This window comes from Mytilus californianus, unplaced genomic scaffold (assembly GCF_021869535.1).
Source record: "Mytilus californianus isolate M0D057914Y unplaced genomic scaffold, xbMytCali1.0.p SCAF_8, whole genome shotgun sequence".
In the NCBI taxonomy this organism is placed as follows: Eukaryota; Metazoa; Mollusca; class Bivalvia; order Mytilida; family Mytilidae; genus Mytilus; species Mytilus californianus.
In genome coordinates, this window is record NW_026262734.1 from 90,449,388 (window position 1) to 90,521,476 (window position 72,089).

At 32.9% G+C, this 72,089-nt stretch overlaps 1 protein-coding gene across 1 annotated transcript; it reads left to right on the top strand.

Moving 5' to 3' along the window:
- Positions 1 to 28,523: 28,523 nt before the first annotated feature.
- LOC127712895 (uncharacterized) lies at positions 28,524 to 58,856 on the top strand. Its single transcript, XM_052219494.1, has 3 exons — positions 28,524 to 28,771; positions 29,027 to 29,631; positions 58,591 to 58,856. The coding sequence occupies exons 1-3, from the start codon at positions 28,524 to 28,526 to the stop codon at positions 58,854 to 58,856; spliced, it is 1,119 nt and encodes a 372-aa protein (XP_052075454.1).
- The last annotated feature ends 13,233 nt before the right edge of the window (positions 58,857 to 72,089 follow it).

Below are 72,089 nucleotides of genomic sequence, written 5' to 3' on the forward strand. Positions count from 1 at the left end.
TAACAGGAGAGAACAACAAAAGTATTGTTCTATAAATTCGGATTTTTCAAACTGACCGCCATTCAAACTATACACGCGTAGTCATGCGAATTGCCATGCATTCAGGAAATGACGCTCTTCTCATTGCAATATAGGAAATTAAATCTTGGTCTTTCAAATGTTTCCACAGGTAAAAAAAAACAGTGGTAACAACAAGAAAATTATCCCTTGGGACAAAGTTTTAAAATGCAATTTTTTTAGATATGCTTTAGTTATAAAAAAAAACAGATCAATAGGGGACAACTTTCTTATATAATCTATCATAATTGTGACAATTGGAAACATATTTACTTGATTAGGATATTCTTTGAATGATTTCATTGTCAGAAAAACAAAAGTGGACAACACGATTTTTTGGGGGGTTGAACATTTATATTATAATAATTTATTGGAAGAAATATAAGAAGGAGTGTTAAATTGGCAATAGTTGGTGCATTATATACTCTAGTTAATACTGAAACTTAAAATTTTCCAAAAAGATAATTGGATCTAAAGATAATTGCCGCTGAATGATGGAACCAGGAAGTTAGACTCTTTCTGATATTGTCTCATATATGGTAGATGAAGGCTTGACACGAAATTGACATTTCACAAAATGGCCCCTTTGTTACTTTATTTGGTAGATGACGCCGGGTTGACATGAAATTGAAATTTCCTTAGATATGATCCCTTTGTAGATATAAGAAGATGTGGTATAAGTGCCAATGAGACAACTCTCCATCCAAGTCACAATTTGTAAAAGTAAACCATTATCGGTCAAAGTACGGCCTTCAACACGGAGCCTTGGCCTACACCATATTTGGTAGATGAAGGCGTGACATGAAATTGACATCCCCTTGTTTCTATATTTAGTAGATCAAGACAGCAGGAAGTGTTCTAGCTGGTCACAGCTTTACCTGTCTTCCTTGTCGGTGAAAATTTACATTACCTTCTATTGATATCCGGCTTTGCCTTTGTGTAAATTCGTTAAGTTTTTTTCTTTAGAACTGAAGTAAGTTTACTGATCATATTAGCGATCAACAAGATTATTTGAAGTTAACTTTAACAAAGACTCGTTAAACATCATGACTCTTTTGTCGCTTTCAAAATAAAAAATGTATTTTTTTAAATAAGATTTAAACTATTGCGAACTGATACAACTTCAAACTGTTAAGTGATGTTTAATTTGTTCAGTTTGTAAAATAGTGTAAAACTGCAATTTTTGTGTTTAGGATTTTTCTAACTTTTATCTACATATATCTTAAAGTCTTTGTATATGAAGAATATACCTGATGAATGTAATATTTTCATCTACCAGAAAGGTCTTCTTTCTGTGTGTACATTTACCTATTGAGACAGTTTTACTTCGTATATTTTAGTATGACGAGAAATGTTATCATACAGGAGGACATGCTTAGTCTGTCATGGCTCTGTCTTGAGTTCATGAAAATTGTTATGACCCCGCCGTAGGCAATGAGGACATTAGGTGATAATCTTGACCGTCCTTCCGTTCGTTCCGTCTTCGTTTCTGCAACCTAACTTAAGTTTTCCTCGTCCAAAGTTTACGAAATTCATACACAAAGTTAAGAAACAAAACTTGCTGAGAGAATTTGTTAAAATTTGGGCAGTGACTCACTTACCGTTTTATAGTTATGCCCCTATATAAATTGGAAAATTGCTTATTTTTACGTTTCAGCACTCTAATTTAAGGTTGCTTGATCCAAATTTTATGAAACTCATACACAATGCCAAGACCAACAACATGCAGACAGTGCAGACAGTGTTGTTGGTAGTGATGCATTTACTGTTCTAGATCTATCTCTATTTTAAACTTGAAAAAATGCAATGCTTGTGCGGGACAATCGTGTCCACAGACACATTCTTCTTTTATTTATTGATTTTAACTTGTGATTTGTGGCCTTACACACTTATAGTTAATATGATGCAAGTGGTGTAACCATTCCTTTACGCTCTAAGGTGAATTCGCGTTAAACATTCGTCAGCAAAATATAGATTCAACCCCCTCGGTAAACCTAATTAAACGTTGTATAAATGGTCAACATGAACATAGCAAGATTTGATGGAAAAATATAATTAAATTGAAATAATGTCCGGATCTGGTAAACGCAGTGTTGACTTCAATTTTTAGGTAATTTAAACTTCATCACACTTGCTATGCATTATCATCATAAAGGATCATTCACTGATAGTAATCTGTGGTTTTGTGTCTCTTTGGTTGCTAAATACAGCTTTATAATCCACACTTCCTTTTATTCATACTATAGTTATATCTAATATTTCTTTAAAAAAATCGAAAATGTATTCGTGTTGCATGCACAATGGTCAGTTCTATTTCAATGTAAAGTGACTGCTCACTGTGCGGCCTTGATCTCTAGTTCTAACGATAAATTTAAAACATCGTAAGGCTATACATCAAATCAGCCCCAAACGGAAATATGTTCAGAGACTCCAAATCAATATAAAATTCACAATTACTAGAACACAACCGCGAAATCGCGGACATTTAGAGTGGGGTTGAAAGTATGTAAAGTGTTGTAGGAGGACATTTTTAGCACTCCCCCTTTTTTTCCATTAATTTCAAGTATTTTCGCGTTTTTCTGTAAATTATAAACGTACATAATTATACTATAAATAAAGTGTATTTGCTATAATTTACTATCAAATCCAAGTTTACTATCCACGGCGGTCACTGATATATTATATAGAGTAGAGAGTCTCCGGCTATATAATATATCAGTGACCGCCGTGGATAGTAAACTTGGAATTGGTAGTAAATAGCAAATACACTTATTTTATAGTATATGTATGTTCATAGTTTACAGAAAAACGCGAAAATAATTGTCCTGGCCCCAAGAACCTATGAAAATTCCCGGTGAAAATTATACCAAATTATGTGTACAGTAATTCTAAACAGTCCTAAACCATTTGTAAACGGAAGTCTTGTCTTTGACTTAAAAGTCCGTCCGATGACGGAAACAATATCCGGACAATCTTATTTTCGTTTTTCTCCCAAAATAACCTAAACGGAAAAATCATAAGCGAGGATGACAAATGCAACTATGCATAGTACCTATAAGACACAGAGGTATGATGATTAATTTATTGTGGAAGGAAGAGAAGCGACACACAAAATCAGGTCTTCTCATTTAATAGTATAGATTTTTAATGTAGTATCAAAAGAGAAGAAGAATGGTAGTTGGATGCTTTGATCAAATTAGTGGAAAGAAGGATTCTATGAAAGAATATTCTTGTTTTCTTGTTATATTCAATTTTACCTTTAAGTTTAAGAGAAGCTAACTGTAGTCAAAATTGTAATTTTTCCATGTCCATAAGCAACAAAAAACTTGGAAATAAGTCGGTAGTTAGACTATTGCAATATAATACTTGAAAGAGGATAACTATTCCTTCGTGAGATATCTAAATACTATCGTATTTAAGGTTATTTCCAGAACCAGGTATAGCTATTTTTAAATTGAATTTCGAAATATCCTCCTTTCTCTGCCCTTTCCCCTTAGGAGTGTGTAATACCACAAAGGTATTACAAAATAAAAATTTGTCATTTAAGGTGTCAATGAATATTCATTTCTGTCCTTGAATTTTGTAAATGATAATATACGATTTTTTTTTATTTTTTTTTATAAAAAGAACCAAAAGTGAAAAAAAAACATACAGCATTCCATATGCGACATACACTGTTCCCCATACACCATACACGTTCCATTGGGGAATTTACACCATTCAAGGGTTATACACTGAAATGTTGTTTTAGCACATACATTTCTTCTCGAGTAGACACCTTTCTTAAAATTCACTTTCATTTGAAAAAGGGACATTCCGAAAATCAATCAACACTTAAGGATGTTCGCTACTCTGTAAAAAAAAAATAACAAGCTTTTTACCAGACTGTTATACATTGATAGTATTAAAATAATTGAACTAAAAAAGTAAAAAAAGATAGGTCCGTATCCTTGCTTTTGAAATATTAGCCATTGAAAATTTGGCTTGAAATGATTCTCTCTAGATTTTTCATTCCTTTAACATTGCCACCTTTCTCCTTTCATAAATAATGAAGAAAAAAAACATGGATTATATAAGATTTTCAAAAATGGCTTTTAAAAACTATAATGAATAAAATAATGAAAAGAAAAGTAGGGTTAAGAGTGCAAAATTTTTATTGACACTATATGGATAAAACTAGAGTATTCCGAATTTCTGACAAAAGTCAAAAACAAGAGTAGCGAACATCCTGAAACATAATGTTGAACTTCTTAATTAAATTACATTATTCAGTAATCAATAAAAGAAAAAAAGGTCAGATGTCGTATTACAAAAGTAGAGAAAAAAAATGACAATGCAAGACAATTATTAATAAATGTAATGTGAAAATATGCTTGTGCTTTAATTATTTTTTTAGTTTGCGTCAAATTGATGTAATACCACAGGTCAGTAATAATGCAACTGCTGAAAAAATAAAAATACTGAGAAGGCTACCATTGAATTGGTTCCTGGTTTGGGAGATACAAAATTTCAAACATTTCTCGACTTCCTGATATTAAATATATCCATTTAAAGTAAAAAATGTAGAAACTTAAACGTTTCTTGGAATAGTCAAATATGTAGAAACGTATTTATGGAATGTCTTTATAGATGTTGGTCAGCCCATTCTTTGAATGCATTGAATGCATCAGTCTGTAGTCCATCGTTCATTCCAAAATGCTGAAAATATGTTTTGCATTTTTTTCTGTCCAAATCACGTACTAAACATTCGCCGAAAAGCTGTTGTGCCTAAAATTGTAAACAAAAGATTTATTAGCCAATATAGAATCTACAATACAACACCGTACAATCTGTATCATTTGTTAAAACCCCCTAAATACGATCACAAACCGCGGTCTATTTTTACAAGTCAGGAAGCTAGTTTTTATTACAAATTTCTTTTCTGCTAATTCAAATTTCTGGAATTGACCGGTGTTCTGTTTTACATTTTAAGAGAAAATGGACAGGTGTAGTGCTAATATGTTATGCATTTTTTTGTTTTATCTCAAATATGACATGATCTTCTGAAAAGTGATATATGTTGGGTTTTTTTTTTCAGTCACAGCTAAACATCATTAAGGATTGCAAAAAGGAAAATAGATAGACATAATTTGCATATGTGATTCGTGTCATAAATAAGACCGTTTATTTTCTCGTTTGTGTTGTTTCATATTTTGCCATGTCGGGGCTGTTATAAGCTGACTATACGATATGTATTTTTCTCATTGTTGAAGTCTATACGGTAACATAATATCTTACAGCATCCACGTCAATTTGACTTCATCATCTTATTTTTTTATCATGTTCAACCCGCGAAATAAACAGTATGAAATATGGGAAAATTAAATTTACATTATTAATCAAGTTCAGTCATTTCGATAATATTCAATAAATTGAACCATTTTTTCAACTATTGTTCGTTTTAATTATCAGGATATGGATCTTACAACTTGTCTTCATGTTATAAGTTGAATCAGTGTCATCAATTTGCTACAGCCTAGTAAGTGATAATTTTTACGCGGGCGTGGCACTTTTGCAGGAGGTAATGACTTCAATTCACAGCTGGGATAACAATCGGGGTCAGAACTGTGAGCCTGGATAGATAACATGTCTTTTGGCGGACTGGGTCAAGCATTTTAAAATTATTGTCACTGTGACGTCGATGGAGTACATGTTATTAAAACCTGTTTTCGTCCGGAATAAGATATGAGCAGCGCTAAATGAATGATAGGTGCAAACGGTGGATTTTAAAATTTATCATTTGTTTCATTTTTCTTTCTTTTCTAATTTTTAAAAGGAAGGGGGTAATTAAATCGAACTTGCTTTAACTTATAAAATCGATGGCCAAAAAAGCTGCAAATATTTTTGAGATGGCAAATCAAACTAAAAACAATTATGCTGATTGAAACAAACACTTCTTTGAAACTGACATCACTAAGATGCTTGATTGTTTTATTGACCAAATGTATTATTTTATTTGATGTTTGCTGAACGTGCCTTTTTAAAAGACAATACGGTTTTAGTTTACACATAGAGAAAAAACTTTTTACTCACATTAGTAATTCCGTGTTTAGCAAACCTGGTTTGTGTTGCTTTACCGATTCCTGGCACTTCTCCTACTCCTTCACCTTTCATAGACCTGCCAACAAACCTGACATGTTTCGCTGTTGGTGTCACCTCTTCAAAAGACATGTTTTGTTTTTGCTTTTTCTGTTGCCGTTATGAAAATGATAATAAGAGGCGCTGTAATTTAAAAAAAATCGTGTGTTAGACCATTGGTCATTGATTATAGCTATGGTCAATATACGTACCTTATCGATATTTATTCTATTCTTTTAATTTCTGAAATTACACATTTTTTTACCAGTTGAAGCTATCTGAGGCCCTGTTTAAGCAATGTACTGTGCATAACAATTTTAAAAGAGTTATGTTTAAACTATTGTAAACACTTCAAACAAACCATTTTTCTTACTTTAATTGTGTTTAATAACTATATCAATTTCAAAATGTTCACTTTCTACACGTTTTCCTCCCTCAGCTCATTACTGATGACCCATGTTTGTGCAACACTTGACCTAAACAGGAAGTTGTCTAAATGGCTGTTTTCCCCGAATGGACTGACTAGCGATAAGGTGTATGTGGTTTCTATGGTTTTATTAGTTCAGTGTATTATCAACTGTTCTACTTAACCCGAACTTGATTATTTTGTCTGCAATCGTGTATGACTGGAAAGGCCGGAATTTGAATTTAATCCAAAAAAAATTGTTGCCGACAAATTAATGAACCCCTCATTTAAGGTTTGGTTATATAATCTGATACAAGTACATGTATACCATCCACAATTTAAAGCAAGTCACTTTCTAGTCTTAGACTGGTTCCCTGTCCTATATCTGTTCGGCTCTGACAACAAGGGTGATTCAGAACCTAGTATACTTAGTACGATTTGAATTCATGTGATTGCATCTGATACTTTACTAGAACAATTTTGTTAGAGCAAGTTTTTTTTTCATCAGTCAAGCATTTTATCTTACGTTACTTATTCTATCGGTAACAATATTCACAATGTTGCAAAAATATTAAACTTTAGAAATGTCATCGATTTGTTGGATTTTCATATTTCGCGCATTTAATATCAGTATATTTATTCAAACAAAGTCCTGTTTTAGCCAAAAACGGTCATCAGCCATTTCGAATGCTACTCATAGGTTGGTCTTTAGGCATAAAAAACGATTTTCATAAAACATATATTTTTGTGCGTTACATTTGTACAAAAGGGAAAATAGTGAATCGGGAAGCCTCTGTTTAATTTATATCAAACCAATACGGAATAGTATGCGTGTAGTATTCATATTACACTTAACTGACAGTCCCTCAATAACACAGACATTACTGATAGATTTAAGACCAATAACTTGTATATAGTACCTTAACATTAGCAATCAATCACGGCATATCCAGGGTACTAACTAAAGGAAACGGAAGAAGCCCACTTTAGTAAGGGACACATTTTTTTTTATAACATTTGTGCCAATTTTGACAAAATCCAATATTTCATTTGCGCCACAAGGTTATATTTCATTTGCGCCAAAAAAAATTGAAACTACATTTGCGCCATTTTACAGGTAACATATAACGGAACAGTTTAAAATATTAATTGCTTATCTTAAACAAGATGATTTTTTTTAAGTATTCCTCCTGGGTAACTAATTTTAAAAAGTTCATACTATTAAATTGTTTAATATAAAATTGCGAGTCACTTAGGTTTAAAATTATATAGTGTTCACATGTTTGAGGTGTCAAGATGGACATTGTCAATTCTGAGAAAGTTTCCGTTAGTTTTCTCAGAATTCAATTGTTACATATTTTTCATGTTGGGGCCAGCTATATACGGAACGGGTTTTTGAATAGCCTGGCATCCTGACCCAATCTAGTGAGCCAGGATCCCAGGCTAGTTTTTGAAGGCTATACGGCTGTCTTTGGTGGCTTTCTTGCACTTCGTGCACTTCGTTTGAACTTAGGGATAGTTGTTTCATTGGCAATGGTCATACCACATCTCCTTATTTTTACATAGTGGAAATAATTTAAAGCAGATCTGTGTTTTAACATTATTAAGAAAAGTTTCTTATCAAGAACGTATTAGAGTAGAGTGCTTTTTCATTATGGTTACGATGACTGATTTTTTATACTATTTACCTGTATTATTGGCGCAAATGAAATATGGTTTGTGGCGCAAATGAAATATGGTTTGTGGCGCAAATGAAAGATTATTTTGGCGCAAATGAAATGCTTATTTTCGCTAAAGCAAATCACCGCTTTTTATAGCCTCTCTTTTTTCGACTCGTCCTGAACATACATGAAATATTTTCCGCTGTACATTAGACAAAAAATCAATCAATCTCTCTTTCGTGTAAAAAAAATAACATTACTTTACACCTCTGCTTTTATAAAACCAGACGTGCGCGCTTTTATAAAACCAAGAAGAATATTAATAAAAACGCTGAATCAGATATCGAAATACTCTGTGTGCAAACATACGTAGGGGTAACTAACTTATATTATAAAATTGTTAAACTCTTGCCTTTATTAAGACGATGCCTAATAATTACACAAATTGTAACATATTAACCCCGCCACATTCTGTCTGTGCTCATTGATTGAAGGCCGTGACTTATAGTTGTTAATTTCTGTGTCATTTGGACTTTTGTGGAGAGTTTTCTCATTTGCAATCATACCACATCATCTTATGTTTATGTATATTGTATCGATAAGGAGAGTAATACTATAATATGCATAAGCTTTAGCTATAGCAATATAATAATTACATTACATGTATGTTTCATAATAATTCTTTATTATGATTGGCTAACATCAATCTCGCTTCATTCTGAAATCAACCTTCATTTCAAAATAATTACATTACATGTATGTTTCAGAAGAATCCGTTATTTTGATTTGATAACATCGCTTGCGCGTCATACTAAAATCAACCTTCATATCCCAATGAAGTGTAACATTCATGATGACACGTGCCATCACAATAAAGTGCCCAGGATAATTAAAGAAATAAATGATAGAAATCGATTTTTCATAACCCTAGTATAAATGTAATTAAAAGAATTGAATGCTTCTTTTAGTAATTTTATAGGGTTGTAAAAGTGTTGTTCGTGCGCACATTTCTAAAATGAAGCGCTTCCGCGCTTCATACAAAATGTCCTTCGGTCAACACTTTTACACCCCAATAATTTTACATGAAGAATCATTCAATTCTTAAATGAATGTAACTTTCATGATGAAGCGAGCTTCCACAATATAGTGCACAGGTAAATAAAAGAAAAACTTGATAGAAACCGTGTTTTCATGGTCCTAGCAAAACAACGTGATTATAAGTATTGAATGCTTCTTTTAGTAATTTTATAAGGTTGTAAAAGCGTTGACCTTGCGCACATTTTAAGAATGAAGCGCTTCTGCGCTTCATACAAAATGTACTTCGGTCAACGCTTTTACATCACAATAAATTTACAAAAAGAATCATTCAATTCCTAATCAACATCAAGCTTAGCTTCATTGCACTTCGGCAAATATTGAAGGTCAGAATACAGGACGGTCTACTCCAGACCTTAACTGTTGCCTCGATAATCGACAATGAGAGTCGGCTGAAAACGAACTTTTCGACAATACAGATGAACTCAAACTTCCTATCATGAAGCTTTTTACATAAACATAGAATCTCTTTATACACAAGTTTAAATGTGTAGGAGCTGTGCATATCTTCGAGACAACTCATATTAAATCGTTTGTGGAAGATTTCTATATGAATTAAGGAGGTGTGATTGACAATGAGACAACTATCAACCAGAATCCATATGTATAAAAAGAAGCTGTGGTATGATTGCCAATGAGACAACTCTCCACAAGAGACCAAAAGACACAGAAATTAACAACTATAGGTCACAGTACGGCCTTCAACAATGAGCAAAGCCCATACCGCACAGTCAGCTATAAAAGGCCCCGAAATGACAATGTAAAACAATTCAAACGAGAAAACTTAGGCCTAATTTATGTACAAAAAATGAACGAATAACAAATATGTAACACATAAACAAACGACGTAAGCTACTTTACTTCTATAGCATAAACAAGACTGTCGTTCGGTATATCGAGAACAATTAAAGTGAATGAAAAAGTTACTGTGGTCAAGTATTAAGTCTTGATCGTGAAAGATCCGGTATGGGGTAGTGAAGGAAATCTTATGTAGAAAAAAATCTAAATTTAATTTAAACCGTGTCATGGTAGTTTAGCGGTTTTACCTCATTAACTTTTGAGCTATCATGTTAACAAATTACTCCTGATGTCAGACTATGTTGTGCTGTAACACCACTGTCCCAGGTTAGGGAAGGGTTGAGCGGTCATAAACATGTTTAACACCGTTACATTCTTTATGTGCCTGTCCTTAATCAGGAGCCTGTAGTTCAGTGGTTGTCGTTGGTTCATGTTCGTCATATTTGTTTTTCGTAAATGATTTGTTTTAAATTAAGGTGTTAGTTTTCTGAATTCAATTGTTTCGTATTTTTTTATGTTGGAGCCTTTTATAGTCGACTTTACGGTATGAATTTTTCTCTTTTTTTGAAGACCGTATGGTGTACATCCACTTCATTTAACTCTGATAGATAGTTCTCTTGTTGACTATCATACCACATCTCCTTATTTTTATATACATACACCGTTAAAATTTTATCATCCTAAATGTGGTCCGAGAATACAGTTATTTCGTAGTGCATTTCTTTTAGACAATAAATTCAAATTAAAAAATAATCGCACCTGCTCTATCTCCAAAAAAAATTTCAGTGTAGTGTACTACTATTGGGACAAATAATATCAAAATTATAGAAAATTCTACCAGCTCTAACTCAAAATATTGACAATCAAGTTTGACAGCGTTAGACATGCTATTTTTTGACCTTTTTTACCTGACCAAATCATTTCTTTACATAAAGATTCTGCACCCAATTGTTTTTAACATGTAATTTCACCCCCTTACTTAATATTTAATGCATAAAATATCAAGAAATAAATTGGGAAAGTGTTTGAATAAAAAATGCAAGTTGTACTTGGGCCTTGTATAGCTTATTATATGGTATGCGTTTTTCTCAAATGTTAAAGGCAGTTAGGTGACCTATAGTTTTTATATCCTCGTCCATTGGTTTCTGGTGGATCTTTTTTTTTTGTAGAAGCAGGACAAATCTGACAATATTTTTTTCAAAACCAGATTCTCAGTCTGTTGTTTTATTTCAGGTGTCAAAAGCTAACAGGTAGCTGGGGTTAACTTTAATGTTCATTGGAAAAAAAAAACTAAAAAGAGCACAGAGAAGGTGGTGTGACCTCAAAATCTAACAAAAAATTAAAAAAAGGACGATTTGAAAAAACCAGCTTTCACAAATATGGGTACTAAAAGTGCAACACCAACTCTCTCTAGACGGCATAAAAGGACCAGCATTTACAAATACTGGTACTAAAGGTGCAATATCAAATTGGTAACTCTCTCTAAACGGCATTAAATGACCAGCAATCACAAATATGGGTACTAAAGGTGCTGTACCAATTTTCTACAGACGGCATTAAATTACCAGCATTTACAAATATGGGTTCTAAAGGTGCAATACCACCTTCAACAGACGACATTAAATGACCAGCAATCACAAATATGGGTTCTAAAGGTGCAATACCAAACTAAAAATGACCAGCTTTAACAAATATGGGTTTACTTTTACAAATTGTGTAACAACAGATTGTTGTCTCATTGGCACTCATACCACATCTTCTTACATATATCTAAAGGTGCAATACCAACTTCCACAGACGGCATAAAATAACCAGCATTCACAAATATTGGTTCTAAATTACAGGTGCAATACCAACTTCCATAAATGGAAAAAAAATGACCAGTATTTATATTTATGGGTTCTACCGGTGCAATATCAATTTCCACAGACAAAATAAAATGACCAACATTTGCAAGTATAGGTTCTACAGGTGCAATATCAACTTAGAATCATGTGCAAAACAGTGTAGCCGAGACCATTGTTTGGCGCGCTAAAATATCCCATTGACTGGGTCAGATTAGGTAAACGTTCGTCTGTAACGCCCACAACTCACGACGCATTTTTTTATAGACATTTAAACTGTGGGGTCACCAAAGGGTCTCAACGCCTAAATAAAATAATTCGAAAAACTAATCAGGAATAACCTTTGTGTTTTGATTTATATTGAATACTCAAACGTTCTTTACTTGTGTTTTTGTTATGTTTTGATAATGAATTTTTATGATATCGGACGTTCTTTCAGCAAAAAAGGATTTAACTGGCTTTAAAAGTTACAATGGATGTGTTGATTATTATCTTTTTTCGGGCGTCAAAGCGATTTAACAATTGCGGTTGTCCAATTATGTCATCCTTAAACTTTTATCTGGTCAAAATTTTATTTTAGAACGAATGCATGATCAACTTTAAAAAGTGTGCAAATACAAAACATATATATAGACAAAATATACTTCTTTCCTGTCTTTTTCGTACTTGCAAGTTATTAGACAGTAAAAAGGCTATTTGGATCAAGCCTTGTGAAATTTGCATTTACCTTTTTGAATAGGTACACTGAAATGCAGTCAAGTTTAGCGATTGATAATTCATTGATAACATTCTGGCGTATCACAAACAAACAACTTGTAACGTCTCATTTCATTGACCGAAAGATTTAAATACAACAACAATTGTAGTGTGCACGTGAATTGACACAGGTGACCGACAATGGAATGTACTACGTTACTACGAACGGATAAAACAATGATTTTTGGTCGAAATAATTAAATAAGTATTTTGTGAATTTCAAATAGTGGGGTCGAAATATTATACTAAAAATTTGTGTTAAGTAATATTCTTTATGCATGCAGCACTTGTACCGCACTATGAAAAATATAAGGATAAAATAAAATACATGTGCCGCTTTTATACGGATGAATGTATGAACCACTTTAATTTCTTTCATATTGACGCAGGGTTATTATCCTGACAATGTCGTAGTTACTTATAATAAGGATCTCATAATACTGATCCATTTCAAATTTATGATGGGTTGCACATTCCTCTTTTATTGTTTTCATGCTATAAAACGAAAATAAAGTAGCTAAGCGTTTGGTCATTCAGAAATGACGTGTCATAAACGAGCAAATTGTCCCCGAAAGATCGTATCATGTGTGCACGTGAATATAGATGTACTATGCAATGTACTATCATGGTCACCACGAAATTCAAATGAATTCAGTGAAGGCATGTTGGTGTAAAAAGGTTTGAAATGTTTCATCGGCGAAGATTTTATTTTTGCATGTGTGGAACTAAAAATAAATAAATACTTGTGAGAAATGTCGTAGTTTATAAGGAACTATATAAATGTACTGTTTTCGATTTTAATTGGTTGAAAATTAATCCTTTAATTTCATACCGTAAGAATAGAGCTTTGCATAACATTGTTGAACTATCCGCCAAAGTAACGTGTTGCATGCGTGCGTATTAAAATGAAATACAAAATCATACATGTATGATAAACTTATAAACGAAATATTAAGAAATTAAGGATGACTACTGTAAAGGTATGTACAAAAATGGAGTCACCTTTTATCAATACATTTAGTGAATAACCACATTGTTTAAAACTGATTGTTTTCTATGCAACTATTTAAATATTTACAATATATAATTTTCAACCGAGGATAGCAAAACAGTTAATTATAAATTAAGAAAGTATATCGCTGGAGTTTATAAAGTACATTTCCTTCCACTGTGCCATGGTTTGCCATCTTCATTTTTTCTCTAAACAAAGCATGGCTGGTTACATGTTCTGAATTTACTTAGAATTTCGGGATTTTTTTTCAAAATCAAGTAAACTAAATCAGAAAAAAAATCACACTATCCTAAAACTTATGAAAGAATATGAATAATGAACATGACAGTTTATAACACAAACCCATTTACTATAAAAATCGAGCAATATCTTTAGTATGTTATTTGGTTATTTTTGTAGTTAAGTACGGTTTCATTTCAAGTAAAACGTTAATTCAACAAGTCCATTGAATAAAAGATAAGGCAGGGTGAGCAACTTTACAAAAAAATGGCAGGATGACGATTTATGTAAAAAAATCAGGATAAACTAATAAATATAGTCAGGACCTAACAGACTGAAAAATATAAAGACAGGACAGAGATAACAACTAAAAAAAATGCAGGACAAAATGTTTCATCCAAGTCCCCCACCCCCAATCAAAATAAAATGGTAGCTCCCTTAATCCAGAACCAATTGAGAGGAGACAGTTGAATTAAATATTTCGACGTGACTGTTAAGATTAAAGTTTAAAATTTTACATGCACATGTATAAAAGCTAGAATTGCCATGGGATAATCAAGAACACAATCATGTACGTGAATACGACGATGGAAGTTTTTAACGACCTTGACCGGCTACGTGAATACTGATCAGTCCATTCAGCTTTTTAGTACGCGTGTTCTATTTTCGCAGGTGTGAGGTCGAAGGTTTCAATTGACCAATGAAAACGATCGTTCCTTAACGAGTTAATCTAATAAAGTTTGTTTGACTGATTATGTTGCACGACCTTTCGCTAAGCTTGGCCGCAGTTCAGTATAAAATGTATAGTTTGGTGATCTTTTCTGCTAACTACTATACTTGTGAAAAACCCTTGGCAACAGAAACATATTCAGCTTTTTTTTTAATCGACCCAATTTACATAGTAATGGACGACTTCGTACATTTTATGATCGCAAATAAAATATGTATATAATATACTGTGCACTGTAGTTCGTATATATACTGAGACATTTGGTAACCTCACAGTTTAAATGTTTATATAAATACGTCGTGAGTTGTGGGCGTTACAGACGAACGTTCACCTAATCTGACCCAGTCAATGGGATATTTTAGCGCGCCAATCAATGGTCTCGGCTACACTGTTTTGCACATGATTCTAAAATAACTAGCATTTACAAATATGGGTTCTAATGTTGCAATACCAATTTCCACAGACGGAATACAATGAACAACATTTACAAATATGGGTTCTACAGGTGCAATACCAACTTCAACAGACGGTATCAAATGACCAGCATTCATAAATATGGGCTCTAAAAGTGCAATATCAACTTAAAATTACTAGGATTTGCAAATATGGGTTCTATATGTGCAAAACTAACTTCCACAGACGGCATAAAATTACCAGCATTCACAAATATGGGTTTTAAAGGTGCAATAACAACTTCCAAAGACGGCATAAAAATGACAAGCATTCACAAATATTGATGTTAAAGGTGCAAAACACACTTTCCGAAACAAAAAGGGAGATAAATTTCAGGGAAAATTAACTCACATGATAAATAAATTTACTTTAAATTATATTGATTTTGTTTTTGCAGCTAATTCTAATTCTGAGCGGGCTTGCAAATTTGATGATGTCACCCTCTGATTATTTATTTTCAGCATAAAATTGGCCATATCTCCAATATTTATTTTCTCTCATTTCTCTCACAGACCATGGCCAGAATATTTATTTCCTGCTCTTCCAAAAAGTGACACAAAACGTTCCCTTTTTTGAATGAAATAGTCCCTTGAAATATTTAACTTTTATGATACATTTTTGGTAGGATACACATACAACTCCAAACAAATATTAGCAGTCAAAATGAAGTCTAGAATTTCAGTTCTATAGAAGTATGAAAATAAAATAGTTGTACAATCCCAATGTTAAAAAAATCCGCGGAGCATAGGGAGGAAAGTTTTTGTTATTGAAGTTCCTTTAAAAGCAAAAAAAAAAAGATATTCTTCTGCTCCAATGTGAGGGCAGCAGATCAAGATAATTTATTCCAAAGTAATTCAAACTCATAAATCGAAAATAGATTGACAACGTCATGGCTAAAAAAGAAAAAGACAAACAGTTAAACAATAGTACACAAAACACAACATAATTGCTGAGTTGCTCATGTTAGTACAAACCCGGTAACAATTCTAATTCTGTAGGTCACATTCGTGAAAAAGGGGACGGAATTGTAGTTACGACATTAGGAACATATTCGCTATTATCTGTGAAACGGATATTCCATAACGGTCAACCAACTCGTGATGGCGTCCGTAAAATTTACGAAGGGATGATTTCAACTTCACCATTTGGAACTCTTGGTATCAGACCATTTCCATATTACCGTTTTTTGACTCCGGAATTTATATTTTTTCGACATGTTCTCTTCTCTGTGGTTGGACATCCAGGTACTTGGTCAAGCAAGAGCAACGTAAATAAGTAAATTCTAAGTTTTAATTGGTACGATTGTGAGGGAAAGTTTTACTGTTTAATGCTTTCTATCCATGACTGAATCATCAGAAAGCAGTAAACTTTCCCCCCAAATTGTACAGTTTATATATTTGATTTTACTTCTTTTGGTTGCTCGTAATTGACCGAGTACCAGAATGTCTTACCAGAGAGTAGGTAACCTGTCGAAAAAATATAGAACCCGGAGTCAAAAGTCGGTAATATGAAAACAGACTATTGGGAGATATATACTCCATATGAAGGCACTGCTGGAATATTGCTACATAGAAATGGAAAGTTGACAATTTGGAAGCAGAAATCAACTCTTTTTAGTTAAGTTTTGTTTTCAACCGACCCTCATTGTCAATTTCTAGATGTAAGTCAAGATATGAGGCAGACTTAACTGTATCTGCTGTTATCCTTTATTTCAAGTTCGATGGGATAGATGCGTTCAACAGTCATCAAATTTTGAATTATTTAGTGAGAGAACATCATCTATGTAGCGGAAAGTAAAGTTAAAGGATACTGCTAACATCTTTTCTTTTATGAAGTCAGTTATAAGAATAAAGGAACAAGTCGGCAAGAAGAGGGGTTCAGTTGGTTCCCATGGGAATGCCGATTGATTGTTGAAAAAAACGTCTTCCAAACGTACAAAATATGTTGTCAATCAAGAAATCAAGCATCTTAATAATGTTAGTTTCAGAAAATTTTTATTTGAATCAGAGTGATTTTTTACGAAGTAGGATTTACCCCCCCCCCCACCCCCCCCCCCCCCCTCCCCCCCACCACTAAGACTTGTGTAACGTGTAGAAAAGTCAAACGTTTTAACAGATTTTTGGATTTTTTAGTATTCACATCTGATTCGATTAGGCCACTTATAGAATGGGCACTTACACAATAACTTTGATGCCAGCTTCGATTGTTGATAAAATTGATGTTAATAATCTAGAAAGAGGTTTCGTAAAGCACTTGGAAAACCAAGCAACGGCAGATCCAGAGGAGGGGGGGTGTCCGGGTGGTGGAACCTCCTTTTTTACGATTAATGCATTTGAACCTGGGTTAGGAACACTCGCTTTTATAAATGGCTGGATCCGCCCCTGGTTTGTGAGGACACGTACTTCTGTAGCTTTGGTATCCAATCGTGATTGAAGATCCAGTTCTTCATTCTTGATTGAATTTCCAAAAGAGCATAGAAAAGACCTATAATTATCTAGGATTTCCTCTTTAGGAAGTGTCGTGGGGGTATATTGAGTTTCAGCTTTCTCTCAAACAGCCTTATATATTTGAATAGACACTTGATTTGTGGAAAACTTTGGAAACATATATGATGTATATATAATTTCCCGTACTTTCATACTACTTACATCTCTATCCAAAAAAGCTGTCCCCTTATTCAAGATGGTTGCAATAACCCTGAAGTGACCTTATAGCACTATAATATCTTTGAAATTTCTGTTTCAGTGTGATAAGTAAGTTTGATATTCACGACACAAATGGATCTGATCGTAGCTTACTGTGTATTAACTACCGTTTTCTTTTAAAAAAATAGCTCCTTTTTTCGAAATCTATGACTGCAAAACCTGTCCAGACGCACTAACAATCTTCAACGTTGTTGCGAATGAGACTGATTTGATTGGATAATGTAAATAAGGGAATTCCCTTATTCTAAAAATATACGCTTTGCACATTTTCGGGAAATGGTTCATTTTCAAAAAATGTCAATTTTTTATAAATTGCAGAACTGAAAAATTATGCTAGTTTGCCACACAAGAGGAACCTATTGAAAAATTATAACAGGTCTTAAATCACGATAGGCTCCCACTCTATATGAGCAGACTCACTGTTAGTATGGTATACACCTTCTCGCTATTTGTCCGCCATTTACTGGACATCACACAAGTTCCCGTATAATTTTGACGTCATAATAGAAAATATCTGACGCCACAATGGAAAAGTGATTGTTGTATGACGTCAAAAGTTCGAGCGGGACAGATTCTCGGGTCAAGCGGGAATAGCGATAAGGTGAATTCGGAGATGGGGGAGGGGGGTTGAAAATGAATAACCTGACCGGCCGGGCGCCTGGGAAGAACAAAAAATTTATGAATTGGCACAAGATAGGATGAAAATGAATATCTTGTAAAATAAAAATAAAGAATAGCTGGAGAATACGATTGACAGAAGTGTCACGCAATTCAATAGCGTGAGACTCACGCATTTTCATGCTTATTTGGCGGCATTTTCTTTCGATCTATTTTTTTCTTTCTTTAATCTTTACAATTTTGACCAAATCTCACGTTTGCTTCATGTAAACTTGGCAGAACTGCAAATGTGTACGATAGTGAAAAAAAAATGCTGCTGACAAATAAGCATGCATAGCAACAGATGAAAAGAATTGATCAATCCGGAAAAAAATCCTCCTTTGGATTATGTGAAGATGCGAAAATATTTTAAGTTTTTACTTTGATACTACGTTTTATATGACCTTTTAAGTGTTTTCGTTTACAGATGCATTCAGTGTACATCATTGTCGTATGGGGATTGACCATTGCTCGAATTCCGCAATTGTCGCATACAGAAAAATTTCGAATTCCTTTTTTTGAACTATTGATTTTTTTCCGTTACAAACAAATGTTAAGACAAGCATTCTGAGAGTATTGCATGGCAATACATAGTCCCCTATCGATTAAAAATTAATTATACTGGAACAAAATGCTAACTTGCTCTATAACTTGTCATGGTGTGAACTATACATGACGAAAAAAAATGTGGAAAACTGATTATCTAAGTGAATTTTCTAAGTCCAAGGACAATTTCAATGATTATTCAATATCTTCAAGCATGATGAAAAAAAGTGTGGAAAACTGATGATTTGAGTGAATTTTCTAAGTCCAAGGACCATAACTCTACACAAAATCATCAGACCGAAACAAAATGCAAACTTGATCTGTAACTTGTCATGATAAAACAATATACCAAATATCAAATCAATATCTTCAAGCACGAAGAAAAAAAAGTGTGGAAAACTGATTTGCCGGACTAGTGGTTGTCGTTTGTTTATGTGTTACATATTTGTTTTTCGTTCATTTTTTGTACATAAATTAGGCCTAAGTTTTCTCGTTTGAATTGTTTTACATTGTCATTTCGGGGCCTTTTATAGCTGACTGTGCGGTATGGGCTTTGCTCATTGTTGAAGGCCGTACGGTGACCTTTAGTTGTTAAATTCTGTGTCATTTGGTCTCTTGTGGAGAGTTGTCTCATTGGCAATCATACCACATCTTCTTTTTTGTATTGACGGATGGACAGACAGACAGACAGACAGACGGAGTGCAAACCTAAAGTCCCCTTCTACTTCGTCGGTAGGGGACCAATAAGACTGATACCCTTCCGGTATTTAGCCTAACCACTTTGACACTGTCCTTTTTTATTTTTTTTTTAATACTTGTATATTCCGAAGGTATACTGAGTATTTTAAAGAACTCACCTAGATGTGAATATCGTGTGGTAATCGCGTACGTACGTCGCACTACAACCGCATTACAGTCTTTGTAAAGTATTAATGCGCTCTTATATGCTAATAGACCATATTCGAGTTCGTTGCATTTTCGTCAAAAACTTTGGGTTTAATGAGCATTATTCGTGCGTTTTATTCATTTTAACCTCCTCCTTTCCCCCCATCCCCGACCTCCCCGTAAATCAATTGGTCGTCCCCTTATACTAAAGAAAAGGTTTTGTTTTATTCATCTTGTTTTCTTCTATTTCAGTGCACCCCTACGCCACTGTTTTTAAATTGTATTTAGAAGGAAAAAAAAGGGATTTCACTCGAAAATAGTTTTGAATTCCTGTTAAAAGTCCAGTAAAAATAAGCAAACGCCGCGCACAATCTGAAAAACTATTACACCAAATTTCTTCCCCACCTAAAGATCTCAAAATATGTCACATACATGTATCATGATATTTTGCATTTTGAAAAACCGCAAATTTTATTCATTTAAAAACAATAATTGACAATATATGGACGTATATGTACACATGTATAAGGGTTGGGTGTATGTAGATGAATTGGTCGGTACTTCACCAACCAACAACTTTTCATGAAACAAATGCGTGAGATTGGGCTAAAATTGTAAAGATCAAAGAGAAAAAACAATAGATCAGAGGAAAATGCCGCCAAATAAGCATGACAATGCGTGAGACTTGGCAGCCGTGGGCCGCCGCCGCCGCCTGGGAAGAACAGAAAATTTATGAATTGGCACAAGAAAGGACGAAAATGAATATCTTGTAAAATAAAAATGAAGAATAGCTGGAGAATACGAATGACAGAAGTGTCACGCAATTCAATAGCGTGAGACTCACGCATTTTCATGCTTATTTGGCGGCATTTTCTTTCGATCTATTGTTTTTTCTTTCTTTAATCTTTACAATTTTGACCAAATCTCACGTTTGCTTCATGTAAACTTGGCAGTACTGCAAATGTGTACGATAGTGAAAAAAAAATGCTGCTGACAAATAAGCATGCATAGCAACAGATGAAAAGAATTGATGAATCTGGAAAAAAATCCTCCTTTGGATTATGTGAAGATGCGAAAATATTTTAAGTTTTTACTTTGATACTACATTTTATATGACCTTTTAAGTGTTTTCGTTTACAGATGCATCCAGTGTACATCATTGTCGTATGGGGATCGACCATTGCTCGAATTCCACAATTGTCGCATACAGAAAAATTTCAAACTCCTTTTTTTGAATTATTGATTTTTTTTCCGTTACAAACAAATGTTAAGACAAACATTCTGAGAGTATTGCAATGCAATACATAGTCCCCTATCGATTAAAAATTAATTATATTGGAACAAAATGCTAACTTGCTCTATAACTTGTCATGGTGTGAACTATACATGACGAAAAAAAAATGTGGAAAATTGATTATTTAAATGAATTTTCTAAGTCCAAGGACAATTTCAATTATTAAATCAATATCTTCAAGCATGACGAAAAAAAGTGTGGAAAACTGATTATTTGAGTGAATTTTCTAAGTTCAAGGACCATAACTCTACACAAAATCATCAGACCGAAACAAAATGCAAACTTGATCTGTAACTTGTCATGATAAAACAATATACCAAATATCAAATCAATATCTTCAAGCACGAAGAAAAAAAAGTGTGGAAAACTGATTTGCCGGACTAGTGGTTGTCGTTTGTTTATGTGTTACATATTTGTTTTTCGTTCATTTTTTGTACATAAATTAGGCCTATGTTTTCTCGTTTGAATTGTTTTACATTGTCATTTCGGGGCCTTTTATTGCTGACTGTGCGGTATGGGCTTTGCTCATTGTTGAAGGCCGTACGGTGACCTTTAGTTGTTAAATTCTGTGTCATTTGGTCTCTTGTGGAGAGTTGTCTCATTGGCAATCATACCACATCTTCTTTTTTGTATTGACGGATGGACAGACAGACAGACAGACAGACGGAGTGCAAACCTAAAGTCCCCTTCGACTTCGTCGGTAGGGGACTAATAAGACTGATACCCTTCCGGTATTTAGCCTAACCACTTTGACACTGTCCTTTTTTATTTATTTTTTAATACTTGTATATTCCGAAGGTATACTGAGTATTTTAAAGAACTCACCTAGATGTGAATATCGTGTGGTGATCGCGTACGTACGTCGCACTACAACCGCATTACAGTCTTTGTAAAGTATTAATGCGCTCTTATATGCTAATAGACCATATTCGAGTTCGTTGCATTTTCGTCAAAAACTTTGGTTTTAATGAACATTATTCGTGCGTTTTATTCATTTTAACCTCCTCCTTTCCCCCCCATCCCCGACCTCCCCCGTAAATCAATTGGTCGTCCCCTTATACTAAAGAAAAGGTTTTGTTTTATTCATCTTGTTTTCTTCTATTTCAGTGCACCCCTACGCCACTGTTTTTAAATTGTATTTAGAAGAAAAAAAAAGGATTTCACTCGAAAATAGTTTTAAACTCCTGTTAAAAGTCCAGTAAAAATAAGCAAACGCCGCGCACAATCTGAAAAAAAATTGCACCGGATTTCTTCCCCACCTAAAGATCTCAAAATATGTCACATACATGTATCATGATATTTTGCATTTTGAAAAACCGCAAATTTTATTCATTTAAAAACAATAATTGACAATATATGGACGTATATGTACACAAGTATACGGGTTGGGTGTATGTAGGTGAATTGGTCGGTACTTGAGGAACAGTTGGCGTATACGTCAAGTAGACGCAGCCTGTCGAAAGTTTTGATCATGGTAACATATTTAATTAATTCAGAAATCTGAAAATGTAAGAATTAACTGCTGTGTTTTTTAGAATATGTATACGAAATTGAAGCAAGTGACAATCCCATCTTAAGCAAGAATCGCTTGCACGCGTCATGCAAAGTACGATATCCATGCACTTTCGTATAAATAAAACAAACTAAAAAAAAAACATTCAATTCAATGAACAGCAACAAACCCGTTTAAACTAAAATTGAGAACGAAAATGGGGTATGTGTCAAAGAGATAACAACCCGAAGGCCACCAAAGGGTCTTCAACACAGCGAGAAAATCCCGCACCCTGAGGCGGGTTTCAGCTGGCCCCTAAACAAAATTGTGTACTAGTTCAGTGAATATGGACGTCATACTAAACTCCAAAACATATAAATTAACTAAAATAAAAAAAAAACATATAAGACTTACAAAGGCCAGAAGCTCCTGACTTGGGACAGACGCAAAAATGCGGCGGGGTAAAACATGTTTTGTGAGATCTCAATCCCCCCCCCCCCCCCCTTATAACTCTAGCCAATGTAGAATAAAGAAACACATTTATATGTTTTGGAGTTTAGGGTGACGTCCATTTTCACTGAACTAGTACACAATTTAATTAAGGGGCCAACTGAGGACCACCTCCGGGTGCGGGATTTTCTCGCTGCATTGAAGACCCATTGGTGGCCTTCGGCTGTTGTGTGCACTTTGGTTGGATTGTTGTCTCTTTGACATATTTCCCTTTTACATTCTCAATTTTATCTTTTAACCGCCACTTTGTCAAAAATGATTCTCTTTTATTATTTTTTTTTAAAATAATTCATATAAGAAAGAACATACATCTACCAACTAAAGTCTACAACGTATTTTGGTCACATTTATCTAAAATTTGATAAAGATGAATATGAATCCATGCTTTTTACAACCACATTTCATTAATTCTTATATCTTATATATAGAATCTTAAAATTCCATTGAAAATTAATTCTAGTATAAAAGTTGTTTTTCGAAAATGCAAATCTTGATGTTTAAAAAAAAAATTACACACTCAACATGTGTACTAGAAGTTTTATTTACATTAATTTTATTTTTGGTTTACTCGTTGTGTCTGATAACAAAAAAATAATGATCATTGGGTTGTACATATTATACAAGTCTTGTTCTTGTATTATACTGAAATTCAAAATAGCAAATTTGTTATAATTTGAGTCTTTTTCAATGGTTAATGGACAACAGTGGTACCATTATTGTTTTTTGTCTCCCGTGCGACGCGTTACAGGGGATATAAAAACACCGTCCTTACGTCAGTGAAATTGTCCATCTCCGTTTTTCTGCAAACTTCATTCCGTTCTTCCGGTCTTGTAAGCGTTCTCACGTGTACAATTCTTGTAAGATTTTGATAAAATGTTTATCAAAAGTAAGTACCAACAATGTCTCGAAGTCTAAGATTAAAAATCGGTGTCGATCAAATATTTCTAAAAGAGTTATGCCCCTTGAAAATATAAATTATATGGGAAATTGAATTGTGAACGCTCTTACGTGTACACTACTTACATGAACCAGATTATTTTTATCGAATTTATATTACAGATTTGTATTATCAATGTCTCGGACGAAATGGAAATATATGTGAAGAATAACTATTTAAAAAAAAAAACATTATTTATATCTCTTGTAAATATTATTTAAATGCGAAATAAGACTGTAAGACTCTAAATCTTATATTTGTCAAATATATTTATAAAAATATTAAGTTAAAAAGAAAAGAAAAAATAGTTTAAAAGAAGCAAAACAAATTTAAAAAAAAAAGGTAAATACCCTTGGACAGATAAAATACGTACAACTCGGGGGATTTTGGCACTGTATTCTTTTATAAATACATACATGTACAAAATATTGAAAAATTTAGAGTTCTTGGTGTTGTTTTTTTATATTTTGATAATTTCATGTTTTTTCTGCGGCAAAATAATGCCTTAAGAGACGGAGTTTTCACATGAAACATTAGAATAATAAAAGTATGAACAATTATATAAGAAATACTTAATTATTTCAAGAATTGTTTTTTTTTTTAAAATGTGAGTTTCAAAAGAAATGAAAAATAAAAGGGTTTTTAAGTTAAATATTCGTATGCATGGCCTAGGAAAAAGGCGTTTAAACCAACACACGGAAATATTAAATACACTTGTGAATATTATATCATATACATGCAACATTGACACATTTATCTATAATGGTTGAATGAACATCAGATGTACTTATTTGTTAATCTTTTTACGCACTTCAATTATTTGAATTATTTCCTTAAAAAATGAATAAAACACAAAAAAAAACGTAAATTCTCGTACAGTTTAGAATGTAACAATTGCATCTTGTGTACTACGTTTACTAGGATTAATTATTGGTCGAAGTAAGTTGATTTGTTAATGTTTTGCCTTTAATTGACAGCAGTATAACAATTTTAAAGATATAAAATCCGACTGGAATTTTATTGTTTAAATTAGGAATCTATGTATTAATAAACTTAAAATTTTGTTTTACAATTTTCATATTTAAAAAAGTTAATGCTATTTATCTTTTTCCTTACAGGAAAATGTGAAATTTTCAAGTTTATTGCTGACTGCTTTTGTTCTTCACACTGGAACAACTCATGATTGTGTATTAATAGACGGAACAGCAGATTGTCATACTTCATCAAAATTTAACAGGTATTCCGCAAGATTTATCGATATACATTGAATCCTTGGATCTGAGTGAAAACAACCTGGGAAATATTTCAAATAAATCGTTTGCAAGATACAGCCATTTGAAAACACTTAAGCTCCAAAACAGTAAAATACACACCGTACAACCAGAAGGCTTTGATGGTTTGACTAGTCTGGAAAATGTATGTTAGCCGGAAACGCACTAAATATATCGACGGATGGTTTATTTATATTGAAAAATATCCGAAATATTATCAACCTTGATTTTAGTTCAAATATGAATTCACCAAATAAAAAAAAAGGTACCTGTTTTATCCAGATGAAGCATTTCAACAGCTCACAAAATTACGAAACTTGAGTATTTATTTGTACGGACACCCAATTTTCGGACCTGGATTTAGATATTCGAAACTCCATTCTATACGATTCAAAAGCTGTAGTATCAAGGCTTTACAAAATAAAACTTTTGTTAATTTACCGGATTCCGTGACAGAACTCTATCTGACGGAATGTAAATTTATAGAAAATAAAGACATAGAAATTAATGTGCTATTTCCATTTTCGAAGCTGTCTATATTAAGTTTTTCAGGTACATGTACTACGATATCTTTGACCAAAGGACTAGAATTATTATACCCATTTAGAAACAAAAGTTTGGAGATCTTGGATTTATCACATATGGTGACTGCTCCTATCTACGATAAACAATCCCCCATACCAGATGCCATCATATTAACAGCAGGGACGACGCAGTATTTGAAAACAATAACTGTTAAAACTCTTGCCTTAGCTGACAACAATATAGTTGACATTCTGCCTTACTCGTTTTTTGATTTGAATTGGAAGCATCTTAGCTGTCTGGAACATATAGATTTGTCGGGTAACCGTTTTGGATTTTCTACCTTAGGTATACAGATGTTAATAGTTGGTCCAAAACTTTCTAATCTAAAAATATTCGATTTTTCGTTTATACCTCTAAGATATAAAAGCGCAAATTACCTGCCAGTGATAAACGATTTTAAACTAAACCAGCGTCATTTCAAACCTGAAGATGAAAATTGTTCCGATGCAGGCATTGAACCACTCAATATATCAATTCCATCACTGTGTCATAGTTAGAAATTGCACTAAATTTCCTTTAGATTTTTATAGGGAATATTCTTATTTTTATGTTCAATAGTTTGGACATTTTGGAAATTTAATTTTACAATTGATTTAAAACATTTTGAAGTTTGGTTCACAAGTTGTCTTTCACTTTATTATCTATCTTCAAAAAAAGAAATATAAGGTGTAAATCTGCTAAACAAAGAAAAGATTATTTTCAAGTTATCTTGTATATATTATCTCGTCTATGAAAAAGCAAGGCGACAGATTAAATTATATAATGTCCATTAGTTCTTTTGTAGGGGTTAACAAATAAATACTTTATGTAATTAGACGTCTTTTGACAAGTTAAGTTAATAAAGAAGGAAATAGAAATAGCCACATTGACAATGAGTGGTTTTGCACGTGGTACAATAATCTGCCACTTTTACATTGAAAATTTTGTAAAATAAATTTTGATTGGCTGAAAACCTGAAAATTAGTTTAAATCCATGGATTCACTTTTTTGCTTGATTAGCGTCACTCTGCCATACGCTATCAAGCAATAAAGACTCTTTTTTATTGAATCCTTGGTTTTGACTATTTTCAGGTGAGTACATATTTTATATATATTTTTCTATCAAGTTTTAAAAACTAAGGATGTGATTTATTTAATTTTGAAAGGTTAATTGATTGAATTCAATATTGGGTTGCTAAATCAAATTATTTATGAAACCGTCAAAATTATAAATTCAAAGTATTCCTTGATATTCTGTTTGAAAAGTTAACTAAAGTACTTTGGGCAAAAAGTCCTTAATTTGGTAAACGGAAACATAACTTGTATATATATATATTTGTTTCGAAGTTACAGTTTAGTTGTAATAGTTTTAATTTACTTCTTTTTGTTTAATTATCTCACTGTGTACAGATCTTGAATGTACAGTTAAGTTTTAGTATTGCGGGTTGCCATAGATTTATTTATTTATATGGGAGATAACTCAGGGTTTACTTGCGACAAAATTGTGGGACCAATATTGTGTATTTTCACCAGTTTAGAACCAAAATAAGTCATGGTTAGTGTAATACATTTCCATCGTCGCTAAGTAACAAAGCTTGTGTAAGCAAAGAAATGTTAGTTCTCCTGAATTTCCCATTCCAGCCTTGTGATTTCTGTATTTTGAGAATTTGTTTAAGTATCCAAATAGTTTAGACTGATGCCTGTAGTTTACAAATGGTTTAAGTGCTTCTAAATATATTCCTTCATTTTAATTGTATATTACATTAGAGTAAAATAAGCTTATTAGTCCCAGAATATTTAATTTTAGTATGTGAGCTAGGTCCATGAGATAACTTAAGTAGTTATCCCCCCCTTGATATGCAAATTTGTTTACATGGGTTTGTTTGAATTAAAATAATTTGTATATACACTTGTTTGAGAATAATTACATGTTTCATGGTGGCATGTGCTATGGAGAGTCGTTTAAAACAATGTGGATTGTTTATATTTGGTTTTAATATTTTACATGTATAAAGATAAACAAATTTAATGTTAAAGAATTTTAGTAACAAGACAAATTAAAACTTATGTCTGTTTGGTTAAGGCGTATTAAAATCATGTTCCCTATTCAGAAATAGACATCAGTTAGGATGTTTTATCTTTAAATTATATATTTTATTTGGTCTTATTATACTAAGCCATGTAAGGCTTAGTTTATGAACTATTGATATTGTTAGTTTGCTGCCTATTATTATGTTTTGATGTATCATATATTATAGACTCTGCCATATGCTATCAAGCAATAAAAACTCTTTTTTATTGAATCCTTGGTTTTGACTATTTTCAGGCCTGCCAAAGACAATTGTGTCAGCTCTCTTTAAGAAGCACGCAGCACCTGAAAGTTAGCTTGTCCAATAGTTCATCACCCTGCTTGCTCTACCCACCCAACAAATACATAGAAAACTTAGTTGTGTCAACTGGTGGACGACCCAAAAATCCCGGTTATATATGAGCTATTGGCTGAGATCTGCAAACATGCCACAACCCATGAATGCCAACAACGTAGAGGCACCCCTGATCCAGATTTTAACAGAGGAAAGGGTACAGGTCCATTTGCCACCAAACCATGAGAACCAAGCTCCAGCACCAATTGAGCCACAACCAGCTCCACAGCAGGTTCAACAAATAACAGAGCAACAACAAGCTCCAGCTCAGCACATTCAGGCACTGCAACCAACTGGTACCATCTCACCACAAATTCATGCTGCAGCACCAACTCAACCGTCAGTTCAGCACCAATCAAATAACCAGGGTAGAAGTAAGGTACATGTCAATATGACTCATTTTAATGGAAATATGGATGCTGCACAGTGGTGGACTACATTCATATCTTTTATAACCCTCCAGAGATATGAAGAATGGGAAGCAATATTGTGCTTTCCATTCTACTTAGATGGTATTGCTAATCAGTGGTGGCACATGTTAGACACTTCAGTAAATAATTCATTAAGACATATCAAAACTGCTTTTTTAAACAGATTTAGACCGTTAGAAGAAGACGATGTAGGCTTAACAAATCTTCGGCAATTAGAACATGAATCGGTCACTGAATACATACATAGGGCATTAAGTTACAACAAAGATAGAAGTGTTGTAGACAAATATCTGATTAAATTAACGTATAGGGGTATGAAAGAACAAAGTCAGCAAATAGTTGTTCCTCAAAATCCAGTTTCTATGACTGATTTACTTAAAAAAGCTGTCAACGCTGAAATGACAGTCAATATGAGAAAAACAAACAACACTTCAGTTGAAGATACAATCCATAAAGCAATATCATCACTGAAGAACACTATGACAGAAAGATTGGCAAATCACTTTCAATCTGTTGCAGCTATTTCTACACCACCACAAAATAAGCAAGAAATAACTAATTCAAGTGCTTATCAACAAATGTGTTTTAATCCATATCAACAGCCATTTCAGATGCCACCGCCTTATATATATCAACCAGTACAACAGCAAGCAGTGCAGTATCCACAAGCAGTTCAATACCCTCAGCAAAACATGCAACCACAGAACAGTTATCAGAACAGCAGACCAAATTATGCCAATAAACAGAATGAACCCTGTAAAGGCTGTGGTAAGTCTTGTAAGTCAAGGTCATTATGCCCCGCTTTTAAAAAGATGTGCCATCATTGTAAAACCCCAGGTCATTTTATTTCTGTATGCTCTGAGCAAATTAAGGCGATGTCACAAGGCTATAGGCAATACCCATAGGGATACGGGCCTGCCTTAAGGCAACAGTCTGAGGGTAGGCACAAAGATAAGGAAATTGTCAAAACAAAAAACTCTGAAACTATTTTTACTATAACGTCTCTTGACTCTGAAAAATGTACAACACAAGTCACTGTAGGTGAAACTACAACCAAAGCTTTAATTGACACTGGTGCAAACATTTCGGTCATAAGCCAAAATTTCCTCAATAAGACAACTTATGCAAACCATAATCTAAGTCCAGGTAATGTGAGACAGGTAGTAGCTGCAAATGGAAATCAGGTCACAGTTTTGGGTAAAATTGATATAGTTGTTACAGTAGGTAGCACAAAATTTACCCAAACTGTACACGTGCTTGATCAGCTACATCACACTCTAATTCTTGGATTTGATTTTATGAAAAAGGTGCTTTTATAAATTTTGATGACCTTACATTAGAAATGAATAAACCCAAGATGATTATAGGATCCATATCTATAAAGGCAGGGCTAGTAAGGACAATAAAAGCTGTTACTATTCCAAAACGTTCAGAAATTAATATCCCTGTGTCAGTTTCAAGGCAAACTCATGACAGTACTGTTTTATTGGAACCTCTAGAATCTTATTGTCCAGCACTTAAAAATCTTGTAGTTGCAAAATGTCTAGTAAAAATTCAGAATGGTAAAGCTTGTTTGCATCTTTTAAACCCAACACACTCAGATATTAAGTTAAAAGCACACAAAGAAATTGCTAAGGTGTCACAGGTCAATGCTGATGACATATACCCTCTTGATGACAATACTAAGCATATAGCAGCAGTGTCAACATCAAACAGAAAGGAGAAGGACACAGACCTTCACTTTGATCTATCAAACTCTTGTCTCACTTCTGATGAAAAATCTGAACTCTCTAACTTTTTACAGAAGAACAGGTCAGCGTTTGCAACATCTTTAAATGAATTAGGTTGTACACATCTCTATAAACACAACATAGAAACAGTTCCAGGTGCTAGACCTGTAAGGTTAAATCCTTACAGACAGCCTCCTAATGTTCGGGATGAACAAGATAGACAAGTTCAAGAGTTGCAAGAAAGTGGCATAATTGAACCCTCTTCTTCTAGTTGGGCATTTCCAGTGGTCATGTGTTTTAAACGCTCAGGTGGATCTATGAGAATGGCGATTGATTATCGCAAGCTCAATTCTCTTTGTCTCCCTCAATCCTTCCCCCTCCCCCACATGGAGAGTGTCTTTGATGCTATTGGTGAAAACAAGGCCAAATACTTTAGTTCTCTTGAGTTGAAGTCTGGTTATTATCAGGTACCCCTTACAGAAGAGAGTACCGGTAAACCCAAAACTGCTTTTATTACTCAAACAGGAGTATATCAGTTTAAACGTATGAGTTTTGGATTGATGAATGCTCCAATCACTTTCCAGGCAATGATGTCTGATGTCTAACGTGGTCTCAATTGGAAATTTGTTTTAGTGTATGTTGATGACATTCTGGTGTTTAGCAAAAAACTTTCAGGATCATTTAAATCATCTTTCTCATGTATTTGATCGACTCAAACATGCAAATCTAAAATTGCACCCTGATAAATGCCACTTTGCTATGAAAGAGATAAAATTCTTAGGTCATTACATTTCTCAAAATGGTGTAAGAACTGACCCAGAAAAGACCAGAGCTGTGAATGAATTTCCAGTATCAAAAACTCAAAAACAGATCAGAAGTTTTCTTGGCATGGCAAATTATTATCGCCGCTTCATTAAAGACTATTCTAAAATTGTTTCTCCTCTTACTGCTCTCACTCACAAGAATCAACCTGTCAAACTCAAATGGACTCCTAAGAGTCAGATAGCTTTTGAATCCATTAAACAGGCTTTAATAACTGCTCCTGTACTTGCTTACCCTGATCTAAGCAGACCTTTCATCTTAACATGTGATGCGTCAGATGAAGCTATAAGTTTTGTTCTTGGTCAGTTAGATTTTGAGAATAAAGAATATGTTGTAGCCTATGGAAATAAAACCTTAACAAAAGAAGAGAAAAGGTACAACACTTCTGAAAAAGAATGTCTGGCAATCTTAAAAGTTGTAGAAACCTATCGTCCTTATCTAGCAAATAGTCACTTTACTGTTGTCACTGATCACAGTGCCCTTGTATGGTTAAAATCAGCAAAACACACTGTTAGATTGGCCAGATGGGCACTAAGAATGCAAGATCTTCAGTTTTCTATCATTCATAGACCTGGTAAAAGTAATGTTGTGGCTGACTGTCTTAGTCGTATTCCAAATCCTTTCAATACTGAATCTGTTCAAGCTATATCATTGTCTAAAGAAATTCTTTCGGTGTCCTCTGATGATACTGATTCTCTGTCAGAACCATTAGAGTCTGAAGATGTACTCTCTGATGCTGAAGAATTTGATGAGTGTAAATCAAAATGGAGAACAGAGGTAAAATTAATTTATGAGTTTGATCATGTTGATGATGGACATGAAAGCCCTATGGTAGCTGCTATTGAAGCTCAAAATGTTCAGGAAACAATTGACGACAAAATTTCTCTCTCTCAATTGCAAAAAGAGTGTCCAGATTTCTCTGCAATCTATACTTATCTTTCTTTAGGGGAGTTACCAGATGATCGCAAACTTAGAGACAAGGTAGTGTCAGAAAGCAAGTATTTTAGTTTAAGTGATGGTGTCCTAAATCATTGGTACCAAAGACGATGTCGTGGTTTAGCAGAAGAGTTTAAAAGAATTAAACAATTTGCCCTTCCTAAGTGTTTGCGACTTGATGCATTAAAGTCTTATCATGACTCTTAAGCTTCTGGAGGTCACATTGGTATGGAAAAGGTATATAATTCTCTAATGGAAAAGTATTGGTGGAATAACATGCACCAAAATGTAATTGATTATGTCAAATCTTGTGACAGATGTCAAAGGGCAAAACAGAATTATAACCCTAACAGGCCTCCTCTTACAAAAATGCCACAAGTTGGTCGTTTTGATCGATGGCACATTGATGTTCTTGGTCCACTTACTAAATCACCAGATGGTTATGAGTATGTGCTGTTAGTCGTCGATGCTTTTAGTCGATGGTGTGAGGGATTTCCTATGAAGACTCAAAATGCAAACGAAATAGCAGAAAATCTTTACAATGGAGTTGTTACTAGGTACGGAAGTCCAAGAGTCCTCCACAGTGACCGGGGACAGGCATTTTTGAGTAAGATTGTTAAAGCTATTTGTGAAATCTTTCAAATTACGCAACATCACACTTCGTCCTACCATCCAAACTCAAATGGTACTGTGGAAAGACAAAACCATACTCTTGCTCAATCTCTGCGTACTTATTGCAAGGAAAGTCATGATAAATGGCCTTCTTTAATCCCAAGTATAATGATGGCTTTCAGAAGGTCTGTCTCATGAGCTACAGGTTTTTACCCTTTCTATATGATGTTTGGTCAGGATATGAAAATTCCTTTTGATATAGCATTAGAACCAAAAGATAATTTACCTCATGACACTAAAACCTACCTCAACCAATTTATTTCCAATATAAAAGTTGCCCATACAATTGCACATCAAAATGAGGCAGTCAACAAGGAAAAAGATAAGGTTCGCCATGATGAAAAAGCAAAAACCCAAACTTTTGCTGTTGGTGATTTGGTGCTAATCAAAGTACACAAAATCCCACCAGGAGTGTCACGTAAACTCTGCGACAAGGCTGACGGTCCATACCATATTGAAGAGATTGGTCCAAATCACACATACGCTTTAAGAAGACAGTCTGATCAAAAGAAACATAAAGCCCTCATGAATGCAACAAATCTTCAACTCTATACTCGCCCTGAACCAGTTCGTCAAAGGTTGACTATCCACCCACCAAATCAAAATGATGCCCCAGCACCTGATTTAGACACAGAATCTCTAGAAGATGATGAAGAAATACAAGAAGCTCATGAAAATGAAAGGCAACCCCCTCCCCAACCCGTCATTGACCCATTGAAAAAGTATACTTTTAAAGAAATCATCAAAGGTCGACGCAAGCATGGACGTCGTGAGATGTATGTAAGATGGCTTGATAACACAAATACTTGGGAACCTGATACAAACTTTGATCAGGATATGTTGGATTACATAAACAGTAGATGGACCAATAAAGGAAAGCGTAGAAAATCCCTTTTTAAACATTGATTTGTAAAGACCTAATATCCTATTTTTTCCTATCTGTTTATATGATTGAGACACAGGTATTCCCACTTCTTATTTGTTTGATACACAGGTATCCCCCTTTATATGTTTAGTGATACACAGGTTTCCCCCTTATATGATTGATACACAGGTATCTCCCCCTTCTTATTTGATTGATACACAGGTATCCCCCTTATTATTTGTTTGATACACAGATATCCACCCTTATATGTTTAGTGATACACAGGTATCCCCCCTTATATGAGTGATACACAGGTATCCCCCTTCTTATTTGTTTGATACACAGGTATCCCCCCTTATATGTTTAGTGATATACAGGTACCTACCCACTTTAATGTTCATTGGTATCCTAGGATAGTTTAGTTCCTATTTTGTCATCTCGCCAATACAAACTTGACCCAATGCCTTATGGTAAATGTTGGACAAAGAAAGAAACACCGGTGTTCAGACAAGTTTCTTATTTATTCAGAGTTTCATTATCCTAGATAAGTGGTTTACAATGTATTGGGTTTTCGAAATTTGGATGAGCGGTTGTCATATTTTTACAGTTAACTCTGTAGTTTATAGTGCTAGATTGTATATTTAGAGCTCAAATATGCAGTCAAATTAGACCAAGGCCCATCTAACTTTCCGTTTCAATATCTTTGTAGGCTATTCTCTGATGAATTGGAACAGTCTGCTCTTCTCAACCTTCATAGTCCTTATAAGTTTGTTTGTCATCATTGGATCAACAAACCAAGAAGATATCATTCAATGTTTGAAAAATGGTGCAGAGTCTCGACAAGAATCTAGACTATTTTTAGCCAAAGAGTGTTGGCTCCATACTTTTAGAGTTCATGTATTGTGTAGTAATATGGCTATTTTGGTTCTCATAGCTGTCAGTTTCATATATTGTAAAACACCAAAAATGACAATGGTTATGTCAGTCATGCAATTTTTCTCTTGTGTAAAATCCCAAACTCCCCCATCATTTATATATCGTAGACCCACTCAAAAACCACAGAATGATTTTTCAACAAAAGTTCAGCAATTCATTTCAGAATTTACATGGGTACATGCATCAGTTATTTTGAGTATAATTGTCTTATTGTTTTTGATATTTTTAATTTGCTATTTGTACAAATCAAAACATAACCGGTGTACAACTTTGGTTTTAGAAATTACCTCAGGTGGCGATTGTGTTATTGTACCCATTTTAAACTTTTCCATCTTACTATGAAATTTCCAAACCATCCGTTAAAGAATTGACTGTTGCCGCATTTCCCTCATGTAAACTAATTGCCGTCTGGTCAGCATTTCAAGTAACTAATTTGTTAACTGAGCAAAGTATTCAGATTCCCACTACAATTTCATTTAGCTTAAGAAATCGTTATAAGCTTCCATATATTTTAAAACAGCCATTCAATGCCTACGTCTATGTGACACATCAGGGATTCGCTAATATTCTGAATCCGCCAACAGATTCTTCAAATAAAACAAAGAAAGCATCTGCAGCTGATTCAAACTCACTTGTATAAACATTTTTATAAAACCATTATTTTTTTGGATAATAATCTTATTTTTTTTTGGTTTTGAGTGGCCGTCACCACCTGATTGAATAAAAAGGATTTAAAGACAAAGATAATTTTGTTTTATGTTGTAATGTTTCCCTTTGGGTTTAACTTATGAAGAGCATTCTGTACAAAAATGTAAATACTACGTTTTTCTTATTTTGATCAATATTCATATGGCAAATCTTGATTATCTCCCCTTTATTTTATATGACCTTGATGAGCAAGACTTATTTTTTTATTGTGTATATAACATGTATTTTTTTTTTTCAGTTTTATAATATTAGTGTTTCATTATGCATAAGACATTATTCTGTTTTATGGTCTCTGTTCATATTGAATACAACGAAACTGCTACTAATTACCGTAAATGCTGCCGTACTGACCGCATCTATACATAACCTGTTACTATAGGAAAACACTTGCTACATCTTATTCTATGGAAGATATTCATATCCGTGTGTATATCTTGAAGGATTCGACTCGTCACATTAATTGGAGGATATTCGGTGCGAATTTATGGAAATTCCTATCCATGTACAATTCAAATGCATCATTGTTGTAATAAAAGTTATCATGTTGGACATTTTTAAATACACTGCACTGTCAGTTCTGGTATTATTTTTCAGATGTGTTTACCATTAATTCATGTGAAATAAAGATTATATTTGAATATCTAAAGATGAATTTAAATAAACATTTTGAAGCTTTGGGGTCCAAAGCTGGTAGGTTTGTGGGGAGTTGTCATAGTTAGAAATTGCAATAAATTTCCTTTAGATTTTTATAGGGAATATTCTTATTTTTATGTTCAATAGTTTGGACATTTTGGAAATTTAATTTTACAATTGATTTAAAACATTTTGAAGTTTGGTTCACAAGTTGTCTTTCACTTTATTATCTATCTTCAAAAAAAGAAATATAAGGTGTAAATCTGCTGAACAAAGAAAAGATTATTTTCAAGTTATCTTGTATGTATTATCTCGTCTATGAAAAAGCAAGGCGACAGATTAAATTATATAATGTCCATTAGTTCTTTTGTAGGGGTTATCAAATAAATACTTTATGTAATTAGACGTCTTTTGACAAGTTAAGTTAATAAAGAAGGAAATAGAAATAGCCACATTGACAATGAGTGGTTTTGCACGTGGTACAATAATCTGCCACTTTTACATTGAAAATTTTGTAAAATAAATTTTGATTGGCTGAAAACCTGAAAATTAGTTTAAATCCATGGATTCACTTTTTTGCTTGATTAGCGTCACTCTGCCATACGCTATCAAGCAATAAAGACTCTTTTTTATTGAATCCTTGGTTTTGACTATTTTCAGGTGAGTACATATTTTATATATATTTTTCTATCATGTTTTAAAAACTAAGGATGTGATTTATTTAATTTTGAAAGGTTAATTGATTGAATTCAATATTGGGTTGTTAAATCAAATTATTTATGAAACCGTCAAAATTATAAATTCAAAGTATTCCTTGATATTCTGTTTTGAAAAGTTAACTAAAGTACTTTGGGCAAAAAGTCCTTAATTTGGTAAACGGAAACATAACTTGTATATATATATTTGTTTCGAAGTTACAGTTTAGTTGTAATAGTTTTAATTTACTTCTTTTTGTTTAATTATCTCACTGTGTACAGATCTTGAATGTACAGTTAAGTTTTAGTATTGCGGGTTGCCATAAATTTATTTATTTATATGGGAGATAACTCAGGGTTTACTTGCGACAAAATTGTGGGACCAATAATATTGTGTATTTTCACCAGTTTAGAACCAAAATAAGTCATGGTTAGTGTAATACATTTCCATCGTCGCTAAGTAACAAAGCTTGTGTAAGCAAAGAAATGTTAGTTCTCCTGAATTTCCCATTCCAGCCTTGTGATTTCTGTATTTTGAGAATTTGTTTAAGTATCCAAATAGTTTAGACTGATGCCTGTAGTTTAAGTGCATCTTAATATATTCCTTCATTTTAATTGTATATTACTTTAGAGTAAAATAAGCTTAGTAGTCCCAGAATATTTAATTTTAGTATGTGAGCTAGGTCCCAGAGATAACTTAAGTAGTTATCCCCCCTTGATATGCAAATTTATTTACATGGGTTTGTTTGAATTAAAATAATTTGTATATACACTTGTTTGAGAATAATTACATGTTTCATGGTGGCATGTGCTATGGAGAGTCGTTTAAAACAATGTGGATTGTTTATATTTGGTTTTAATATTTTACATGTATAAAGATAAACAAATTTAATGTTAAAGAATTTTAGTAACAAGACAAATTAAAACTTATGTCTGTTTGGTTAAGGCGTATTAAAATCATGTTCCCTATTCAGAAATAGACATCAGTTAGGATGTTTTATCTTTAAATTATATATTTTATTTGGTCTTATTATACTAAGCCATGTAAGGCTTATTTTATGAACTATTGATATTGTTAGTTTGCTGCCTATTATTATGTTTTGATGTATCATATATTATAGACTCTGCCATACGCTATCAAGCAATAAAGACTCTTTTTTATTGAATCCTTGGTTTTGACTATTTTCAGGCCTGCCAAAGACAATTGTGTCAGCTCTCTTTAAGAAGCACGCAGCACCTGAAAGTTAGCTTGTCCAATAGTTCATCACCCTGCTTGCTCTACCCACCCAACAAATACATAGAAAACTTAGTTGTGTCAACTGTTAGAGTTTGTTCGTATAACACACGTTCTTGGTGCACCACCTCTAATCAAATTGAATCTGAAAAATACAGCTAGCCTACGATACCTTGATATGTCATATTATGACGTCAAATGCTTTCCCGTTATCTCAATAAACGAAACAGAAACAACTTGGAATATCTGGATCTTTCAGGAATTGATTGAAAATTATATTACAAAAATATTCCTTTCTTTCGTGCACTGAAAACATTGATAATGAAAGACGCGCATGTATATCGGGCAGTTGAAAACAACCTGAATTTGTTCATTAATGCCCCAAACTTAACCAAACTAGATTTAAGCTCGAACAACTTGTTTACGATTCCATCATCGTTTTTAAAACAATTGAAATCACTCGAGATTTTACGACTGTTGCAAAATTATTTAAATAATGTTCCGAGTGTAATTGCAGATCTTCGAAATCTAGGGTTCCTCGACTTGACTGGCAATATAATTTTTACAGTGTTTCCTAATTTTACTTCGTGGTTCGATTCCCAAGGAACTAAAAATACAGCTTTTCATCTTCAATTAAATGGAAACGATTTCTCTTGCTCCTGTGAACACCAAGGTTTTATTCGATGGTTAAATACTACAAAGATCACTTTGGATAATGTCAAATCTTACAAATGCCGGCTAGCCAACGGCTCAATCACTACCACACAGATAGTTTTACAGAACTTCCATTCATTATTTAGTAACTGTTACGCAACTACGTGGTTGTAAATAGGAATATTAAGTATAGTTATTTCTGCCTTCATAATTATTCTTCCAACTACAGTTATTTTTAACTTCCGGTGGCGTATAATATTTTTCTTATATAGAAAGTTCCGCAGAATTGTAGAAAACAATATGAATTTATCGTATAAATACGATGTTTACGTTTCGTATGGATACAGTGGTTATACATGGGTTCGGACTACTTTGATAGATAAGATGGAAACTGACTGGAGACTCAAAAGGGGGACGAAAGATGCCAGAGGGACAGTCAAACTCATAGATCGAAAACAAACTGACAACGCCATGGCCAAAAATAAAAAGACAAATAATAGTACAGATGACACAACATAGAAAACCAAAGACTAAGCAACACGAACCTCACCAAAAACTGGGGGTGATCTCATGTGCTCCGGAAGGGTAGGCAGATCCTGCTCCACATGTGGCACACGTCGTATTGCTTATGTTATTACAAATCCGGTTAATAGTCTAATTCGGTAAATCACATTCGTGAAAAGGGAGGGTATTGTAGTTACGACATAAGGAACATATCCGATATCATCTGTGAAACGGTTATTCCATAACGGTCAACCAACTCGTGATGGCGTCCGTAAAATTTACGAAGGGATGATTTCAACTTCCCCATTTGGAACCTTTGGTTTAATAGCTTCCTTATGAGCAGCAATCCTCTATCAAGGAAATTATGATAGGAAACACAAGCCCGGAGATATCGTATCAATTGGGAGATATATACTCCGTATGCAGGCGCTGCTGGAATGTTGCTACATAGAAATGGAAGTTCACAATTGGGAAGCTGAAATCATCTCTTTTGTCGTAAAGTTTTGTTTTCAACCGACCCTCATTATCAATTTCTAGATGTAAGTCAAGATATGAGGCAGACTTAACTGTCAATGTGTGTATTGAGGATAGAAATATTGATGGTGGAAAGTCAATCTATGAACAAATTGCTCATGCAATATCTAGCAGCCGTCATATGATATTTCTTGTGAATTCCGATTTCATGTCTAAACCATTTGCCGCTTACGAAATAGATCAAGCAGAGGACGCTTAATCGTGTCGAACTCTCCAGAAAGTTATAATTGTTGCACTGGATATTTGCATCCAAGACATTCCAACAGATTTACGGTCAATATGGAGTGATGTGTCTGTAATTGAATTATCCCAATACAATAGTGATGAGCAATTGTCTTTAGACAATCTGAGAACGAGGCTCCTTTACATTTTTGAGAGTTAGTTTTTTTAAACAAAAGTTTCTTGTCGTTTTTTATTGTTTCTATTGAAACGATGTATAAATACATGTATATATGCAGGTGTATAAAACATTTTTAAAAGATAACATTTAAAATAGATTTCTAGTTAATGTTTTGGACATTATTGTTATATCGAATATATCTTTATATTGAACAGTGATTTTTTACGGGCCCTTTTATGATTTGGTTGACCGTTATGGACACAGATAATCACGGTTCCTTGATTTTTGCATTACGAAATGCGACTTTCACCGAATTGTTACTTGCATGAGCAATAAAGACGGGTTCTACATTTTAAGCAGGAACTACATTACCTTTCGGAACTCTTGAGTTCCTCCTCGATTCTTGTTGGGATCGTGCTGTCCAATCTTTGGTTTTCTGTGTGATGTTTTATTGTTGTTGTTTGTCATTTCTTCGTTTCAATTTTAGGCCATGATGTTGTTTTCTGTTTGCATTTTGCTTTTTGTGTTTAACACTATCTTGTATGGAGGAGATTTATTTTATTCATTTATTTTCAATTTAGTACATCTTACAAATTATTGTATAATTAAAACTATATAATATATGTATAGGCCCGAGAACGGGTCTTTTAACTAGATTTGATAAAGTATCGTATTTGTATTCGTATCTTTATTTGTATATAATTCTAAAACACCTTGGCTGTCATAAACTATTTGAGCGAATTCGACATCGGAAGTAAAACATTGTTTTCTTTCCCGATAATTTTTGAATTCGATATCGATAGTTAAAAAAAAGTTTTCAAAAGGTAATTGGATAAATAATCAAATAAAACTTTACTTAGCAAAACAAAAGACATCTAAATCTGGGTCCTACATTTCTTTATTCTTTAATTTTTTCGCTCAATATTCCTTATTCTTTTTCTTTTTTTCCATTATTATCTATTCTGTAAACCCCATACACGCCCTCATATTGTTTTTAGTTATTTTTTGTTGTTTGCTTGTACCAGTGATATCTTTTATAATAACTTATAATAAGCTTTAAAATTCCTGTACAGAGTAATCACATGTACTATACGTTTTATATTCTTCTTGTCTCGGTATTACACTTCTCAAGATTAAAAACAGAGATGTTTGCGATCTTAAGAATATAGTGAATCTCCGTTTATAAATGCTTGTCCTAATTCACGAACCTCATCAGTGCACTGGTTGTCTTTTGTCATTTCTGAAAGTTTTTGGCACGTAACATGGTAATGCATAAAGTATGGATGACGCATTTTGATCGTCTTTGTTAATTTTTTTATAATCTTTTCTAGATTGATAGTTTAGCATATTAAACAAACACTATCATAATCCAGAACATGTTTTTTCTTGCGAAGAAAAACCTTACAGACAAACTTTCTGGTTGACAGTTACCTTTAATACCTAAGCTTACATTTGATGAAGGAAATAAACCATAATCATTTAAGGTCAAAGTTCAAGGTCAATTAATAATAAAAAGAAGATGTGGTATGAATGTCAATGAGACAACTCTCCACAAGAGACCAAATGACACAGAAATTAACAACTATAGTTCACCGTACGGCCTTCAACAATCGACAGAGCCCATACCGCATAGTCAGCTATAAAAGGCCCTGAAATGACAAATGTAAAACAGTTCAAACGAGAAAACTAACAGGTTAATATTTATGTACAAAAAATAAACGAAAAAAAATTATGTAACACATCAACAAACGACAACCACTGAATTACAGGCTCCTGACTTGGGACAGGAACATACAACCATAATGTGGCGGGGTTAAACATGTAAGGGGGATCCCAACCCTCCCCCTAACCTGGGACAGTGGTGTAACAGTACAACATAAGAACGAACTATAAAAAATCAGTTGAAAAAGGCTGAACTCATCAGATGGATACAAATAGAATTACATCTAACAAAAACACAGAGTTGACTTGGCCGGGTACTTGTATATCCCAACAACAAAAAGAAACTAAGTACTGATCTGAGAGTACTCGCAGTTACTGACTGACTAATAAAAACAATCATGCATCTAAGACTAAATTATCAATCATTACACACCCAACATCCAATCAATTTAGTGTAAAGACGTCATAAACAGTCAGAGAAAAACATGACCTTTAAATGAACACGTTGTTTTGGATGTAAGCTTTTGGTTCTTGCAACCTGCCTTCATCTTACTTTCAATGGTATTAAGTTTTAAATGTCAGAGAACTCAAACATACCTTCAGTTCGTTTATCAATTTTCTGCAAAAGCATGTCACATACTACGTACAAAAATGTACCATATACAAGTCAAGCTAGACAAATTTAATTATTGATATCAATTTCTTTTTTCTTCCTTTACATTACTTTGTATATGCCAAGACAATTAGCGACCACGATTGCTTTTTGGAGAAAAAAAACTTCTTATCTGACTCTATTGAAATAGGGAAAGTGAAATGGAAAATACTCGATTGAAACATTCACCAAATTCGATCACAAGACAGGTAATTCCGATCACGAATTCGAATACATTCGGTCGCAAGACAGGTAATTCCGATCACGAATTCGGACTAGTTCGATCACAATACAGGTTATGCCGATCACAAATTTGGACAGATTCAATCACAAGATCGGTAATTCCGATCACGAGTTGGGACAAATTCGATCAACCCGAAAATCATCTACCATGCAAGCTTTCTCTTTCCATACGACATAACGCCATTTCAAATTTAATTTTTGTTTGGCGGTTACCCGACTCTAATAAAGACACATTATTTATATTTAATAAAGATTTGCGTATATTTGAGAAATAACGGTTTTTTTATTTATCTGCTGATCATGGGACGCTATAATGATCTTTCACGCTTGCGCAAAAAACCGTACATTTAAATTTTCAAATATTTAATATTTATTGGTCTACTAATATAAAATTACAGTATATATATGTATGTTTCATAAAACTTTCTGTAAAATCAGCAACAAATTGGGTACACGGATTTAAATGTTTTTTAAATTCTGTCTATTGATCATATTTATAACAGTTCTTCAAGTGTAACGCAATCAACTTTCAACACTCAAACTACTATTTAAAGGTATTTCCAATCTATTCTTAAATGCAAACAAAGTCATATTGTATAAAATGGCGTCGACACATTATCACCATATTTTTTGTAAGTCATTCTTTATTATTCTTTCACCATGTGTTGAACATAGTTATCTTGCCTGGAAAACGATGCATTTTGGTTACTTTCTCTTTGATTACAACCAGCATCTCATTTTATTTGATAATTTTAAGCAATTAAATCCATATTGATAAACATTCTTATTTAACTAGTCAACTCATTTCCACCTTAAGTAGTTATGCATTGCGATTAAAGTTCTTTGATGTACAATAGGCACGGAGGGTCTTTTCCTGTATGAATTTATACACAAACGTGCCTCTGGAATGGGTCCCTTTTTTGATACGTCAAATATATCAATGGGTCATTCGCAATTTCACCAAGGTAAAATGTCGATGGGTCTGTTATTTTTATCTTTTGATTAGAGTGTTGTATACATGCTGCTAAATCGTTTTATCCTCGATTCTTGTTGGGATCGTGCTGTCCAATCTTTGGTTTTCTGTGTGATGTTTTATTGTTGTTGTTTGTCATTTCTTCGTTTCAATTTTAGGCCATGATGTTGTTTTCTGTTTGCATTTTGCTTTTTGTGTTTAACACTATCTTGTATGGAGGAGATTTATTTTATTCATTTATTTTCAATTTAGTACATCTTACAAATTATTGTATAATTAAAACTATATAATATATGTATAGGCCCAAGAACGGGTCTTTTAACTAGATTTGATAAAGTATCGTATTTGTATTCGTATCTTTATTTGTATATAATTCTAAAACACCTTGGCTGTCATAAACTATTTGAGCGAATTCGACATCGGAAGTAAAACATTGTTTTCTTTCCCGATAATTTTTGAATTCGATATCGATAGATAAATCGAGAAATATATGAACGGGTTATTAATTAATAGTGATGAGCAATTGTCTTTAGACAATCTGAGAACGAGGCTCCTTTACATTTTTGAGAGTTAGTTTTTTTAAACAAAAGTTTCTTGTCGTTTTTTATTGTTTCTATTGAAACGATGTATAAATACATGTATATATGCAGGTGTATAAAACATTTTTAAAAGATAACATCTCAAATAGATTTCTAGTTAATGTTTTGGACATTATTGTTATATCGAATATATCTTTATATTGAACAGTAATTTTTTACGGGCCCTATTATGATTTGGTTGACCGTTATGGACACAGATAATCACGGTTCCTTGATTTTTGCATTACGAAATGCGACTTTCACCGAATTGTTACTTGCATGAGCAATAAAGACGGGTTCTACATTTTAAGCAGGAACTACATTCCCTTTCGGAACTCTTGAGTTCATCCTCGATTCTTGTTGGGATCGTGCTGTCCAATCTTTGGTTTTCTGTGTGATGTTTTATTGTTGTTGTTTGTCATTTCTTCGTTTCAATTTTAGGCCATGATGTTGTTTTCTGTTTGCATTTTGCTTTTTGTGTTTAACACTATCTTGTATGGAGGAGATTTATTTTATTCATTTATTTTCAATTTAGTACATCTTACAAATTATTGTATAATTAAAACTATATAATATATGTATAGGCCCGAGAACGGGTCTTTTAACTAGATTTGATAAAGTATCGTATTTGTATTCGTATCTTTATTTGTATATAATTCTAAAACACCTTGGCTGTCATAAACTATTTGAGCGAATTCGACATCGGAAGTAAAACATTGTTTTCTTTCCCGATAATTTTTGAATTCGATATCGATAGTTAAAAAAAAGTTTTCAAAAGGTAATTGGATAAATAATCAAATAAAACTTTACTTAGCAAAACAAAAGACATCTAAATCTGGGTCCTACATTTCTTTATTCTTTAATTTTTTCGCTCAATATTCCTTATTCTTTTTCTTTTTTTCCATTATTATCTATTCTGTAAACCCCATACACGCCCTCATATTGTTTTTAGTTATTTTTTGTTGTTTGCTTGTACCAGTGATATCTATTATAATAACTTATAATATACTCGATTGAAACATTCACCAAATTCGATCACAAGACAGGTAATTCCGATCACGAATTCGAATACATTCGGTCACAAGACAGGTAATTCCGATCACGAATTCGGACTAGTTCGATCACAATACAGGTTATGCCGATCACAAATTTGGACAGATTCAATCACAAGATCGGTAATTCCGATCACGAGTTGGGACAAATTCGATCAACCCGAAAATCATCTACCATGCAAGCTTTCTCTTTCCATACGACATAACGCCATTTCAAATTTAATTTTTGTTTGGCGGTTACCCGACTCTAATAAAGACACATTATTTATATTTAATAAAGATTTGCGTATATTTGAGAAATAACGTTTTTTTTATTTATCTGCTGATCATGGGACGCTATAATGATCTTTCACGCTTGCGCAAAAAACCGTACATTTAAATTTTCAAATATTTAATATTTATTGGTCTACTAATATAAAATTACAGTATATATATGTATGTTTCATAAAACTTTCTGTAAAATCAGCAACAAATTGGGTACACGGATTTAAATGTTTTTTAAATTCTGTCTATTGATCATATTTATAACAGTTCTTCAAGTGTAACGCAATCAACTTTCAACACTCAAACTACTATTTAAAGGTATTTCCAATCTATTCTTAAATGCAAACAAAGTCATATTCAAATAAATCAAATTATATAAGTGAGAAATATATGAACGGGTTATTAATTTGCTATGAATTATATTTATGGGTTGTGATTTTCAGACGACTTCAATGTATATGAATGAGGTTATTTTTGAAATCCCAGCTGCACGTCTGTACCCTCCCCCCAAACCCCCGGATGGCAAGATGTTTGTGTATAAAGACGAAAATATTGCTATTGATTAGGTAATACGTTGAGATAATTCTCAAATTTCAGATGAGTCTTAAGAACTCTGTAATATAGGCATTTAGGTATCTGTGACAAACATAAATGTGTGAACTGACCTTAACTTTTTGTTCCACACTTTTTGATACCCATTTGTCAGCAAACCGCATTCCAAATATAAGACATTCCACAGTTATCTAAAACATTTTTTATACAAAACAGCATTTCACTTTCAAAACCATAGTTATTTAAGTTTATAAAAATAATTTATAAAGAACATGAGAAATTTTACACTCTTTGCCGTTTATAATTCTGACCCAGAAATTTATAATACGAACTTTTGCATTGAAATTGGGAATCTGCCAAGTTCAGCATAAACTATACTGTCAGGGGTTGATTGCTGCAAATGTAAAATGAGTTTGCCAAATTTTAGGTGCACCCGTTTAATAAGTCAAAGTTTTCAAAACCCAAAATCTCTGACCCGTATAATAAAATAGGTACAACAGCCTTATCAAAGAGATCCAGTTGACATTCAATAGATAAATAATTCATTCTTCTCTCCTTCACGATAGAATACAAAGCCTTTATTCCTGGGTCTGTAAATATTTTCTAGTTTGTAAAAATGAACCACTTTTTGAGAAAAATATTCCTTAATATTTATAATTTTTAACAATCTCAATTTCAGTATCATTAATAGATAAAAATGAATTTGTGGAATTCTACCGTTTGCAAAATCAAGAACTTTTGTTTTATCAACATTTACCTTAAGTTGCCATTTGTTACAATGTATGGCAAATTTGTTTAACATATTTTGTAATTCAGTGTTACTATATCCGCTAATAAAACAGTGTCATCAGCGTATGACGGTAAGAAAATCTTCAGATACACATCTAGTTCATTTTCTAGGGCTGCCCTTATTGAATGTAAATCTTTTGTATCTAACTCTTCTAAAAATGCTTGTAAATCATTAAGATATACAGAAAACAAAGCAGAGGATACCTTTTCACCTTGTCGTACACCAATTTCACAAGGGAAGAAGTAAGATTTTTGTCGAAAAAGCGAGACATAGCGATCCTACATTCCGTCGTCGGCGTCGTCCACAAATATTCACTCTGTGGTTAAAGTTTTTGAAATTTTATTAACTTTCTTAAACTATCCTTGATTTCTACCAGACTTGGACAGAAGCTTGTTTATGATCATAAGATAGTATCCAGAAATAAATTTTGTAAAAAAAAATCCTGTTTATCCGTATTTTACTTATAAATGGACTTAGTTTTTCTGCCAGTTAACATTAAATTCACTCTGTGGTTAAAGTTTTTAAAATTTTAATAAATTTCTTCAACTACCCTGGATTTCTACCAAACTTGGACAGAAGCTTGTTTATGATCATAAGATAGTATCCAGAAGTAAATTTTGTGAAAAAAAATCCTTTTTTTATTTTCATAATTTACATATAAATGGACAATTTTTCTGCCAGTTAACATTATTTACATTCACTCTGTGGTTAAAATTTTTAAAAATTTAATAACTTTCTTAAACTACCCTGGATTTCTACCAAACTTGGACAGAAGCTTGTTTATGATCATAAGATAGTATCCAGAAGTAAATTTTGTAAAAAAAAAAATATTTTTTTATTTTCATATTTTAACTTTTAAATGGACTTAGTTTTTCTGCCAGTTAACATTACATTCATTCTGTAGTTAAAGTTTTAAAAAATTTAATAACTTTCATAAACTATCCTGGATTTCTACCAAACTTGGAACGAAGCTTGTTTATGATCAAAAGCTAGCATCTAGAAGGACATTTTGTAAAAATATATTTCCATTTGTTCCGTAAGTTACTTATATATGGACTTAGTTTTTCTTCCAGTTAACATTACATACAGTTTGCAGATAAAGTTCTTAACACATTTATTAGATTCATAAAGTAGGCGAGACACTGGGTTCCGCGGAACGCTTACAAATTTTTCATTATTGAGACAACACGGGATTTTATATTTTTATACATAATTTTTTTAACTCGGAAAATGTTTCCGTTAATATTATTATTCAAAAGTGTATATAAAAGGTGATTTCTTTGTATATAATGAAAGGCTCTCTGAAAATCAATAAACGCACAATAAAACTTTTCTTCTTCAATTTCAAGAGTTCAAAAAAGGCATAAAATGCAAAAATATGATCGTTTGTGTCGTATCCTGGTCTAAAACCAACTTGAATTTCTTGTGAAATTAAAAACTGATTTAAATTATCACAAAGTCTATTGCTTATAATGAAAGTAAATAGTTTACCTTCACTGGATAGTAACGTAGTTGGACGATAGTTTTTTGGCTCCCCTTTACTACTTTTGTTTTTAAACACTGGGATGACATTTCCTAAAAGCCATATTTCAGGTCAAAAACCTATATCGAATAATAAATTGAACATATTTACATAAACATCTAACATCAATTCAGAAGATGATAAAATATATTCATTTATTATCAGGTCCTCACCAGTTGACTTATTATTTTTAACACTTTATGTTCTTATTCGTCTACTCAAACAAACATAAAATATTTATAAATAAAAACCAAACACTATTTTGGATATCATCTCACATGGACAGTACAGTTAAGCAACTTTATTCATTTTATTTACAATGCACCAATGTTTGTCTGCACGTCCTTAGCCGCTGCTTCAACATAACATTAACCAATACACAATCTACAAAAAAAATATTTTTTGTTAACAATCTTTTCAAGCATGTATAATCTCAAAAACGTCCACTTCAACCATAAGTATGAATAAATCAATTTACAACATTGATAAAATATAAGTTATCAGAAATGACCAGACTGGACTGTCCGAAGGCAAGCGTCGAATGACACATAATTAAACAGATTTACCGTTACAATTCTTCCCGCTTATTTTGGCTCGTGAAATACTCATTAATTCAGAGTAGACCTTATATCTAGTCATGTGACAAATGTCAAAACAAATACACGTGTTCATTATAACATTTATAAATACATTTATGTTCTTATTCGTCTACTCAAACAAACATAAAATATTTATAAATAAAAACCAAACACTATTTTGGATATCATCTCGCCTGGACAGTACAGTTAAGCATCAAAAGATAACAAAGAAAGGGAACAGATACTAGCTATATTACAGCAATTAAATATATTTATAAGACAGTCTTATATACCCAATTTTTTAGATACTGACAATCTGTTATCCATACTTTCTTTTATATAACCATCTTTATCATTTTCGCTCTTCCACCGCCCGTGCTTTTTAAATAGACGACATTCAACTCCTGCTGCTGCTGCAGCGGTTGCTCCACCTGAGCGTAAACTGTGTAGACCAAACTGTTTTTTTTTTATCTAAACCGATGGTTTCAAATGCATTTAACAATACTTCTCTAGCTCTAGAGTATGAAAGTGGTGAATTTTTCCTTAATTTATAAGTATCACTTTTACTACAATAACTTGAAGACCTGAATACAAATTCGTCAAAATTTTCTATTATTTTAGCTAACTTCATATAACGCTCTAACAAAGCCACTGGACAAGTATCATTTCCAGTTTTAGAAATAACTACATCACGGCCTTCCCTGTAAACATCAGTTTTGCTCTGTTTTAAATACAGTTTAACATGAGTAGGAAAAAAGGTTATATTAGATCTTTTCAAATTAGCTAATTCAGAAAATCGTAAAAATCCTGCATAACTCAATAAGCACATGCATGCAGTGCATACATCTTTAAGATTTTTACAGTTTTGACCATATATATGAACAACTTCTAATAAAATGTTAGCTGTAATAGGTTCCTTTTTGCTAATTTTGTGTCCAATTTTTCTGTATGACCCTTCACGAACAGAGGTAACCAAGTCAGACTTGCAAGGGTTCGGAAAACCGGCTATCTTGTGTGCCCAAGAAATCGCATATACAGCTTCATCTATTTTACTTGTAGAGTTGAATGTTTCTGATAAATGAACTAAGTATAATGCATTATGTACAGTAGAAGCTAGTAATGAAGAAATGCAATGTAATTTTGACCACTTACACCAAGAGTTGAATCCATATTTGTACTTCTTTCTAGTGCTGTCCGCCCTCGACGATAGAACATAATCTGGAAGTTTTTGTACAAGATGATTAGGCATACTAGGATGAATATCGCTGGACAATAATTGCCATATCCCAACGTTGAAAATGTCTGTAAAATGTGTTAACAATATAAAAATTAATAAGCTCAAACATAATCATATATATTTATAAAATCATGACCATACTTCACATTAATCCAGAAGTCTTGTCATATACATTTGACCTTGTCAACTACAATTTGACTGTATAATTGACCTTGTCACCACCAATGTATTATTATCAGTAAAATCCATCAATGCACGTGACCATGTCAACTATTTCTATATGACCGTGTCACCGCTACCCAGTAGCGTCTAACATAACCGCTAAGACTGGTGTTATGAATTGTTCTTGAGCAAATATATAATTTGGGTTCGACCCTCTTACAAAGATACCTTCTGTATCTATAACATGTATAAATTCAATGACATCTGTAACATGTACCTGGTACTCTAAGTTTTTATTGAAAATCTTAGTCCAATAGGCTGCTGATTTCCATTTAGGAACAATCAAGATACCTCTAGCTTTACAGTAAATCAAGTGTGTAATACATCGAATAACAGAATAAACAGGTGGTACTAACCAGTTATTCTCATTTGACCAATCTTGTGTGAAAGCATCTACAGCTATTGCGCATGGTTCCAAAATAGATAATTATATCTACACACTTTTGCATTCTGAGAATTAGCAAACCTATCTATTGTGTAAGGACCCCATAAATCATTCATAAATTGAAAAAAAAAAAAATCATTTGATACACCCCAATCCTCGTAATCAACCATTCTACTGATGTAATCAGCTTGAGAGTTTTGTGATCTAGGAATCCATTGAATGTCAATGGAAATACATCTCTGAATACAGACCGAAAATATCGACAAAGCTATCATTTGTAGTTTATCATTCATACTACCAGCTTTTACAATTTTTACACAGTTCTGATTATCTGTGTACCATTTAAGCGTTTCACCTTCAAAAGCAATTTTGAAAGATATCAAGGCTAGCTCTATAGCTTTCAACTCCCTCCATGTTGAACTTTCTTGTGCTTCAGAAAGGTTCCAGGTTTCATGAAAAATTTTCTTGTCAAGTTCTAGTGAATATGCAGCTACCCCTATACCACTGGCGTCAGAGTAAATTACAACATGTGATTTTGCGTAATGACCCAACAACTTAATGTTTAAACTAGTAATGTAATCTAACCAGAAATGCAGTTCTGATAAGACTTTGTAAGGACATGGAAACAACAGCCATTTGTCCTATTCTGTTCTACACTCTATTGCCATTTAAAAATTTTTTGTCATTTGTTACATTGTCAATGACTGGAGCTACCTACAACTTGAGCTAAGGTCCTAGCAGTTATTTTTGGAAATCTTCTAATAACTGATACAAGGGAAACACGCAAATCATCTACACGTCTGTCTGGAATAACAAGACTAAATTCGCTAGCATTCCAAACAATACCAAGCCATTTTAATGACTGTACAGGTGAAACAATTGACTTTCCTTCATTTATAAGAAAACCGGCGTCTTCTAAAGATTTCTTAACAAAATTTGAATCTTCTATACACTTAGAATTATCTGTACACATACCAAAACCATCATCAAGGTACAATACAACATCTATACCGTTTTCACGCCAATATTTTACCATAGGTCTCAGAAATTTTGTAAATATGTATGGGCCCGTATATATACCAAATACTAAAACTGTAAAACAATAAAATCTATTGTTCAAGCTGAAACCTAGAAAAGTTTGTTTCTGCGGACAAATGTCCAAGTGAAAATATCTAGAACTTAAATCAAATTTATACATGTACGAATCCTTCTGAAAATACTGAACTGCTATCTTCCAATCTTTAAATTTTATTTTGTCTTTTTTGATTGATTTGTTTAAAACGGATAAATCAAGAATAAGCCGTTTTTTGCCAGATATTTGAATCGCTACGCTTAAGGGATTGACAACATGAGGTTGAAATGGTACTTCAACTGCACAACCTGTAGAAACTAACTCTGAAACAGTCTGATTGACAAATGATTCATTCAGTAATGCTGATTTGTTATTCTTAAAGAACATTTTAACCGGCGGGTCAATAAATGGAATGACATAACCGTTACGTATTGTGTCAATAACAAAAGAATTTGCTGCAATATATTCCCAAAATTTTACATGCTTCGCTAACTGTCCTTTTACACCAGTAAATGACATGCAATTATGACTAATCTTTTCAAAATAATTAATTTGAGTTAAGAAAATATCTAATTCATACTGTGACCCATATTCACATTCATAACAATCAAATTCAGTAAAATTATACTTATCATTTACATTTCTGGATGCATCTGCAGATTTACTTCTGATTGGCAACTCCTGACGATCCGACACCAACGGATCCAGATTTGAGGGGGCAATTTTTTCTCCAATGCCCGAACTGCTTACAGAAGAAGCACATGTCCCACTGGCACGGCTCACGCCGTGCGACGCTGTTACGAAAGGGCTGCCTCTGAAACTGTTGGTTGTAAGCGGAATTAGCATAGGTTTCGGCTGGTGACAATCTGGGTTTATTTGAATATGGAGCGGGACGCCCTTTAGTCTTGTCTTTCATCGTGCGCATGGCTCGGCTCTCCGCCTGGCGAATTTTCTTCTCATCCTCGCTGTCGAAAGCAATATCATTAGACTCGTACTCCCGGACTGTTGACCATCCTGCCGGTGAAGAATCTGCAATCCGTATTAGCTTATTACGGCCTTTAACTTTATCTAAGAAATCCAGAACACGCGAATAGTCTGTGCCTCTGTTGACGGAATTAACTTGTAAAGCTTATTGAGTTCATTCACAGTTTCTTCCTTAAACTTGAACTGAATTCTAAGTCCTTCATTTTTGAACTTGTTAGAAACCTGTTCCTTTATCTTCTTGGACATCGCGTCTTGTTCGCGTACCAACTTGGATTCAAGATTATCCATTTTCCCGTCCATGTACAGCTTAAATAGAGAGAACGTGTCGTGTAAGTCTCTATCAGAAGATGATCTGTTTGCACCATCACTGCTTTTATCAGGCAACGAGTCGTCCTGCAGAAGTAGACTTTCTTCTGTATGTTCAGCCATATTGAAGTAAAAATGACCAGACTGGACTGTCCGAAGGGAAGCGTCGAATGACACATAATTAAACATAGATTTACCGTTACAATTCTTCCCGTTTATTTTGGCTCGTGAAATACTCAGTAAGTCAGAGTAGACCTTATATTTAGTCATGTGACAAATGTCAAAACAAATACACGTGTTCATTATAACATTTATAAATACATTGGTGTGCGTTTGATAACCTCGTCTCTCGTTATTGTTTTATTCAAAAACTAATTTGATCTATCAGTATCAAAATTGTTATCTAATTCAATATTCGCTATATTAAGACTATCTTTATTCAATTCTTTAAAAAAATCATCAAACTTTTTGATATCAATGTCATTATTCACTGTTCGTTGAGACCTTTTAAAAATTCTAAAAATCACGTGGATTTTTCGTACGTAATTCTTTCATTTTCTTCTTCAAGTCATGATTAAACAAACGAATGCTATCATCAATATTTTTTAAATATATTTTTTCACTATTTCTTTGTCGATCTAACGTTGAAAATATATGACCAATAATGTTTATACAATCTTAATGACTTTTTATAATCTTTTCTACTAGTTTTACAATCGTGATTAATCCATTCTTCATGACTACAATCTTTCGTAAATACACCAACAGTTTTTTCAGCTGAATCAAGCAAAATCTTAATAACTTTGGTAACAATTTCAATTACTTTACTAATATCATCATTTATTTCTAAGATATGTGCCAATAATTCATTGACCTCATCTCTGTTTATGTTACTTTTAAAAATCAGTACTCTTTTCATGTTTTCATTTACCTATATATTTGTCATTATTTCGAATACATGCATTTACTTTTAGCATGTCCGATTTTACATTACAATTAAGTTGTAAATTATTGGCGTATGAATATCCGAATATAAATTGCTACATTGCCTTATTTCAAAATCAACAATTTTGTGAAACATATTTGCAGAGCTCAATACGTAGTCAACTCCGCTTGTATTACGACTTGTTGGCTTACCAACTTTGTCAGAAAAAAATCGACTGTTCATGATAATTAAATTACTATTTTCACAAAAATTTTCTGCCATATGTATTTACTGTTGGATCTTGAGGGTTTCGTTTCCTCGGTTTTTTATTATTTAATTACTATTAATCAGCACACAATTATCAGGATTGTTATACCAATTTTTGTATAACATGCATAATTATGGAAATATTGTTTCTAAGTAGATTAATTGTATGAAATTTACCTTAGAAAACACAGGTTTGAGTTATGTATGAAACAATCAATGTATTTTAAGAAATGTTGACATCAAATTATATGTAAAGCAAATTTTACACGACCAGTTTATTCAAAAGTGTTTAGTGATGCTGAAAACTCCTCAAGAGGTGGATACTATTTACTGTTTAAACACGATTTTGGCTTAGAAAATTACTTAGTAAGATTGAAAAAAGAAAATAGTATATATATTACCAAACTTAGATGTTCAAATATCAAAATTCCATTAGAAACTGGTCGGTGGCATAACATTCAAAAGAGGATAGATTATGTACTTTGTGCAAAAATAATTATATTGGAAATCTGTTTCATTACTTATTTGTATGTCGCAATAACGAGGTTACAAAATTTAGACATGCATATATCCCAAACTACTATATTGAAAACCCTTCAGAATATAAAATGAAAGGTTTGGTGTCTTTATGTAATATAAAATTCTTGAATAACTTGTCAATTTTCACAAATAAACTTATGAAATATCTATGATTATGAATATATTATCACCATTAACATTTTTTCGACTGGCGATCTTAGATCCCATTGTTATAGCTCTGAATGATTTTCTTGTGTTATTAATCTGTATACTTGTGTGCAGAGAATCAGGTATAATGAACCATTACTTTAGGAAGTAACTGACATCATTAGGTATATATATATATATGTCTTTCTATCTTGTTCACCATTGTATAATATTATTTGTGTCATTTGTCTGCCTCTTGTTACAGTGTAAACTTTCTAGAGTGTTAATAAAAGTTGAAGTCAGAGGTTGATACATACAAAGGATGTCTAGAATGCCTATTTTAGAAAATTCATTAAAATCAATCAATTCATTAACAAATGTATGATAAAATCATCCATATTATAATAATCAGCTATGATACAAGTTCGGATATTTAAAACGTCAAATAAGCAGACATGTTGTGAATCTTTATACATATTATGCAATTCTACCTCTATCTAAGATATAGCATTATCTGCTGTATATAATGTATTAACAGGTAGAATACACTTTACTGCGGCCAAGCTTAGCGAAAGGTTGTGCAACATAATCAGTCAAACAAACTTTATTAGCACATACTTACAACTTCTCGTCCAATCAAATTGCTTGAATTTGCCTTCTAAATTTCATAGTACATACTTTTTTCGTGTACTAAGTAACTACGCATGAATGACAACAAGGGTAAGATTTCATTGTATCGTAATCAAGATATTAAAACAAAAATTGCTACTGGCTATTTTGAAGTAAATGCTGTGTTCCAAATTAAATTAAAAAGTTTGTAATTAGTTTTCAAATTGATTTTTAAACATCCTACTATTTAATCTTCGGATCTAACAATGTGTTTGACCATTAAAAGTTTTTTTCATTTAAATAAAGAGCAACACATATGGTTCTTTATGCCTTAATTAGAGTACAATGCCATCTAAAAAATTATCTTCCATGCAATTACTTTGTACATAAAAAAAGAGTGAACCATGAAACCTTGTGAAAGAAAATTAAAGCAATTTGATCTATTTCGTCATGAATTGATTGATTATTGGTTGCTTAATGTCCAGTGACAAATATTTCATGCATGTTCAGGACAATGTGAATTTAAAAAACGTGATAATGTCTGAAGAGAATGTGCCACCTATATATAAACACATGTTCTGTTATTTTTTTTTTTTTTAGTTTTTACTATTTACTATTTAATAAATAACCAAATCATAAGCCCTAGTATCTTTGATCTAATGGTAGGCTTTTTAACTATCCACAAGACTACCTATGGGTACATACCAGGGGCAGATCCAGTCATTTTTAAAAGGGGTTCCAACCTAAGTTAAAAGAGGGGGGCAACTGTATGTCCTCATATGTTTACAATTTATTATAGCTTTAGTTTTTATTTGAAATTGGAAAATTTTTTCAAGAATGTAAAGCTTCCACTGCAATTTAATTATTGCCTGCTTTTGGTCAATTTATTGTGTCATCTTACCATGTGAAGAAGTACATGTATAGTAAAACACCGCTTTTTATCAATAAACATACTTACACCAGCAGTTACCATCTTTTCATTCTGGAGTCGAGGGATATTTTACAATGATACGAGTGAGTAGATTTACAAAACCACGTAAATGAGCTACACGTAGTCAGCCAAAACATATCAATAGACTAAGTACAGGATTATTCGAGTTGTAAATATGTGCTAAATTGGATAGTATATGGAAATGTATAAATTTATAGAATATTTATATAAAACAGAAATTACAAATAATTAAACAAAAAATAGATTGTGTTTATCTTTAAAAACAAAAAAGTTATGTATTTCTTTCTAAAGGTAAAATACAACCACAAATCTGAAATTTTGAGCAAATATCTGAAATTGTGACCTCATTCTACTCAAAAAGTAGCACATGAAGGTATATTTTTTATTACATATTTGATTAAATCAGGTTAAAAATAGCCTATATGGGAATTTTCATCAAAATTTCATTATGGGATCAAAACTGTATCGTATGCCCTTAACTACAAAAATAACCAAATTACATACTGAAGATTATGCCCGATTTTTAAACCAATAGGTTTCAAATAGTGTTATAAACTGTCATGTTCATTATTCTTTTGCAATGTTTAGGTATTCGACTTAGGATAGTGTGATTTTTTTTCTGATTCAGTTTACTTGACTTTGAAGAAAACAAATCCCGAAATTCTCAGAACAGTTAACCAACCATGCTTTGTTTAGAGAAAATGGAGATGGTAAAACACTGGCGCAGTGGAAAGAAACTCCAGCGATATACTTCATGAATTTATATTCACTGTTTTGCGATTGTCGGTTGAAAAACGAACGTAAATTATATTAGAATTCAATTCAGTAATAAGTAAATTCAGTTATTGTAATTATATAACTTAGTATGATTTTAATTGACGGTGTGTTCGATTATTTTTTTACTGGTCACTTTCATATGCTTATTAGTTTTGCCCGCGAAATATTAGTCCGTGCAATTTACCTCGTGTGGTTTTGTCATTTGGATTCAAACCTTACACGGAGCTTGACCAAAGCTATAGAATTTAAAACTAAATTCTACACAGAAGAAAAGATGAGTATTTTTTTTTTTAGTTTTAGAATTAAGCAATGTTTTATAAAGAATAGTAGCTCAATAATTTAAACAGTTAAACTTGTATTTCATTTGTTAGATAATTTTAACTTTGTTAAATGCTTTAAATAGTCGTTAACTTTTTCTTTGGTGTAATATAATTGAATTTAAATTTTGTTATTGCGTAAATTGTCGATAATCTTTTCATGGATATTATTTTATATTTTTATTTGTAAATTGAGTAGATAGTTATAATTATAGTGCGAGTTGTTATAACTAATTGTTTAACTGTCTTAATATGCTAATGAACATTTCCCATGTTATTTAATTTTAATCCAAATCCAAATCTTGCAGTACTAAGTAACCGGTGAGTAAGCCATATATCAATTTCAACATAAATGTATATATAATTTCTTTTTCTTCCTAAATTAGCATGAAATAGGTGACACTGGGCGTTAAGCAACCATCAATCAATCATTATTTTCGTAAACTATTGCTAGTCATCAAGGATGTTAGTTAATACATTTAAATAGATATACTTTTCGATTAAATTGCTTCATAGTTTTCGTGTTTTATAGCCGATTATAGGGTATGAAAATTTCTCATTGATGAAGACCACTTCATTTGATATTTGGTAGATACCTCAATTATTTCTTTTATGACTATCGGTATCATATGTTTGATATTTTCTTTATGAATATGTTTGAAATATCTGCCACTGGACATTGACAGCAACAATCAAGTTTTTGCGCTTTCGTTTTTTATACGTAGTTATTGACATTGTATCTCAATACTTAGTCAATGAACATATTGAAATATTTTTTTTTTTCATATCGATGCAATTGTTTAATTTAGGGATGTAACATTGACAAATGATAGAATATTTTACTAATGCATTGATTAAAATTGTAATTATTTGTTTAAGCCAGTATGCTGAGAGGAAAAGGGAAGAGGGTGCTGCCAAACCGTGCTGCACGCAGGCAGGAAAATATTGTACAGCTTCCGGTAAACAGAAGGCGTCGCACAAGGAGAGCTGAAATAATTGGACAAAATGAAGCCAATCCACAACAGCCGTTAATGCCACCACAACAGCCGTTAATGCCTCCACAACAGCCATTAATGCCACCACAACAACCATTGCCACCACAACAGCCATTAATGCCACCACAACAGCCATTAATGCAACCATAACAGCCATTAATGCCACCACAACAGCCATTAATGCCACCACAACAGCCATTAATGCCTCCACAACAGCCATTAATGCCACCACAACAGCCATCAATGCCACCACATTAGTTATTGCCACAACAAGTTGGAACTCCAAACGTCCCCCAGCAGCCTGCTGAACAACAAGTTCCGGGTCAGGGATGTGTACAACCAGGGCAGCCCACAGCTAGTAATACTGTACAAGATTTTAGTTATACCTACTAGTAATGATGTTGATGTGTTTGTACCACAAAAAATTATAAACCAAATTTGGAATTTAGAATATGTTGATTTGGCCCAATTACTGTATAAAAATTTTTGTTTCAAATATTGATCAACCGAAAAAAGTGCTAGGTTTTGAAGAAGATGGGGACATTTTAATTGAAAGAAACAAATATTCAAAAGTAAAATCATTATCTAACATTGGTGAGTGGACTGAAGGTTTTTTAAATTATATGAAAATTGTATTACAAAGATTTCCGGATTTGGCAAATGAATTGATTAGCTACATGACTATTATTAGGGGGGCTAGTGTACCTTTTGAGAACGTTTATAAATATGACAAGCAATTTCGACTTAGAAATGCTCGAGATCATATGCGTGCATGGGACGTCATTAATGGGCAGCTATGGCTTCAATTTATTGCAGTAGGCATAAATCATTTTCAACAGACATCTTATACTTCTCACACAGTTAACAAACCTTGCTACGATTATAATTTTAAGGGCGTTTGTACTCGTATGAATTGTGTATACAGCCGTTCATGTATAAGATGTAGCCAGTTCCATCCTTTGATGTACTGTACAAATTATTCATATAACCTGTATAACAAGAATAATCCTCGAAGTTCTGTAAGTTCGCGCTATCCTGCTCCTAGTTATCAAAATTACCCTAGGGCACCAGTTACACACAATTTTGCACCAAGGTATCAGTTCAGTGCTAGAGCTACAACGCAGTCAAATAGGTTTTTGAATCCACATAAAAATTTTAACCAAAATACTCGTTTTTTGAATAATTATAGATTTCCTGGTCACCAGGCAAACGTTCCACGGATGCAATTTTAATATTTTCAAATTTTAATTGTTTACAGCTTTCAATCAACAGTATGATATTTGGTGTTTGGGTTTTACCCCTATTAATACTACGGTTTTATGGAATATGTTAAAAGACTTCCCGATAAAATATCGGCAAATATATTATATAATGGTTTTAAATATGGGTTTCGAACACATTATACAGGCCCAAGGGTTGCTTATGAAAGCAAAAATTTAAAATCTGTTTTACAAGATCCAAGTTTAGCATGGAGAAAAGTCATGGGTGAAGTGGAAAATGGCAGAATTGCGAGCCCCTTTTATTATCGACCTATTTCAAATTTACGAGTTTCTCCCATTGGCATTGTGCCAAAGAAAACGGGTGGTTTTCGTTTAATAACGCATTTGTTTTCACCAGCTAATGGCGGTGTCAATGATTTTATCGATGAATTCTATACTTCAGTAAAATATTCAACTTTTGACAATGCAGTAAACATGATAAAAAAGCTAGGTTTTAAAGCGAAAATTGCAAAAATGGATATCAAGTCCTCCATCAGATTATTGCCAATGTTTCCTGGTGAGTTTGATTTATTGGGCTTTAAAATCGAAGATTGGTATTTCATAGAGAAAACGTTGCCCATGGGGTTATCGGTATCCTGTAGTCATTTTAATCGATTTTCTTCATTTTTGCACTGGGCCGTAGAAAGAAAATCAGGACTTAGTGCTATTGATCACTATCTAGATGATTTTTTATTTGCTGGAGCGGAAAATACCGACAACTGTCGGAAATTAATGAGCACGTTTTGCAATGTATGTGTTGAATTAGGGGTTCCGTTAGCTGAGGACAAAACTGAAGGGCCAAGCACGAGAATTACATATCTAGGTATAACAGTAGACACAGAAAAAATGCAAATTCAAATCCCAGAAAACAAAATAATTGAATTGCTTCAAAAGTTGAAAGATACCAGTAATCGTAAAAAGATAACGTTAAAACAATCACAATCTTTATGTGGTTCATTGGCAATTTGTGCCAGGGCTTTACCAGCTGGACGTGCTTTCAGCAGACGTTTATATATTGCATGTCAGAGAGGGAAAAAACCGCATCACTTAATCAGAATTACAAGATATTTTGAATGATATTTTAATTTGGAAAATCTTTTTAGAAAATTATAATGGGATTTCTTATATTTTGGACGACGAGTGGTTGTCGAGTTCTGTTTTAAATCTCTTTACCGATAGTGCTGGGGGAATAGGAGGCGGATGTGGTATATATTTTAATGGGAAATGGTCATATTTAGCTTGGCCTATGAATTGGAAGGAAGAAGTTTTCAGAGACATCACTTATTTAGAAATGATCCCCATCGCATTACCTATTTATTTGTGGGGTAGCTTATGGCAAAGAAAGAAAATTATTTTTCATTCAGATAACCAGTCTGTTGTAAAAATTATTAATTCCTGCTCATCAAAATCACCTCGTGTTATGTCACTTGTTAGACATATCGTATTGTGGTCCTTGCTGGGTAGTTTTCACATTAAAACCGTTCATATTCCTGGTTATAAAAATGTTTTTGCTGATTTAATCTCTCGTGGAAAATTTCCGAAATACAAGGAATAGGCTCCATGTGCAGAACCGCATCCCACTTTAGTTCCAGCGGACTTTTGGACAATTTAGACCAGAAGTGTTGAGCCTAATAGAAGCCTCACATTCTTCAAATACTTTGCTTACGTATCAAAATGGACTAGATTCATTCAAAACTTTAAACATAAACTAAATTTGAATGACGTATGACCTTGCCCTGTTTCACATTTAGTTAATTCTATAGTTTACATGTTTAAGGAAGAATATTCTTATTCCACTGTGAAAGCGTACCTTTCAGGCATAAGTTTTTATCATAAAATTAATGATTTGTTGGACAACACTCATTGTTTTATAGTTCAAAAGATGCTCCGTGGCATGCTTCGTTTAGATAAGCGACACGACTGTCGTAAGTCTATTACTATTGATATATTAACTAGACTTTTAGATGCACTGAAGTTAGTTTGTTATTCAGTATATGAAACATGTTTATTTAAAGCTTCATTTTCAGTTGCATTTTTCGAATTTCTTCGTGTTGGAGAAATTGCAAAATCAAATTTTAATGAAAATCATATTGTAAAACGATCCAATATAACAATTGATATTAATTCAGGGTCACTTAATATAGTAGTTCCATCTTCTAAAACTGATCAGCTGGGTAATTCAGTCACGATCATTCTGGAAAGGAATAAAACTAGTTCGGTTTGTCCTGTTCAGTTGATGTCTGACTATATTGCCATGAGACATATAGATGATGGACATTTGTGTTGTCATGCAAACGAAAAAACTCTAACGAGGTACCAGTTTTCTGAAATTTTAAAGAAAACCCTTGCTTTTCTAGGTTACAATCCTTCTGAATTTAATACACATTCTTTACGTATTGGAGCTGCAACACAGTCTTTTCTTGATGATTTAGATGAAAATAGTATTAAATTGAAAGGTCGATGGAAATCAGCTGCTTACAAAGGTTATATAAGAACAAACCTCGTATAGTACCAAATCACTTAATTTAAGGTACCAGAAAGATATTTGGGTTATTGGCTCTTCAATTGTCACAAGAGCAAGTGATCACGCTCATATTAGGCCTATAGGTGCATCGCTTGGATTAGAGAAAATTGGATCTCAGTTAGTTTGGATCGGTATGTCGGGTATGAAATGACAGAATTTGGTTAGTTTGGTACAAAGTATTATTAATTGGAGAAGTATTCCGTTTGCTGTTATTATTCACTGTGGGGGTAATGACATTGGGGACACACCATGTGGAGAAATATTTACCATATGAAGTTTACCATAGCCATTCTCTCAAAGATGTTACCTGACACTGCATTAGTGTGGTCAAGTATTTTACCTAGATTTAAATGGAGGTTCTCCAATAACACATATTTGCTGAGAATAGGAGGATACGTTATAAAACATACAGATTTTGAGGATAAACACGTTGGACTTTTTAGTGACGATGGGGTGTATCTTTCCTTCATCGGCAATGATATATTCCTAAATCAGATTCAAGGAGCTTTGGAAATGTTTTTTAAATTTCCTCATTGTTTGGTTTCCCTTACAATGAATAAAATAGTTTAGATGTTGTTTTAACTATTCAGTATATCAATTAAAATTTTAATGACGTTGACAGTATTGAATTTACGTTGAAGTTGTTGTTGATTTTGATTTATCAATTAAAAATTTTAATGACGTTGACAGTATTGAATTTAAGTTGATGTTGATAATGATGTTGATGTTGAAGATGATTGATGTTGAAGTTGATAATGATGTTGAGTTTGATGTTGATGTTATTTGAAATTTGTTGATTCTTGCTGTTAAATTTGTCATGCGGTAAATTTTATGGCGGATTACCAGTTGCGCAACTAGTTTCTCAACTGGTAATGTTGGCCGAATTTACTTTAAGCTGCTATGGATTACCCAGTGGCTCCTGATATAACTTTGTTACTGCTGGATCGCCCTTCAGTAATTCAATCGTCATCAAATTTTGATTAACAAGTTGGTTGTGTTTCTTTGTTGCAATAAATACCATGACAAATTTACAGCCAAATAAATCTTATTTTCTTAAATGCTTTTGATTCATAGTTTATTTGTTAGATTCACTACATCATAACGTCAAACAATGAGAATACAAATTTAAACAATACAAGTACACTTACATTTTATCTAGGCCCCATTTTCAATCTATGTGTGTATATATATATATATATATATATATATACAATAAATTGTAAATATTTAAATAATTACATAGAAGAAAATCAGTTTTAAAAAGCGTTTATTTATTAAATGTATTGATAAAAAGGTGAGTCCCTCCTTGTACATGCATTAAGTCATCATTAATATTTCGTTTATAAGTTTATCATACTGTATGATTTTGTATTTCCGTGATTTTAAATACGCATACTACACGTCACTTTGGTGGATATTTCAACAATGTTATGCAATGCTCTATTCTTACGGTATGAAATTAAAAGATAAATTTTCATTCAATTAAAATCAAAACAGTACGTTTATATTGTTCCTTATAAACTGCAACATTTCTCACAAGTGTATATTTATTTTTTAGTTCCACACATGCAAAAGAAAAAATACTCGCCGATGTATTAAACATTTCAATCCTTTTTTCATAAACATGCCTTCAATGAATTCATTTGAATTTCGTGGTAACCATGACGATAGTACATTGCATAGTACGTCAATTGTGTTCATTCACGTGCACAAATGATACGATTATTGTTGTTTTGTTTCTATCTTTCGGAAACAATTTGCTCCGTTTATGATACGTTATTTCTGAATGACCAAACGCTTAGCTACTGTGTGTTCGTTTTATAGCAGAAAAACAAAAGAGGAATGTGCAACCCATCATAAATTATTATTGTAATTGATCATTATTATGAGATCCTTATTATAAGTAACTACGACATTGTCAGAATAATAATCTAACGTCAGTATGAAAGAAATTAAAAGTGTTGCATGTATTCATCTGTATAAAAGCGGCACATGTATTTCATTTATATTTTTCATAATGCGGTAGAAGATAATTGTGTTGCTGCATGCATAAAGAATATTACTTTTAATAAAAAAAAAAATATCACAAGTATAATATTCCGACCCCACTATTTGAAAATCAACAAACATTTATTTAATTCTTTTGACCAAAGATTTTAAACTATACAAATCCTTGTTTTTACGTTCGTAGTAACATAGTACATTCCATTGTCGGTCACATGTGTCAATTCACGTGCACACTACGATTGTTGTTGTATTTGAATCTTTTGGCCAATGAAATTAGACGTTACAAGTTGTTTGTTTGTGATACGCCAGAATGTTATCAATGAATTATCAAACGCTAAACTTGACTGCAGTTCAGTGTATATATCACACCACATATTGTATCTTGTGGTAGATGTACTAATTTTTTACCAATTTTAAACCAAAAAGACAAAATGACAATATGCATCTATCGGAGTGATATAATTTTTCAAAAAACTTTCATTTCCAAAAGCTAAACCACCTGATCTATAATTTGAGAATATTTTTTCCATTTTTACAATAAAAAGTTAAGTTTTCCAAAAATATGTCATCTAAGTCAACTTATTTGGTCTCTGAGAAACAAACAATATCATGGTCTTGTAATAGATTTCGAAATTCTGGATATACAAGTTTAGATTTTAAACCACATACACATACGCGCGTCTGGCGTAAGTACAAAATTTAATCCTGGTATCTATGATGATTTTATTTACAACCACTGGGTCGATGCCACTGCTGGTGGAGTTTTAATTCCCCGAGGGTTTTGAATTTTTGAAATACTAAGGCTTTTATACCTCAGGAATAGATTACCTTAGCTGTATTTGGCTAAACGTTTAGGAATTTTGGTCCTCAATGCTCTTCAACTTCGTACTTTATTTGGCCTTTTTGAATTTTTTTGGATTCGAGCGTCACTGATGAGTCTTTTGTAGACGAAATACGCGTCTGGCGTAAGTACAAAATGTAATCCTGGTATCTATGATGAGTTTATTTACAACCACTGGGTCGATGCCACTGTTGGTGAAGTTTTAATTCCCCGAGGGTATCACCAGCCCAGTAGTCAGCACTTCTGTGCTGACATGGATTATCATTGATATGGTCATATTTATAAATTAACTGTAAACAAAACTTTTGAATTTTTGAAATAGTAAGGCTTTTCTACCTCAGGAATAGATTACCTTAGCTGTATTCGGTTAAACGTTTAGGAATTTTGGTCCTCAATGCTCTTCAACTTCGTACTTTATTTGGCCTTTTTAATTTTTTTGGTTCGAGCGTCACTGATGAGTCTTTTGTAGACGTAACGTGCGTCTGGCGTAAGTACAAAATTTAATCCTGGTATCTATGATAAGTTTATTTACAACCACTGGGTCGATGCTACTGTTGGTGGAGTTTCAATTCCCCGAGGGTATCACCAGCCCAGTAGTCAGCACTTTTGTGCTGCCATGAATTATCATTGATATGGTCATATTTATAAATTAACTGTTTACAAAACTTTTGAATTTTTGAAATACTAAGGCTTTTCTACCTCAGGAATAGATTATCTAAGCTGTATATGGCTAAACGTTTAGGAATTTTGGTCCTCAATGCTCTTCAACTTCGTACTTTATTTGTCCTTTTTAACTTTTTTGGATTCGAGCGTCACTGATGAGTCTTTTGTAGACGAAACGCGCGTCTGGCGTAAGTACAACATTTAATCCTGGTATCTGTGATGAGTTTATTTAGTATCAATAATTGTAATTTATTGTTTTCTTTAGAAGTAAAGTCAGTGTGAATAGTATTTACACTTTTACTACGATGAAAATCTGTTCCGCTCGAGTACTGCGGTTGACAATACCTGTCATTTGACCCTCTTTGTCCTCTTTAACTTTGGGTTCGCAATTTTCGGGGGTTTCGACCAGCATTTCTTGTTTGGTTATTTGAACCATGGATGGTAGTCTTCGGGCGTGCCCCGCGTCCAATATATAATTGTCTTTCATTTGTCTCCATTCTTGCCTCGTCATTTCTGTCGGTTGGGATGAGTTCAATCCCGTCAATAAATAATCGAAATTTGTTCAAGTGCACTTTCCGTTTTTGATTTTTGGCTTCTTTGAAGTAACGTCTCCTGTCATTTTTTTCTTTTTGATATATGTCATTCACTCAAAAACGGAAGCTATAATCGTAAAAAAAAAAAAAGAAGTGCCAAAAGAAGCAAAATGCCATGGACAGAATCTTGTTTGTTATTTTATAGGACAATGTATTTTGACATTTAGGGCTTAAATAATATGAAATGCAACGTTAATGCAGTAGTAGTGCTCAACCTTTAGATGCCATCAGTAATGTGTGTATTCTATCAGAATAGGTAAATAATTTATTATGTATTGATTTGACCATTTATTTCTGATAATATGTACCGTTTCGAGTTGTTACAATAGTGCCAATGAATGTCTCATTAATATGACTCCATGTATACTCAAAGAAACATGATGCAATTGAAGGATACGTGAGGGTAACACAAAAGGAACAGTCTTCTGATTGTAATTCTAATGTTTCTACATAATTCTGATGTTTCTACACAAGAACATGCCTGTAACCAGTCAGGAATATGACAGTTGTTATCCATTCGTTTGATATGTTTGCACTTTTGATTTTGCTATTTGCTTTGGAGTTTCCGTTTAGAATTTTCCTTGGAGTTCGGTATTTTTGTTATTTTACTTTTTACTACCGATCTTAATATTGAAATTTCTTATAAAAAAAAGGTTAATGGTCGCTATAAATATCAAAATAACAGGACGAGGATACTATCAATAATAAGTTCGCAGAATTTACTATTCTAATAATTTAGCAACTTGAAAATCATTTTATAATCTGAATTTTAAGCTCTTTTAGAAGGCCCTTTTTTTTCTTGATTTTCTACATTTTTTATATTAAATTTTAGTGGTAAATATCCTTTATTATGATTAACTCATGTTCAGTTGTCTTGCTCTTATCCATAGAATATTACAATAACAGTAGTTTAAAATATGTGTTGTGCATGACTTCTATTCTTGCTATCATTCCTATTAAAAAAAAAAGAGCGTAGCATATCTATTAACTACCGTTATTTTAATAATGTATGGAAAAGACCAATAACACATAAGTGAAAATGATTTATACATTTTATGAATGTTTACTAAATGGAATAATACCCCCTATTTTGGTGTGTGTGTGAGTTGGGGAGGGGGTATTATTCCATTTAGTAAACATTCATAAAATGTATAATTCATTTTCAACGAAAAGGAAGCCCAATGCCAAATCTCCTGTGCTTTATCCATTTAGGTATTAAACTGAAAAGTTAATCTATATTCAATCAACATAACTATGAACAAACATGCTATATGATTAATTAATTGTGATCGGATAAAAGATTATATGTAATTGCTACTTTGCGCTTTGCATATGCCTAAATAGTTAAGTTAATAAATCATTGGCATATCTTTGCATTTGTTTAGATGAAAAATAATTGTAGTTGGCGTTTTCACCCGTTCAAGACAGTTAAAATTACATACTTATTCCTTTATGAGCGTTGATCCCCATTTATGTCAAAATAACATTGACAAAAGAAATGATTCATTATCAAGATATAAATGAATTTTAAAGAATTGTAATGAAATTTATATTGATGTTTTTTTTTTGCTTTTTAGATCTTTGGTAAATGTTCAAGAAGATGGTTAATCAACTTATAATGACAATAAGGTATTGATGTGTGTCAAGAAGGTCTGGGTCAACGATTTGTAATTTAAGATGAATACGAGGAGAGTTATTATTTTTTTTTACATAGTATCATGTATAGAATTTTTTTTTTTATTTCAGGAAGCAATGAGCCATAATGTTAAAAAAATGTAAAGTTGTTTACTGTACAATAGAGGGAATTTAAAAAATGGCATCACTATCAGAAGGAGAAGAGAATTATGTACGATTATCTTTGTTATTGGATGAAGTGTCATCCAGAGCAGTTCGTAATTATTTTGACAGAGAATTTCGACCTACTTATCTACCGTCAATGCTGAACAAAAACCAATATATTCTTTTGGACTTGAAATCAAAGGGAATGTTGACCAAGGCCGAGTGGAATCTTTTGTTTCCTCAAAATGGTATGTTTTTATATGATTTTATATAACATATCAAGGAGATAAATACAGGTTGTAAAAATAAAATGGCTGTAGCAACAACAACAAGAAAAAAAAAATTAAAATCATAGTAATGTTAAGTTTTATGTCTCAAATTGTCTATACCAAATTAATCTCTAAATCAAATAGTCTAAACATGCTTGACGAGATGTGATACGATTCAACAAAGACTATCAGACGTTGATATCTGCCATTAACAAATTAAATGACAAATACACAAAAAATGAAAACAAAGACAACCTGTACCATATGTCAATTTCTTCTCTCTCTGAGCGGTAAGACATGCTGCACGAAGTTTGAATAGTGCTAACAAAGACTATCAATCATTGATATCTGAAATCAAGAAAAAAGAACAAAAAACACAGCTAAAACCACAGAAAATAGGTTTCTGTTTTTAGCTAGGAACACTAAAAAATGCAACCCAAACAAATACAGTGTATAAATAATGTCATAATATATATGCCCATGTAAAAAAATTCTTTCATGCTCATTTTAACACGGGTATGCATTATGTTCGTCAGTTCCTTAATATCAAGCGGAAGCTAGGTGTAAAACATTGACAAATATTAAGCCTACCGATGTTACAATGAGCGTAGAAAGTTTGGTTTGATAGGATTTTTTCGATTCTGATTGAAAAAAAAAATACCGAACTCCAAGGCAAATTCAAGAAGCGGAAGCTTTTAAAAATTGACAAAATCAAACGATATCAATCAGTGGAACGAGTGAAAAACAACTGCCGTATTCCTGACTTGGTACAAGCATTTAAAAAAAAAATGGAGTGTTAAACCTGGTTTTAAAGCTAAATAAACCTCTTACTTGTATGACAGTCGTTTATAGCTCCGTTACATTAAAACATTGGGCGAGCAACCCAAAAATAGACATAATAGACTAGTGGCAGTAATTTAGATCCATCAGCCAAAACTGTGTAAACATACTCACAGACATACACCACAACTGTCTAATTAATTCAAACAAACAAACAAACAAATCTAACAAAGACGCCGATTTTTTTTATTTCAAAGCGGACCTATAAGTCACATTCTAAAGCAAGACAAATTGATTTGATGAAACAAAACCGTGTATGAAAACCCACTATTTACATCTGATGTTAATATTGATAACTGTAGATGAACTACTTGGACAACTCGGCCACTGGTTCTGAATATTAGTTTTTCACAGTTGTATTAATTTGGGGCTCAAATTTTAGTAAAACATGTCGGTAATTGTGTGTTTGGTTTTTTCTTTAAACTTATGGGTTAGATGATCTTTTGTCACTTTGCAGCTTTCTGTCCATTGTTAGACACTTTCCTCTATAATTATCTGCACAAAAGCACCTTATTTTTTTCTCCACGTCTCCATTTAATGACTATGAAAATGCATATGTTAATGTTTTTTTAATAGTACAAACCTGATTCTAATACTTTAAAGGTTGCATGTATACGAGATTTTGATATTCTTGATGTTTTAGGTGTACCAAATTCTTATACTTTTGATAGAAAAGGTGTACATGATTCTAATATTCGTGATGGAACATGTGTACTTAATTATAATTCATGTACCTTATTCTTATACGTTTGATATTACAGGTGTACCTGATTCTAGTACTTTTGATGTTAATTCTAACACATTTGATATTACAGGTGTGTCTCATTCTAATACTTTTGGTGTTACATGTGTACCTTATTCCAATACTTTTGGTGTTACATGTGTACCTTAGTCCAATACTTTTGGTGTTACATTTGTACCTCATTCTAATACTTTTGGTGTTACAGGTGTACCTCATTCTAATACTTTGCTACCATAGGCATACCTGATTTTAATATTTTGTCTGTTATAAAAACGCGCGTCTGGCGTACCAAATTATAAGCCTGGTATAATGAATGAATTTTAACAGGTATACCTTACCTCATTCTTCTGTTGTTACAGGTGTGCCTGATTCTTATATCTTTGATGTTCATGAATGCCTTATCAAACAAATTGTGATGTAACAGGAGAACTTGGTTCTAATGCTTTTGATGTTTCCAGTGTACCTAATTCTAGTATTTTGGTGTTACATTTGTATCTGATTCTTATACTGGTGATATTACAGGTGTACCTGTTTCCACAACTTTTAGTGTAAGATTGATGATCAGTTTGGTCAGATTCTTGACATCTGTTACTCATCCAATCAAGGGATTTTACAGACTACCAAAACCAGTGGAGACAACTCCAGGAGCTGATCTAGCCAGGATAAATTGGTACAGATGTATACTTGCTCGTCATGATTCTGATGAAATAGACACAGCTTATCTCAATAAAGCTTGGAGTAACATATCAGTTGTAAGTGTATTTTAAGCATCAGTAATTTTGTACATAGTACTGGCAGATTATGAGGGGATTCAAGGCCACTTATGAAGATGAAAAAATGTCTAACCACACTTTCCAAATCAAGGATCCAACAAATTTTACAAAACAAAACAGAGGCAGGAATTGCAAGAGGCCTCCAACCGGTGGTCATGCTCCAGTGACTTCAAAATACAAAATGATTAGGTGTTTTACTTAATTCGAATGATTTTTTATCTGTGGTAAATCATTGTTTGGTATGTGATATATTGGTGTATCAGTGTGCATGCACTTAAGTATAAGTAGAAAATTGTTTCACATATAAGGCAAAACCCTACGATGTAGGTCAAAGTGATAAACTAGTTTAATCATTGTGCATATGTAGAAAAATCAGTTTCGTTCTCAAGCTTCTAAATCTTTTGGGGAGTTTATTAATGAAACATGAGGTAATTATTTATCACAACTAGAAGGTGTTTCACACGATCCGGTAGCGTCGAAATTATCTAGTCACAGCTGTATATTTCAGAGGGTAGAATTCATGGATTCTTCATATCTTTAATAAAGATGCCAAATATTCCGAAGTTTCCGTCTGTCATATGTTCATTGTCCTTGACCACATTTTCATAGTTCAGCGACTGTTTAAAAAAATGTATATGCAGTTTGTTTGTCGTGTGAATCTTCTACTTATTATGAGTGGTAGGATGATTATATTTTGTTTATTTGTTGCTTGTAAGATCTACATGTCGTTCAAAAGAGTTCATCTGACCTCGATATTATTTCATCGATCAGTGATCAAGGTTATAGTTTCGTGATTATGTCCATCTTCAGATTCTAAAAGCAGGTCAACAATAGTTGCTGTTTGGAATTATTGTAGGGTAAACATATGAAAATAAGAAGATTTGCCATGATTGTGAACTCTCCACCAGCTGGGATCAAATGCCGTAGAAGTTAGCAACTGTGATCATCGTACGACCTTCAAAAATGGTCAAAATGTATGTCTGGCAGGTTTTATCTGTCCTTGACTTTATTTTCATTGTACATTATCCAATGTGGAATTTCAATAGTTTGGCCCTCTTCTCAGATACACAAAAACCCAATCCAGGAAAATTTT

What these genes read in the sequence shown, in the direction of transcription:
- LOC127712895 (XM_052219494.1), top strand. Translation starts at nt 28,524, where the DNA reads ATGCCACAACCCATGAATGCCAACAACGTAGAGGCACCCCTGATCCAG. An exon ending in GCTGCAGCACCAACTCAACC is followed by an intron (nt 28,772 to 29,026) that starts GTCAGTTCAGCA and finishes TTTTTTAAACAG; the next exon opens with ATTTAGACCGTTAGAAGAAG. An exon ending in TGAACCCTGTAAAGGCTGTG is followed by an intron (nt 29,632 to 58,590) that starts GTAAGTCTTGTA and finishes TATTTGTTTAAG; the next exon opens with CCAGTATGCTGAGAGGAAAA.